The 72,089-nt window shown below is 44.8% G+C and overlaps 1 protein-coding gene across 4 annotated transcripts; it reads right to left on the reverse strand.

Annotated features, from left to right (window-relative positions):
- Positions 1 to 25,234: 25,234 nt before the first annotated feature.
- Positions 25,235 to 48,699, reverse strand: SETBP1 (SET binding protein 1). Of its 4 annotated transcripts, none has more exons than XM_032421338.1 (2): positions 48,527 to 48,699; positions 25,235 to 28,415 (listed from the first exon to the last, which is right to left on the reverse strand). In XM_032421338.1, the coding sequence occupies exon 2, from the start codon at positions 28,242 to 28,244 to the stop codon at positions 27,741 to 27,743; it is 504 nt and encodes a 167-aa protein (XP_032277229.1). In that variant the 5' UTR covers positions 28,245 to 28,415; positions 48,527 to 48,699; the 3' UTR covers positions 25,235 to 27,740. The 4 variants fall into 4 exon arrangements, with proteins under 4 accessions (XP_032277229.1, XP_032277230.1, XP_032277231.1 ...); XM_032421339.1 differs by lacking the exon at positions 48,527 to 48,699 and adding an exon at positions 47,885 to 48,026; XM_032421340.1 differs by lacking the exon at positions 48,527 to 48,699 and adding an exon at positions 47,244 to 47,878.
- Between the last annotated feature and the right edge of the window lie 23,390 nt (positions 48,700 to 72,089).

Genomic DNA, 72,089 nt, shown 5'->3' on the forward strand with positions numbered 1-72,089 from the left:
GGCTGGGGCAGGAGGGGGCTCAGCCATCACTGTGAGCTCTGTTTGCGCTCTGTTTGCCGGCAGAAGGACAGGTGTTAAGTTACATGCTTGGGGAATGTGAGCACCAGGGAGGGACCCGATGGGTGCCAGCCAAAGTAGCCAGGTCAATACCTCCTTTCTGTCCCGGCTCTTCCTGGAGACCGAAAAAACAAACCATCCCTTGGCTTCAGGTTCCTGAAAAGACCTGAACTGTTCCTGTTTACTGCTCTGAAGGGCTGCACAGCACTTCTTTTTAAAGTAATTTATTTCACTGAATTAAAGACCTCAGAAAAGCAGCAGTATCTGTCGTGAGGGCTAAATAGGGCATGTTTGCAGAGCACTTATCCTCAGCAGTGAGGGTCTAAATAAATGCAACATACAATATGGTTGCTCCTGTCAAAAGCGCAAGGGTGAGAAATAGCACTCTATGCATTTTGACAAACATCTTTACTTATTTATCCTTTGGGACACAGGCTGTGGGTTTCCTCCTTCGCCGGATGCTTGCTCCGCACACCAAGTTCCCGTAGCTGGGAGTTTGTGATTGTACATGCAGAAGACGGTGGGGGCAGGAGGGCGGACGGCCTCTGCAGTCAAGTGCAGCACGTTAGAGAAAAGAGAAATCTTGGAGGAGCGGTAAAATAAACTCCTGGAATATCATATTTAGATAGAAATTTCAACCAATTCAAGCCTCACAATGAGGATATGTGATCATCTACTTGAGTGGTAATTAAGTTTCTTAGGTCAGCTTTGATTGTAAATCCTTCATGCAGAGTCCAACACACTTGAATACTTGCATAGACACATCATCCATCAAGTAGGTATAGACAGCCCTGACCCCAAACCTGAGAACCCGCACCACACACACACACACACAGCCACCAGTATTTCGTAAGAAAGAGTCCAGCCAGGTTTTATGGGAATTCTGACTCTAATCAGGGCAAGTAATCAGAATGACTATGATGATTCTTTTTTTTTTTTTTTACTATGATGATTCTTGTGGAGAGTCTACGCTCAACAGACATGGAACATTTTATTTCATACTGGCTACACACTGACCAAGTAGTAAGTAATAGCATCCCCCTTTGACAGATAAGGAAAATGAGGCTGGAAGATCATGTGTTGATGAAGTGGCAGAAACAGGAAAGGACCAAAGTCTGGGTGATTAGTCAGCCATTCAATCCTTTGTCCAGTTTATAGAGAATATAAGAATTTGTGTGTGCCTGGTGTGTGTGTATGAGAGAGAGAGAAGACTATTCCCTAACTTCTACAATCGTGTGTGCCTGGTGTGTGTGTATGAGAGAGAGAGAGAGAGAGAGAAGACTATTCCCTAACTTCTACAATCAGTCTCATTCTATTCAATCCAGGGTCTTGGTCTAGAAAACTATAAAATCAATATGACCAGGATTTTTATTCACAAGTCAAAGTTATTCTAGGGTTGGTTAGATGAAGATGAAACAAGAACTAGAACCCATGTCTCTTGGCTCCTAATTCAGGGCTCTTTAAACTACTGGACAAACGCCTTCCCAGCTCAGATTTGTGACAATCTTATAAACTTCTCTGTAGACACTTGTGTCCTGTCAGGAGCACATTGGTTAAACAGTGGTGCATTTCCCTCCTATGACCATGTAGAAAAAGCAAGGCTTTTATATAGTATAATAATCTGGACTAGGCTTGGTGACTTGCTGGACTGACAGAATGTGACAGAAATGACATCTGGAAATTCTGAGGCTGGTGCAGAAGCTGTGCAGCCCTCACCTGATTCTTCTGGAAGAATATCATGGAAGAAGTCCACCTACCCTGAGAATGCCGTGCTGCAAAGAACTCAAGTCAGCCATATTGAGAGGTTGTGTGGAGAGAGAGATACCCAGGCAGCCCCAGCTGTTCGAACTATCCCAGCCCAGGCCCCAGACATGCCCGGCAGACACAGCATGAAAAAGAGTGAAAAGACCCCACCAGCAGCTAGAGCCAAGGCCATAGTCACAAATCCAGCAAATTTATGCTGTCCCAGCCACTCCAACTGAGTTCCCGGTCCTTAGGGAGCAGAGATGAGCCATCCCCAGTGTGCTCATCTACAAATCGGACGGCATGATAACATGGCTATAGTGTTAATGCCACTAAGTTTGGAGTAGTTTGTTACACGGCAGTAGATAATTAGAACAATGTCTGCCTCCTCTGTAAAGGGCTGCCGGCATGATCCAGTCATCTAACTCCTCTGTCTCTCACCGTCACTCACAGCTTTTCCCCTTGATATATCCCTCTTGGACCACTGGGAAATGCTGAAATTAAGAAAGATCTGTTGGGGGACTAAGAAAAGTATAAGCAGGTAGCAGACATCAAAATGCCTCCCCCTCAGTAGGCAGAAGTGATACGAGCCTCTTGGATGGAGAGACCAAGGAACACAAGTTGGGAGCACATGGAAAGTTCCTGAAGGAGTCTGGACAAAGGCATGCAGTCAAGGAGACTACTGGAGAAAAGAAAAGCCTTAAGCCTGAGAGGCATGAGCTGGGCTCCTCACTGCCTCCTTCCCCAGGCCACCTGTATCACTCCATGAATCTCTGCATCAAAGCTCATGCCATGTTTCCTGATCCTTCCTGGCTCCAACCTTTAGGACAGAGTTCACTCCTGCAACCCCAAGGACTCCAGCAAACTCTGATCTGTCCCCTCTCTGACAGCCTATTGACTGGCAGCTTAGCAAGTTTTTTCTCTTACTTTCGCAAGTTTGTCTTATCCCTACAACTAGAATAAAAATTATCTGCGGGCAGAACTTATGCTATATAATTTTCCTTCATATTCCATAGTATCAGGCCCAGGCCACAATAAAACAAGTCCTATTCACTAGGGCAGACTGTCCCAGCCTCTCTACTCCAGGTATCTCCAGGATGTATTTTCAAGAAGTTGACTCATATTGGCACAAGGCTACACTTCACAGGCAAGCTTCTGGGAGGACTGGTCTACACTGTATTTTCTGCATCCCCTTCTTCACTGGCTTCTGATCCTACCACGGTTCCACTGAAAACACTCTCCCGAAAATCACAGTGACCAGTCTTGCCAAAGCCTGTGCTACGTAAACCACACACTCCTGTGGACTTCCTGGCATTTCTCCTGCTCCAGCCAGATCGGCCATTGAAAACATTTTTATTTTTTCCCTCCACTTACCATTTAAATGCCTGTGATCCCCAAGGCTCTCGCCACAGTCCTCAGACTCTACATGTTACACCAGGCAAACTGAGCCACACCTATGCTTTTAGCTATTAACAGATGCCAAGCCCACAACATTCACGCTCGCTACATGGGTGTCCCATGGGCCCTTGAAACAACAGGAATCACACTGAATCACCTTAGCATCCTTACTCCAAGCCTGCCCTTCTTTGTGAATGGTGGTATCCATTTACCTAGGGGATAACTTAAATTCCACCTTCTCATTCAACAACCAAATCCCATTAGCCACTGATTTCTTCAGATCCTACCTGCTCAATGCCTTTTGAATCAATTCCCTTCTGATGATGTCTCCTGTCACCAGTGTGTTTCAGGTTTTTATCACTTCTCACCTAGATTATGTCAAAGACCTCCAACTGGCCTCCTTTCCTCCAGTCTCTCTCCCCTATGATCTGCTGTCCATATGGCTCCCCTTGTGACCCTTCCAGAACATAATTCTGTCCATGCCCTTCCTGTGTCTAAAACAGACCCAAGTTTTTGAGATAATGTCCAATCTCCTCATACACCAAGCCCAACGAATAGCGATCCAGAGTGAACTTTAGAGCCAGCCTTCGTGGGTTCAAATCCAAACTCCACCTCTTTTTAGCTCAGTGACACAAATGGCTTCAGGTTTCTGCACCTCAGTTCCCTCCTCTGTAAGGTGGGGATAGTAAGGGTAGCTATCTCCTAATGTTTTATGGGGATTGCATGATATATATGTGTGAAGGGCTTAGAATTCTCTCTGGCGCATAGCAAAGATCCAATAAATACCAGTTAGTTCTTATCTTCATTCTTCCCATGGCTTGCCCTCCTGTGTGCTCCCAACACACTCTCTGCATCATTAATTTGAGCAGAACTACTTGTGTTTCCTATAATCCAATCAATCCGTCGCTTCACCACCCATTCCTCTACACAGGCTATCCCTTTTTTCTGGAATGACTGTTCTTCTTACTCCAGCTGACTCCTCTGGCCCCTGAAAACTTTCAAGGGTTACCTCACACCCACCCCCGAAGCTTTCTCTCCGCAACCCCAATGTGATTTAGAGGAGCATTCCTTCTGTTCACTGCATTTAATACACTATTTTGTAATTTCCACTTTGTTTGCCTATCTCACTCAAGTTTGTGTGATTCTTCATGGAAGACGATGTGTCTTATGTGATCTTATATTCCTAATGTGGAGTACAATGACTACCTCAGAATCCAAACTCATCAAATGTTAGTGGAACAAATAAATGATCACTACGAGACATTAATAACAGGTGCCCAGATGCACCTTAAATTCGATTACTTGCACTTGAAGCAAAACATCAACTTTTTTCCCCGAACATGCATGCCTTCTGTGATTTTTAATAGATTGTAAATAAATGTAGTAGAGAGATGTGATGATACCCAAGGGGATGGCCAGTTCTGAGAACCACCAGTTTCTAATAGTGCACGGTCACTAAACACCAGGTGGGCTTCTACTATCTATGTACTGTCTGCCCTGCTATCTGGAATGAATCAGCCAGTACAACACGGGAATCTGAATAAAGTAGCCAAGCTGTGTTAAAGTGGTCACAATAGAGAAGAAGTGCATTATTCAGTCTCTCAGAATATTTCTAAGCAATGGGTCTTAAATGAGAGAAGACTTTGTTTTTCTTCCTGATAGACCCTTCATTAATTCTCTAGAGTAAACCTAATAAGTGACAGCAGAACAAACATGGGGATGCATGAATGGTACTTCTAAGGACTTCCCCTCAAATCAAGTCTCTTTTTTCGATACGATCTGGGTTTTAGTTTGGGGTCTTAGAAAACTGTCACCAACTCTCTAACATAGTTTCTGTTTTAGGGTTAGACAGAACTAAAAGTAAGGTTACAAAGAAGATTACTTTGACCCAATAAGGGAAGCAGCATCGAAGCCCAGAACTATCCAACAATAGAAAGGCCACTCACAAAACCCAGATGAGGCTGGCTAAGTGTCTGTTGGGAATATTGGCATGGGTCCCCTTCACATCTAATTTTATGAAAGTGGTTGAGATTTCACATTTAAGGTATTTTGAGAGCTTGGTGAAGACACAATAGGCATTGCTTAAGTAATTCCTGTTCTTGTTGAGGTTGGAAGGAACATTCTGGATTCCTCAAATCACACAGCAGAAAACCTCCAACAGTGGTTCATAGAAAGAGGGAGTCTGCCTACTTCCTACTCTCCTGGACTGAAAGGTGATGCTGGCCATTCAGCACAGGCTGTCTCTAGAACAGCAAGCTTAGAATCTCATTGGAAAGCATCTTCAGGAACCACACAAGATATTTGGCAACAATATCTTGTTGGAAAGGATGCGACGGTCTTGAAAACAGAAACCTCCACAGATATCATTTATCATAATCTCTTACCCCAAAGTGGGTGACAGGAATAAGGACACTGACAGTAAAACCAGAAAATATGGTTTTGTTTGGGTATCAAAATATGCACACAAAAACATACACATTCCTACACACATCCTGACCAAATATTTGAGTCAAATATATATAACTCTTCCTGAGAACCAGAACACTGAGCTACCCAAACATTCCAACTAAATAGGCTTCATTCTAGTTACCCAAGTGAACATTCTGGAAAAGGATCTCAAAGAGAAGGATCTGGAAAGTGAGACTGAAGCTTGTTTAGAGTGTTAACAAAATAACATAAAAGAAAAGAAAGGAAAGGAAAGGAAAAGAATAGAAAAGAAGAGAAAAAAGAAAAGAAAAGCTGCGAGCATATTTTCTTTCCCCATTTGGATAATGCTTTAAACTTTCCAAGATCCTTTGATGGCCATCATCCCCACAGTCTTCCGTCCTCCTCACAAAGACCCACAGCAAAGGGATTTATCTTCCCGTTGACCCCAGAATGTGAAAGGAGCAACCAGAGTGGGAATGTAGCTGATAAAAAAAATTTAGCCAGGTTCTTTCATCTTGGGCTCTTCTCTACCTATTAGTCTAAAAACAAATGATGTAACAGAGCACACAGTTGTGTGGCTTAAGGCATTTGTTAAAACAGGGCCTTCATGAAGTCTTTGTGTACCTTACAAATTTAATAAACTTCAAGTACACGCCATTTGGACTCAAACACTTAATGAAATTTAAAAGCTGTATTATTACTGTGGATGACCTCCAAACTGCAAATGGGAGGTCTCAGATAGCTTCATGATTAAGAATATGAATGTTAAGATCATATTGACCTGACTTGGGAGTACTAACTCTCTTATATGCTTGCTATATGCCTTTTGGCAAGCTAGCTAAGCCCCCGGGGCCACAGTTTATTCATCAGCAAAATAAGAATAATAAGACATACCTCTTAGGGTTGTTGTATACATTTGTATACACGTAAAGGGCTTAGCTTGAAGCCTAATATACAAAATGGCAGAGATAGCAACGATTACTAGGTTATTCACAATCTCTTTCAATGATTTCCAACTTCAAGCCCTGCAACAAAGCAAAGTTTCTACCTTCTTGGGAAAAAAAAAAAGAAAGAAATATGTACCTAGGACTACTGGAACTAAAATCCAGAACCTGGAATGCCACTTATAAATTATTTGTAACTACTCACATGAATTAAGTTGTTAAAGTTTAAAACTTACATTAAGAATTTGAGGACTGGGCCTTGAATTGGCAGGGGGTGGGGAAGACTCCCGTCTGAACTTAAGAGCCAAAGGACTTCAGAGGTGGAAGAACTCTGTCAGAGACCTACCTACTCAAGGTTCCATGAAGGTACTCGGTTCTGATTTCCTCCAGGCTACCTGACAGCCAGGAGAAGCCCATCCCCTCTGAAGCTTAGGCCTCCTTCCCCCAGCCGCCATCACCCCTCACTAACCATAGATTTCTAAGTAAAAAAGGAAATTGCCTAAAATTGAAACTGCTTTGGTCTATTATTGGCTTTGGTGGCTGTGGGAAGAAAATGGAGGGGGGCAGGGGTGAGAGATGTTGATGAAAATAATCTGAGTCATCACTTCCTGGAAGAGGCAGTAGTACACTCAGCAGGCTGGGGCGGCCGGGGGCTGGGGCAGAGTCCCCGCTCAGCCACAATCTCGCGAGTCGCCGTGGGGACGTCACTTACCTTCTGTGGGCTCCCCTCTGCAAAGGGACCCTCCCGGCCTCCCCAGCCCTAAGCTCTTGCAATTCATAAATACCCGGATGAGGAGACCGCCGGTGCTTCCTACCACCAGCAGGGAAACTTACACACACTTGAGCTCCTGAACACTGCAGCCATTTCTTATGAGAAAGAGCAGGAGGGACGGCTCTGGCTGAGTCAAGAAACAACTGCTCTCCATCCTAACCACTTGCCCACACCCACACTCCCCCATCCACACACACTGCTCCCCAGTTCCTTTGGCAGTGCAGAGCAAACCCACGAAGCACCAATTCCCTTTATATCATCTCTTAGATGCAGGATTATAGAAACTCATTCACTAACCTGTGCATAGAGCCAGAGGATATAAGGTTCGGGTTCTAAGGAGAAGAACAGTAACGGCATCAAGTCAAGGTCACACACTGTTGGAACGGCGTGCGTCCGTCCATCCCCGTCTAGCCTTGAGAGGGACGACTGGACTCTGTCTTGTTTATCCGACACTAACCCCTGTGGGCAGCCACTGGCCCCTCCAGCTGAAGGAGGCCCTCGGTGACCACGTGCTGCATGAGGGGGTGAAGAAATGAAGGCTGAGCTGGTCCATGAGGAGCCAAGTGCGGACGGCCCGTCTGCACGACTCCTTGAACTCTGTAGTCACGTTGGTCTCCCGCAGGACTTTGGTAATATTCTCTCTCACTCATACGCTCTCTCTCCATCTCCAGCCCCCACCCCCACTCATTATGCAGTCTGACTGAATACCACTCAAAATATTTTCTCAATTAGAGGAGAAAATAGGAATTTGCCACTTGTCTGCCTCTATTCTGTTGCCTGTCAGCCTTCAGCAAATACTTCAATCCTGGGTCTTCGCCGGCTGCTAGCCTTCCTCCTTTAACCTGTGGCCCTGCCCTCTTCAAACCCTGCAGGCTTTACCTTCTCATCTTTCCAGCTCCACACTCCATTCCAGAGCTGACTGCTCTGGCCACTATGTTTAACCAAAGGGAGATATGGCGACATCCCTAAAGCAATTCCAGTCAGAGGAAGGCTGCTGGGATTTGCTTGCAGGTTAAAAGTCACAGTGGATGGGACACTTCCTGTAACCGGGCCCCCATTCTCACTGGCCTCTCTACCTCCCAAGCTTTCCTTCAACTCTAGCTCCCCACCTCCACATCCTAACTACCGCAAGTGGGCACGTCATTGAGGTTAGAGGCCCCCGGTGACTAACAGATGGAAATCACGTCCACCGGGGCAGTGAAAATGTAGAGCTCCCGGTTGACTTTTCATGTTCAGCCACATCACACGACAGCTCCCTTCCAAACCTCTACCCCTATCCCCCATCACCACAGCCTCCCTGGTTCCAGGTGATCCCCCACCCCGCTCACATCCCACACCGGGACCACTAGCACGCATCACCTTCCCATCCTTGCCTGTGTTCACCAGTGTGTAAGCTGTGCTATTTCTGTGTGTTTCTGCCAGGTTTGGAGAAGGTAGGGAATAGTTAAGGACCTTTGCTTTCGCAATGACTAGTTTGCTGTCTGATAGCGCTCCTTCCCATGTAATTAATTGTGCTGTCTCTTGGCTCGTTAGAAATGAGACCCCCAGGTCCCAGCCAGGATAATGCAGGGTAAATCATGTTTAAGTAACCACAATAACTAGTGGGTCAGTTTTATCTTTCATCTTGGTGGTGGCCATCATTTAGCAGGGTTCTCAAAGTGCCCATCAGCGAGGCTTTCATGTCAGGCCAGTATTGAAAGACAAATGTTTTCTCCCCACCCCACTCCCACTGCCAGTCCTTCTTCTCTGAATGCTGCAAGCACATGGAAGATGGGAAATAAAAGGCTCTTTTATCATCTGATTCTCTTGGGCGAAGCCATGGTGTGTGCAGGAGGGTTCAAGAGAGAAGGGCCAAGCTGCCGTAAGATGGGCCAAGCAAGGAGACAGGGCAGAAGCCCACACAGTGGCAAGAAGTAGCCACAGCAATCAAGTGTCCTGTCTCATTTTTAGCACCCAGCGTTGGGATGACTTGAGAGAATGGTCTTTTTTTCCAGACTGTCACTGATTGGCCATATGATCTTGGACAAATTGTGAAACATCCCTGATCTGTGATCTGGGTTGTTTCCTCATCTGTGAAGAGGAGAGGGATCTGATGGGCTTCAAGGTTTCCTTCATCTTTACTATTCTTTATGTGTAGCCCATAAGCCGTGGGAGGCAATGTGACCCGCTCACACAGCTATGGAGGATGCCACCCTAAAACCAGAAGTACAAAAAGAGGTCCTCCACAGAGATGAAAGCACCAACTTTCTTTGTCAGAGTTTGCCTGGGATAAAGGAAAGTGAGAGGAAGAGAAGAAGGAAAGAGCATGATACCTTTTCTTCAAAGGAGACTGTAAGGTGCAGTGTGGCCAAGTAAGCCGCCATCGTGACAGAGAGAATAAATTACCCGTGCAGCTAGAAACAAATGCGGAAGAACTCCGACTCTTATCTCAGATTCTTATCTTTTTATATCATCCTTCGCCTAGGATGGCTTGATGATAAGCAGAAGGAGCATTTTTGTTTGATTTTTGCAGATTTGCCTTTGCCAATTTCTTTGGCCAGCCTGGACATCTCAGAGGTCTGGCATGGCGCCCTCCTGACCGTACACCCTACCCAATCATCTGTCTTGCACAGGCCCTTAGATGCAAAGATGCAAAGCCTTCAGTGGCCATTGGTCCACAATGACCAATCTCTTCACTCAGGACCTCCAGAACGGTGCTCACATCATCCACAGAGCATGTGCTGCTTATCGTGGAAACTCCCTGAAGACAGGGGTGATAAAGGTCATGCAGCCCTTAGACCCCTACAGCATCTGGAATACCACTCGTCTACAAGAGGTCCACTGGAAACACATCTAGAATGAACGGAGGTAAAACAGTAGCATCTTAGTGACACAGCATGACTCGGTCACACTAGTGGCATCTCTCTTAGCTTACAACTAAGATGGTAAAGCTGCCCTAAACACGTTCTGCTTCTTGCAGAACACACACCACCAATTTAGGACTTAGAAATCGAGACAAGGATGGGAGAGGAATCAGGACAACAAGGGACTCGGGAAGCACACGAAGCACAGTTGGAGATGTTGAGTAGAAAGGTCTAAAAATAATATAAACAGGATCCCCCAAGACTCCTTCCCCTCTTCCTAAGCCCAGAGCTCCGTCAAAGCCAGCCCCCCAGACATTTATTTCAACAGCATACCAACAGTGGGTTCTTTTCAGCACACACATACATGTCCACACAGATGCCCCCTCATATACACACGTCCAGACACCCTCCAGTTGGCAAACAAGTGACAGTATGCAAATTATCAGAAGCCACAAAGATTTGCTTCGGTGGGGAGCCCGAACAAACAAGGAACAATTTTGCAAGTGGCCACAGATGGCTTAGCTTCTCTGCTTACAATGGACACTAACAAGATTTGCCATAACTAATTCATTCTTTCACACCATTGCCCTGTTCCCCCAACTTCCGAGGGTGGGGGAAATTCCCCATCATAGCCATATGCATTTTTGCTCCTTTCTAACACAGAAAAAGTACAGTTTGTTCCTCCACATTGTGTATGGGTGGGTCGCATGTAAAGTGGTTAAAAAAGGTCTGAGGAGAGATGATGGTGAAGGCAAACATATGCTGGCTTTTCCTCCCCATTTCCCTGAAAGCTTTGTGGAAAAGAAGAGATTTACCGAGCCCTGTGCCGAGCTGGGGAACTCGGCGATAGCAGAGGAATTGGGTGGCAAAGCAGAGCAGAAAACAGAACAGACCAAGAAACAGTGACCCTTCCGGATGAAATCCAAACTCCCCGCACCCTGGGCAACAACCCTGACGTACAGGATGTCCGCTTGGAGTTTATAAGGGGACAAGAAGATCAAGTTGATGAACACCTTCTTTTCGGCATTCCTGTGCTCGGCATTGCTCGTGGAAAACAAATCCCAGGGCAAGAAGACGGGGTTTCAGTGCGCATGCGTTAAGCTCTTCTTCTCTCAAGGCACTTTCCAATCAACTTTTGCTAAGTGTCAGTAAGACACTTACAAATTCTTTAGAAATCCAATCAATGAATTCTTAAGAAAATGACGGAGCTTTCTCTAAGTCCCAGGAATCAAAATGTTAGAGGCGGCCCCTTTTCTCCTGCCTGATGGCCCTCTGGGCCTCTTCAGGTAATAGCAAACACCAAGGGCCCTTCCTCACCTCACTGGGTGCTACAGTTCACCTCCATCTCTTGTCCACCTCTGGGCTCGCTTCCCTCCTGTGCTGGCTGTAGTAGGATTTCCTAAAGAGCTGCCCGCACACTCCGCGACGTTCTTCTCCCCAGCGCCGGAGGGGGCGATTCTATTTCTTTCTTGTTGCACTCAGGGAAAAAAAGTCCGATCATAATCTGGCCCTCTGAGGCTTCTCTGCATTCCAGGCTTTCCAGGTAAACTGCAGACCAGCCAGGCAGCCTGAAGGCACACTGTGAGCACTCCACCCTCCATCAGCAGGGCTCACGCAATGCCCCGGGTTACTTTTCCCTCTTGCCTCAGTCCTATGCTTTCTTCAATGTCCATCCAAGGCTCCCTTCTTCCCAGCAAGACAGGAAGCTTGGAGGTTTCTCTGGAGACCAGACAAGTCCATATAAATTGGGAGCAATGGCTCTGCACACTTTCACTTGTCCAGATGCCCACATGACTCCCCTCCTTTGTCATTCCTGGTCATCTTTCATATTAGGTGTGGCTGCATAGGTCTACTTTTTCTCAAATAAATACACATTTGATACTTATAGGCAGCTATTCCAAAAAAAAAAGCTATGCACATCATTACATTGACGATGAGATAAAATCACATCTATATATTAATGTCTCCTAGTTATACGCGCAAATACATTGTATGAATTCATACATATGAATCATATGTATGAATCAGTATTTATATGGGGATTTCTTGGAATATCAGAGTTGAAGAAGACTGTGGGATCTTCTGCTTCATTGCCTTCATTTCAAGATGGGACCCCAAGGAAAAAGGCACACGAGGAAACCCAGGGTTAGGGTTTAGGTCAAGGCCAGAGATTTAACCTCTTGCTTCTTGGGTCAGGCCTCTATTACATCGTGCGCAATATTTATCTTCCCAGAAGCTGTACACACCACACACACACACACACACACACACACACACACACGTAATGTGCATGTAACCGAATTCTCTTTACAGACACCAGATCATACTACCTACTTAGACAGAACTCCTCAGAGAAATATGATGGCAGGACATACATGCCTATAGGTCCCTCTTCTCTGACGTGCATAGATTTGACTTGGACCATCGCCTTGAATATCTGTCCCCGCCTCCAGCCCTGCCTCCGGAGCCTGGGGCTGAAGCCCCGCAGCTGAGCCATCCTCTCCTGAGAAGGAGAAGCTGCAAGGACCAACAATCATCTCTGTGTGTTAAATGAGATGAGTAGAAGCAGCCACAGGCCCAGACAGAAAGGAATCTGCTACAGGCCTCACGTCAGGAGCTAAGGTCAGCTGTCATTCAGGAATGAGGCCAGAAGGAAAGCCAGGCATCCAGAGGTTCGGCACCTGCTCCTCCCAGGAGGCAGAAGGGGGCCCAGCCGGCCTGGCCTGCAGCAGCCCCTCTCCAGACCCAGCCGTACCACTGCCCCTCGAAGGCTGTCGGCACTGGTTTCCATGCCAGCAGGAACCTGCCGGGACCTTGGGTGAAGCACCAAACAGTTTTGAGAAGGTCCAGGACCACAAGCCAGGCTGTTCCATGAATACCCACTGTCTCCACTATTGCATCCCTCCTCTGCAATGGTCACCTGGACCACTGGAGCCTTTCTGACGCAGCCCCTTCCCCCAGACCTTAACATGGTGACACGGCCCCTAAGCACATGCGATTTCCTACCCTTCAGCCCCCTACACACCTCTTCTCCCAGATGCTGTCCTTCCCTTCCTCCCCCAGGAGTAGCCAGCTCTCCAGCAGCCTCCACCCTCGCACCAGATTCACCCCAGTACACCAGCCCTTTCCACTTCTATCCCCTCCACTGCTTTTCCTGGGTTCTGGTCCCTGTACCAAAATGTGTGTGACTGTGTGTGTGACTGATTTTTCAGGTTTCCAGCCACCCTGGCTATTCTCGCTTCCTCTTTCTATGCTGATAATTCCAAGGACGTCCCATTGATTAAAAACATCAATACCATAAAGCCACACGTGTCCACTAGAATGGACACCTTCAACTCACAGCTCATCTCGCACAGCGCTTCTTGTTTTCTTTTGTAATTAGTCACAGACTGCCCCTGTCACTCAATCAAAGAACCAGTCAACTATAAGGTATTTTTTGAGAATTTTGGCACCCTACTTCCTCGTGGACATAACATGGAGAAGCTTATCTGTCTTATTTTCTACTTAGACAGAGCTTGCAAGTCAGGCAGACAATATTACCCCCCTCAGGACATTTAAGAGATAATGCCCAGTTATATCACCACGATAGTGCTTGGTATGCAATAGGTAGTTATTGAAGAAGTACCGGTGATGAATGAATGCATCCATTAGTGAATGGTTCAGTGATGCAGAAGGAAGAGAGTGAGTTAAGTGGGACAGTCACCATCAGCAGGGGCGCTCATCCTCACTCTGTGACTCTGTTAGAGCCCACTGTTCTGGAGTCAACATTTTCCCTTTCCTACTTCTCCCTGCCCCTCCTGCTCTCACAACCCTGAGATCTGCAGCCTTGGCTGACGCCATGCTAGAACGGGCCCCCGGCGAACCCAGTATGCAGCCCGAGTCAGCTGGCAGAGCTGAGCGAAGGGACAATTCCTCTTGACCCCTGGCCCACTGTCTGCCCAGTCTGTGGGCTTACTACCTCCCTCACCAGGTCTTCTGTCTCGCTCTAATTCCTCCAACTGAGATTTGTGTTCACTCCTGGACTATAGTGGAAAGTAAAGGAGAGAACATTTAATAAAAATTACCTCATTTCATAGAGTAAGCTGCTAAGCAAGGAGTCTATTAGTTTCCAGAGCCCAGATGAGTATATTGCTCAGTTAACTTGCTACATTTCTTATAATCTACATTAATAGGAGCCTACAATATATTTTAAGATATTAAAATCGATACAGACACATGCACATATTTTAAGTTATCCAGGAAAATTCTATATCCTCAGGAGGAAGCAAAACAGAAACCTTTAGCCTCCCCCCCCTTGCCTTTTCCTCTCTCTCATGTTGGTTTTATTTTATACTCCATTTCTAGGGGAACCCGGAGGCCCCTCCGGTGCTCTGGGTCATAGTCCCAGCCCAACAGGGAGAAGACAGAGGAGATGGCAAGTTTCAAAACTGCCTTCTGGATTTTAGGGATTTTCACCAATGTACGGAATTCATCACGTGTTCACTTGCTGACCCCTCTTCTTACCACCATAAAGGAGCAAAACACACCCCTGTGTTTGTAAAGGGCCAACGCCTAGCAGAGGCCCGTGAGTAAAGATGGGAGTGAGTACAGGGAGGGCAGGCGCCAGATCTGCAGGATAACTTTGAAAGGATGTGTCAGAGCATCTCCTAAATCTGCCGAGAGGAGTTTTACCCATTTTGTGGAATGTGATAGAAAAAGAGGATAAAAGCAAGCCCTAGCTTCAGAGATTGAAGAGCTTACAAAGCTTTCACGAGACTTGTCCCACTCTCCCTGGTTCCTTGGCATCTAGCTGTTGTGGTTCCAGTGTTACAGACAGAGAAATGGAAGCGTTGAGAAAGCACCTCGCCCAGAGGTGTTCTGGAAGGCAGGCTCTGAAGGTGAGGACCTCTGGCGCCCACGCTAAGTTCAGTCTGCCCAAGCCCTGTGTGAGCAGCCGTGGGCCACCTGCCTTGCAGCTCAGAGGGTGGGCAAGCTGGGATCACAGCTTCCTGACTCAGACCTGAGGCGAGTGACTTGGAGGTCTCTGTGCCTCATTGTATACATCTGTAAAACGGGACTAATAACATCTCCACTGTGGTTGTGGGGAGGATTTAGTAGACAATATGTGTCAAATGCTTGACAAAGTTCCCAGCTACTCCAAGTACCAAAACGGTAGGCACTGTGAGGCCCAGGAAAGCAGCCCGCACCGCCAATGGCCGTTCTCCGTGATTCAGGTTTTTCATCAAAGAACGACTCTCCTCTGCCGCTCCTGGGCAGTTCATATTCTTCAGCAAGAAACCAGGAAACAGAAGAGGCTAGACACCAAAAACTCATCAAGAAAACCTCAGCGACAGCAAGGCCCGAGGTTGGGCACCTCGTAGGATCTCGTGTGACTTACGAGATGAGGCAGGAGCAGGAAGAAAGACGTCTGTTAGCGCTGGTTTTCATTTTTGTTGTCTGTTTTGTTATTGTTTTTTGTTGGTTTTTTTTCCCTCCCCCTGCCAGAGGATTAATGTGTAGGTTCTTAAACAAGGGGGTCCCCTATTTACAGCTGACAGCGGCAGCTGCAACCCCTGACTCCCCAACAGAATGGCAGGGAATCGAATCAAAGAGAAAAGCAAGTGGACAACCTTTCCTCTGGGAGCACGAAACACAATACCAGCCTTTCGCCAAACCCAGCAGACCCCAGCTCTGATTGGAGGTTGCCTCGGAACAAAGGGAAATTGGTATTTAAAAAAAAAAATCTTCTGAAAGCCAACTCAGCAGATGGTTTTTTCCTGGGCTCCGGAGGGGGGGGCGGAGGGGGTCGGGGAAGGATACTGGGATAACACAACTGCCACCAGGATACAGATGACTGAGAAGTGACAAAGATGGGCAAAGGGGGCTGACCTCTCACCCCAGAATTTCACAAAGGGCAATTACACCATGTGGCGGGTATCTGGACCAGGCTGCTGACCGCGTCCAACCTGCAGCTGCTGTTCATCACAGCCACGTCTGGGGGCTTTATTCAGAGCAGGGGAAGAAAGAGGCCAGCCACAGAGGGGCTATGGGAGGAAGCCATGGAAAAAGTTTAATTAGAGACTATAGTTTGTTAGGAATCGACTATAGGGCAGTTCCGCAGAAGAGCACCTCGGATTTCCCCTGCACTTTTAACATTTCAGAAGCATTTGCTGAGATTATCTTCAAAGCGATGTGGAAGGAAGAGGGACAGTATTAATCCCGTTTTAAATATGAGAACACAGGGATTCATTCATTAAAGGCCGGACAGGGTTTTGGACCCAGAACCCCTGGTATGGGGTAGCCACCCTCCTTTCGTTTCTTAGGCCAGAAAGTGCTCCCGGAGTCTTGTTTTAGAGGGGCTCTTTGTGCATCCCGCATTTTCAGTCTGAGCCAGGACACTTTTGAGTGCACTGTAAACAGCTTCTCGATTGAGTCACAGGGGAGCCTACCTTCCCACAGCCCTGTGCCATGCTGCCAGCCATCACTTTCTACCACACCTCACTGCCGGGGTGCCCTGCTGAGTGTCTTCCAGTGGGGACACAGCGGTGGGCAGTTGAGAAAGGGGCTGTGAGTCTCTGGGAAGATGCCACAATGCCCAGGTTCATCCCCAGCCTAGGCCAGGGGTGGGCAGCAGGAACAAGCAGGTGGATGGCATAAGACTCAGTGATTTTCTCCTGGAGGATGTCTCAGCAGGACCAGCTAGATTGCATCTTTCAATGATTGCTCCCTGCAGCTGGAAACCAGGAGACCTGAGGGTCCGATGAGGGTCTGAGGCTCCCCTCACCCCCACGCCCCCCTGGTAATTACCTGTAACCTCAGGGCAAGCCATTTGAAAACCCTCCAAGTCCCTTCCTCAATCTACAAAACAGGGAGGAACAACAGCTACTTCACGGAACTATCCTAAGAACAAACCAGAAAGAGGCAACAGTTGGGCAGATGTGAACACTTTGTAAAGGTGCTGGGCAGGTGTGATGGTTGCTACCAATTTTTCATACTATGTACTATTTGCAACAGATATTTTGACAGTTTATTAAACTGCCCTAGGTTTTTCCCTAAATGCCCTGAGATCAATTCTTTCTAATAAGGTCTTTCTATACCCCACACAGCACTTAGGCTGAATACACCATACGACTCTATAGATTCGTGTAGAATTTAGATGTCTCAGCTCTGTTACAGTATATCAGGATGAGTGCACAAAAAAAAGGCAGCATGATGAAAGATTCCAGATATTTCTAAGGCACCAAAGCAAAATACACAAGGCTAACTAGGGAGAAGGTGTTTTGATAGAGTGTCTTCCATACAATTATCTTCATTGGCACAGAGCTAACATGAATGTGTTTAACATCCGGGCTGGGGAAATAAAATAAGTGAATATGATATTAAAAGATATAATGCCTGTCCTCAGAGAGCTTATACAATAGCTGAGAAGAAAATGCTTTACTTTTGACAGCATACTTTTAACAACCCTTTCTGTTAGATCCAAGAAGGCTATTTGCAGATGGTGGAGAGTGGTCTAGAGATATCCGACTAGAAAAAGCATAGAAGAGGAATTCTGCGTGAGATGGCCATCTACATTTCAAAGTTACCTTATTTCTGTGATTTCTCTAGAGTCCACAGACCCACATAAGACCATCATCACTATCATTTGATTCACTTCTCTGTCTAGAACTCTGCTCAAAGAGATGAGAATAAAAATAATGCAAACACCTGAATTTTGGTCCAAAAAATCCACTGAATGTAGGATGTGATGATTTAGAACAGCAAGAATAGCATGAAGCAAAATTAAATTGGAGAGTTTCCTTGACCTTGAGTTCAGTGAATACCAACAATGATGAAGCTGCCAAAAAGCTGGGACAGCCCAGGGTCCTGTTAATAGAGGTAGTGTGCTTAGAGCAGAGAAGGTCACAAACCCCTGGTGTTCTGCAAGGACAGACCATCTCCAGGTCCTGGGTCCTGTACTCTGTTCTGTGAGTGCCCACCTCCCCATCTATGCCTTTTAGGAGAAACAATGACAAACCAGCATTCCTAGCATAGGAACCAAGGTGGTTTGGCACCAGGAAACCATGGACTCCAAGAAATAGTTTCAGGAACTGGAAATAGTTAAGCTTTAAAAGGATGACTTTGGTGCAACAGAAGAAAGAGCTCTCCTAAACCCAAGACTGCCTCAAGAGATACCAAGTCTCCTCCCTGAGGGCCACTGAGCATCTGCCAAATAACTGTCCATGAGGGATTTTAGGAGGTATCTTTTGTTTGTTTAGGAGGGATGTTGAATGGAATTATTCAGAGGCTCTTCTGATTCTCAGTGAATTCCATGATTCTGGAAGGGTGACCCAACCATGGACCCTTTCTTTTCTTCTGACCTACAACTTCTGTGCTCAGCCTTCCCCTGCTCCCTGAGCTGGTGCCAAATTCCAGCCTATGTCCTCCTCAGTGGATTTAACCCCAAGTCTCAGACCCTTTCTGGATCTCCCAATCTTGGTTTCCTTCATGGCCCGCCAGCATTCAAATGCGAGCATGATGCTGACCGGCCATCCATTCAATGGCAGCCGTCCGGTAGGAAGACAGGGAAGTTCAGAACCTAAGGTACAAGGAAGAGCCACACACCCACATACATTGGTTTTCACCTCCTCGCTCCTTACAAAGGACAGGGATGGAAACATGGAAATTCCTATTATATGTTAAAAAGAAATTCCCTTTAGCTACACCCATGATCCCCATGAGAAGCCATTCCCTTTGGGTGGTTCTCTGGGGGGTCCAGTCTGTTAGGAAAAATACTACAAATCCTGAGCTGAGCTCCCATTCACAACACTAAGCAAATGAACCAACTGGCTCAGCGCAAAAAGCTGCCCACGCTCCTGGGCACATTTGTATTTGCAAATGAAGACCTCTTACCGGCCAGGCGGGGTGGTGCACCTTGAGGGACAGAGCTGCTGTCTGTCTGTCTCCCTTCCAGTATTCTCTCCCCCTTCCCTACTTCTGATTTCCCACTGTGAGGCTGGCTAGAAACTTGTAGGAGGCAAAGAAGATGGTGTGGGGAAGAACACAATAAACAAGGTCTAGGAAATACAATGAAGCAATCTGCATTTGATACTAATGATGGTTATCAAACGGCCTCACGGGCCAGGTAGCAAGATGGGAACTGCCTGGACTTTTCAGAGCAAATAAAGGCTTCCATTGTTTCCCCTGGTGAGGTCATAGGCTGGTGGGGAGGTGAGGGAAGTCGACCCAGGGGAGGGAGGGGTAGGCAGGAAGAAAAAAAAACAAACCTGGGACTTCAGAGAGAAAAGCACACTTCAGGTATACAGGGAGGCCCCTCGCCTTCAGAGGGCAAGTTCCCTGGAATACGATGGAAAGCTGGAAGGAGCCCTAGAAGGTCTGTAGCCCAAACCTGCCCACGACGCACAGCTCCGGTTGCCTTGTTCTGACACGCTCAGACAGTGGCCTCAGCTTGCACGGAGGGCTCACCGCTTCACCAGCCAGGACACATAATTCAGACTCTGGCACACGCTGGGTACGACGGGGAGTCCATGCGGGTGTTTGCGTGCTTGTCTGTATGCCTCCCGGGGACCGGGCTCCACTGAACTTCTGCCCTCCCCTCTGGCAGCCTCGCCTTCTGGCCACTGGTTCCTCTTCGGGGGGTGCAGGGTTGGGGGGTTCCCAGAGCCTCAACAGCCACCTTCCAAGTCAGGTCACCCCAAAGACCATCCCCGTTGAAACCCCTTCCTCAAAGCAGTTTGGCCATGTGCAAATGATCACACTGAATGTTTAGTTTATTGTGAATAAAGAACCCCCCCCCCTCAACAACATGAGACTTCATTGGCTCGTGCTGTTTGTTTTCTATATATAACGCAGGCAGGAGCCTGAACCAAGGCCAGGGGCCCAGGCTCTGAGAACCTCCCTGCCACATCCCCGAGCTCTCGGCCTATGCCCTCGCCCAGGCCCAATGACTTCCTGACCAAAGCCACTCGTGTCTCATGCACAAGGAAGGCAGGCAGGGGACATCCTGGGATGGCCTGGGACATCCTGTGTGGCAGTGCTTTGAAGGCAGGACGTTTGAACTTAAAGTTGCAGGAATCAGAAGAACCAGAGGACAGGGTAGAGCAGAGCCAGAAGGGATTGTTTCGCTTGCCTTTTATTAAAAAGAAAAAAAAAGGCAGTGTAACTGAAGATCAACCGGAAATGCAGCTCTGAGAGAACTTTTTGAGGACGTGAAATCGCAGTGACAGAGAAGGGGGGAGACTCTGCAAAAGCTGGAAACACCGCCAGGGGAGAAGGCAGCGCCCACTGAACCCCACTTGGTCGTTCTTAGGACACCGCTTTAACAGTTTCATTTTGAGTCAAGCTTTGAGCTCAGTAGCAATCCTGGTTCAGCAGATAAATAACCACAGAGACGAAAGACCTTTGAACCATCTCTAAATAAATCCCCATAGCAATCCCCACCACCAACAAAAAAAGAAAAAAGAAAAAAAAAAAAAAACCCAACCCACTGGTGATCTGCTCTCTTAGCTGATGCTTGTGGGGGCATCAGAAACGAGACCGCCGGCCAGCGAACACAATTCAACACAGCCTGTAACAGTACGAAAGCGGATCAGCCTAGAGGCACAGGGGTTTCTGAGATGAGCCACACCCCCCAGGAGCCCAGCACCACTGTAGGTCACTGTGGGCCAGCTGTGTCCTGTGTCTGCGCAGAGGAAGGTCCTCTGGGTGGCCCAAATGAGGTGGACGCCAGCCCAGTAAGAGTAAGGCACACTGAGTGAGAGGCTGGGCTAAGCGCCCACAGGCCCTTCCATCCCCACAAGACACCAAGGAGGAGGAGGTGTGCTGCTATTATCCCTGATTTTCAACAATTGGGACCTAGTTTCAAGAGGTTAAGTAACTTGCCTCAGGTCATAGAGAGCCCTGGTTCTCTTCCTCCCGGTCCAAAATACAAGGGATCCGACCTCCAATCCACTCTCAGGACAGGGACTCTTGCTAACAGATCCCTTATTCCTTACTTCAGGGAATGAATGGCTCTTCATCAGAACAGAACACAGTTTCCCCACTAATAACTCTGCCAGGTTCTCTGCCATAGCATGGCGTTCACCGAAGAATGTTCCTTGGGGATGTCCAAAGTGAGACTGACTACCAAAGGAATATCACAGCCAAGAGGAAAAGAGCCAGCATGGTGCTTTAAACCCCCAGAGAATCCCAAATACAGAGGAAAAAAAGAAAAATACAAGAAGGGAAGGAAGAACCAAAGTTTCCCAGAATATCGTCATGGAACACACGCTTGGTAAATCTCACCACTTTCTAAACTCAACTCCGACACTTGCTCCCACGATCGTGGGCCTTTTGACACTGGGGCAGAAAGGAAATAATCTGATGATGGAACAGTGGGTCCAAAGAGAGGTCAAAAATTTTGTTTATAGTAATTAGTTTTGTTAAAGACTTGCCCCCACCTAGCAGAATGGCTCTTAAAGTTTCCAGTTTTTAAACAGAAATAAGGCTGCAGAGGTCAAAAGCTGGTTTGGGTTCATTCTTTTTTTCTTTTCTATTTTTTTTTTTTTTAACATGCAGACACTGAGACCCAGGAAGGTGAATCAATCTTGCTGAAATTGTTAGTGACAGAGACAGAGCTAGTGTCCAGGGCTCCCATCCCCAAGTCCAGTGTTCTGTCCCCTACACCTTCAACTCCAGATGTCAAATGTCACCTGTTGCCCCTTGGAGACAAATACTTTGTGGAGAGGGTTATTCACCCCCCTTCATGCAGCTTTAGCCATAAAATTACTAGGGAGAAACCTATTAGGAACCAAAATTTTTAGGCGCACTGATGAATAAATAGGAATGTGCTCCTTAAAAAAAAAAAAAAAAAGTCTATAGAGAGAAAACATAAAATTAATCAAGAGGGGAAATTCAGCTTCTTGTGAAGAAAAGCTGGCAAGACCTGCTCTCCTATCAGGTTGAGGGTATTGTGGGGGGAAGAAGCTCATACCCCCAGGAGTTGAAAACACCACCTTCTCACTCCTGGAAGAAGGGAGGGCAAGCCCACAGTCAAGTGATGTACATAGGAGCGACCAGAGAGGCTGCTGGGCAAAATGATGGCAAGGGAAAGACACCTGAGTCACAAAGAGGATGGAAGGCTCTTTGCTGGGTGCCCAGGGCCAGAGTGGAGGAGATGAGGGGTATAGCAGTCAGATATCAGGCATTCTGAGCTACCTTCTTCCCCTGCCCCACACCCCCTTCCAACTACCTAATACACCAAACTGCTATCACCACAGAGGGTCAAGAGAGAAATGTGCCTCTCAGCACCCTATGGAAAAAATGGAGAACCCTCACTGACATCTGTATTACCTAAAGGCTCCCCTTTTCAGTTTCTCTGCCCTGCATCACTGTCATTATGTTTCCTGGGCCCCCAATACTTCCCTCTCCCCACTTCAAAGCCCACTGAGCATTCCCATTACTTACTGACTTAAATGCAAACCCACTTATTTATTTATTTGATATTCATCACTCCCTGCAATCTGATGCCAACCTCGCTTCCCATCTACATCCATACTTTGTGTTTGGCACAAAAAAGGTACTATTTAAAGAATGAGTAAATGAATGTCTGACCCACTGAACTTCCTAAGAGAGGGTCAGGAGTGCTCAGAGCAAAATGCTAGAGTCTTTCCATAGACATATGAAGATGGTGTAGGGGGATTGCCAAGAACAAATCCCGAGCATGTTTCTAGGACTACAGCAGGCCACTGGTGGATATAGGGTTAAAGTCCTTGCTGTTGGAGGAAATAGGTTCTCCTGATGAAGCTGGGAAAAGGGAAAACTAAATCCAAAGAAGTTGTATTTTGGTCAAAAGCAGAACAAAGGAAAAAAAACAAAACTTTAACTCATGAGGCTTTGAATTTTCTCTCCAACATCCTGGAACACTTGGAATTAAGGACAATATACCAGATGATGATCCTGTCACCCTAACTTATATGGAAGATGTGCAAGAAATGTCCCAGTGCTTAGATCCTACCTTCCAGAGGTCTTTTAGAGTGTGGTCACTTTGGGACTGGAATATAGCCTTAGGTTTGGCGTACAGAAGAACCGGCTTCAAAGACCAACCCTGCCCATTTGGGTTCCTGCTTTTTTGAAGCAAATGAGCCTCAATTTCCTCATCTGTAAGTAGGTAGTATCTGCCTGGCAGGACTGTTGTAATGACTAACAGTGAAGATGAATCCATATAAAATAGCTAGCAGAGGGCCTGCCACATAGCTCCATAGATCCGAACTGTTTATTACGATGTGTGCTCTGTCGATTACCCATTTTTCCTAAAATCTTCCATTGAGTTATATCATGTGGAAATTATCTTCTCTATTTGACAGATAAAGAAACTGGGGCTTCAACAAGGTTATACTCCAGATGCAAAGCCACCAAGCCAGTTGGTGCAGATTACCACCCACATTTCCCAGCCTGGGTCACTGAAGGGAGCCGGTCTAAGAGTCCCCTCTTCTTCTCATGCTGTTGAATCTGGATGGGAGTCCCTGACTCCCACGGGAAGTCCGCAGGAAAGAGGAGAGCTGCTAAGCTCTGCCCACCTGAGAGCCTTTCAAAAACCTGTCACTGTTGGAACATTCTATGTTCACATGCTATACTTGCTTCTAGAGATTCAGTCTCATGTTTTCTATTGTTTGGATTGAGTGACCTAGAAGGGAAGTACATGAAGCTTATGTTACTTCATCACTTGCCTGGCTGACTCTAACATGCAATGATGTAAGGAGGGAGTTGCCTTTACTGAGTCCATCTGCAAAGCAGGTCCATCCAAAGGACAATTCTGAGGTCCTGGAATATATTCTGAATGCTCTTCTTAGCCTCCACTTCTCACCAAATGTTGCTCTTACACCTCACATAAATGCATTCACCATAAACCCACTTCCATTTTCAGTGGCCATCCTAATTTCATATGGAAGAGAGGTGACCTGACCCCTGGTTAGAAAGAGTCCATGCATCCTTGAGCCAGTGAAGAGGTATCTTCATGGGTCCCCTCCTACCATCCTACCACTCAAGGGGCCATGTTGCTTGGACAGCTATAATGGCTCTCTCCAGTTTGGAGGATTGGTGTTAGGTTTGAAACTTGGAATAAAGCTCTTGAGGATGCCACACGTATACATCCTCCCCCCAAAGTAGCAGAACACACAGAAATACAGTTAGCCTAGCAAAACACTAGCTGTGATATGCAAGGAATGCTATCATTATCCTAAGGAGTATGCTTTTTACAAAAACCAATGAAAAAGAAAATCATTTGGGATCCAATATGAGCTATCTTTGCCTAAGGCTGTCAAACAATGACTTGAATAAAATTAATTGGTCTGAAAAAAAAAAAAAAGCACATAATGATGTAGCACCCAATTTCCCCCAGCCTCCAAGTTTGGAGGTGGAATCATTAAAATCAAAACCGAACAAAATCCTTGTTATCCTGAAACTCTATGTCCTTTCCCTAAACCAAGGCTCAACAAATATATATAAATATATATATATATATATAGTTTTTCCCCCCTTTGGTACAGGCCAGATAGTACATAGTTTGAGTTCTGTGGGACATACAGTTTCTGTCACAACCACTCCACTCTGCCGTTTTAGTGCAAAAGCAGTCACAGACAAAATGTAAACAAATGGATGTGGCTCCGGTCCAATAAAACTGTATTTATGGACACTGAAATTTGAATTTCATATAATTTTCACATGTTACAAAATATTATTCTTTGTTTGATTTTTTTCCAACCATTCTTTGCTTGCGGGCTATACAAAAACAGGCCAGGAGCTAGATCTGGCCCTCAGACTACAGTTTGCCGACCCCTGCTCCAAGTCAGCACGTATATTCAGGTGACTCCCAAGTGGGCATCTCTACCAACTCAAGGATCAGCTCAACAAAGCCTCCCTCCTCGCTCCCAACGTAGGACCTGGGTCCCAGGGGCCACTCCATGAATACTTCTTCAATGAGTGGCTTGCCTCATTAAAAAAAAAAAAAAGGGTGGGGGGCACCTGGCTGGCTCAGTCAGTAGAGCACGAGACTCTTGATCTCAGGGCCATGAGTTTGAGCCCCACGTTGGGGATAGAGTTTGCTTAAAAAAAAAAAAAAAAAAATCCAGAAGACTAGATTTTAGAGTCAGACACTCATTGCTTACCAAATACCATCCTCATCCTTTCCCCACCCCCAGTTACTGATCACGTATTTCACATTCATACGAATAAGTGAATTCTTCCAAGCACTGAAACAGTAAGCACGGTTTCTACTTCACCTCAAGTTCAGCTTTTGCTAACTCCGTCTTTTCAAACCAACAGGAACTCTGCAGAGTAATAAAGTTAACACTCTAATCCAATAGAGATCAGAGAATGTTTCTATCATCTATCAAGTGATTAAAACTCAGTACTGATAACTTCATGCATTCATTTCTGGAAAGTAATAGCTCCAGGCATAAATAAAGGTAGGAAGGATGGAGAAGTACAGTGTGAAGCAAGCTTAGGAATTTAAAATTTTTATAGATCCTCCCTTTATAGTGTCAGCATAATGCAGCACTGAGAGCTAAATTTCAGTCCTTCCCCTTCCTTTCTCTCCTTTCCAATTCCTAAGACTTAAAAACACTTACTTGGTAAGTCACGCATTCAAAGAAGTGATTTCACCTCTCTTTCCAATAAAGCACACAAAGGGCATCCGGCTTTTTGGGTGAGGACGACAAGCCTGAGAATTTCAGATATGAGGATGGAGGTCCATTGCACACTGCAGCTTCGAAATCATCCCCGTGTCACAAAATCCAGAATTTTATTCTGGGGCATTCAAAGAGGCAGAAGGCTATCTCTGGGAACAGTCCTATGGCTGTAGGTAAGGTCATATCTGATCAGGACAACGTAGCTCTTTCTAGGGTAATGAATTTGACTTTGCACACCCCAAACCGTGGGCTGTTGCTCAAGTCCTGGCAGTGAGGGGGATGGAGCGAAAACAGTTACCACAGTTTTCGAGACTGCCCACCCACACAAAAATCTGACAATACACAAAGAACCGGCCATCTCGGTGGCCAGAGACAAAGATACTCATTTTCAAAGCTGAAGAGACCCGACTCCAAAGCAAAGCCTCACTTTCTAAGTGGAGCCTAATTTGAACTGTTGCATTCTCTTCCAAGAATTTCAGAAGGTTCCACAAGCATCTAGAGAATCTTTGGTTTTATGACAGAGACCCCAGAAACCACCACAACTTGTCATGAGGACAGGGGAGGGAAAGCACTACCTCTATGTTCTGTAAAAACCAAGCCAACTTCTAAAAATTACTGCATGTTCCAAATGTCAAAATAAGACGACCGACTGTCTTGGCTTGCCCAAGACTGAAGGGGTTCCTGGATGTAGGACTTTGGGTTTTAAAACTGGGATAGTCTGAACAAACTGAAAGGCACTGGTCACCCTAGGAAATCTCTTCTTATCCAAGTCTTTGGATTTTAAATGCAACATATCAGCCAAAACACTTAGCATGAGGAAGGACACAAGCCCTACACCAAAGAAAGAACATGATTCCTAGCAGTTCTATTGAGAGCGACTTCTGAGAAGCTCAAAAACCACTAGAAACATAAATGTTACAGATTATCTCTGAGTCATAAAGGAGAGAGGGTCATTCATATGTGCTATTTTTAGCTAATCCATCATATCCAGAGCCCAAATAAATCAGATGTGGGGGAAAGTTACAAAGACACTGATGAACTCTTACCACCCTGAACCCAAAACCTCTGAAAACAACAGGGCCCCTTTCAGAGGCATTCACCAGCCCCAGAGAGTTTTGGGGACAAACACTTCCCAGACTAGGGCCATTCCCTGCTATCATGGCTGAGTGCCATACCCCTCCCAAGAAGGGAGGTCACTGTGATATAAACACAATGTGATATAAATACGATGAAACCTAGACCCATTCATTCCCAACCAAATGACACCACCTAGAGAGCTGCTTGTCATCTGTTTGACTTTTAGGAGGAAAATGACAACCAACTGAGTGCATTCAATGCCCAGTCTTAAAAAATCTACACTGTGTTAAACAGTGATTAGGGTCAGTCACCAGCCCCTTTTTCTTTCTCTAGCTTGAGCTCCAGGGCTCACCACTGGTTTTCAGAGCAATGATCTTTTAGCCTTCTAGCAGCCTAAATCCTATGAAGATGGCTTCCTCAGTCCAGTGAGTGACTTGCCTATTTTAGAAAGACTTACAGCAGTAACTGAAACCAAAAGGAGGTTATATAGGTTCTTGACTGTTATGATTGACCAAAAATTTTTTAACATCCCACGCTTAACCCTACGAAAAGATGCAAATATTTTGTCACAGGTTAGCCAGGTCCGACCCGGTCAATTGGTGGCTACACAATAAACAGGAATGCTCCAGAATTATAATTCTAGAGGCTATTGATTTTCATGTGGGTAGAAGATATAATAATAAATTAGACACTATACCAAGATATCAGAGGCATTTCTCCTGGAGGGCACTAAGTATTCCATCAAAGAGATTGATAATTCCAAAGTAAATATGTAATAAGCACACAGACCTTTAACAGTTGGAGGGAGAACGGCAAAAATGAATAAACAAAAAGCCTACAAAACAGGGTTCCCTACCTTCTTTTTGGAGTGGCTTCTTTCCTCCTCCTTCGTGGCTTTGCTATTTTTCCCAGCACGGGACACCTTCTGGTCGCCAGATTGCTTTATGGTGATCTTGATCTCAGGCGGGCATATATAGTTCTCCAGATTCTTTGGGGGTTTCTTAGCCCGCTTGGTGGTCTGAATCTTCAGCTTCAGACTCCCCTCTGTGAAGTTTGCCTCCTTGATAGAAAACTCCTGTTCTTCCAGGCCATCTCCTGCAACCCATTTCTCGCTGTCTGCATTGGAGTTGGAATCCACATCCCGCCCTGAGCCCAGTTCATCCTCCTCCTCTGGCTCCATGCGCTCTCCGCCCACCGGGATCCCCTTCCCAGCTCCCGGAGCAGAGAGCAAAGGTTCTGCACAGACAGGAGCAGCTGGGGGCTTGGCCGAGGAGACAGGCAGGAATTCCGACTCGTCCCCCCTTTGCCGGGAGCTGCTTAAGATCTCCCTGGACTCCATGACAATCCTACAGTCTTCAGGAGTTCTCAGGAGGCGGGACGGAAGAGGGGAAAAGGGAAAGGTGAGAAGAGAGGACGTCCAAAATCCCAAGGACAAAGTGGTCCAGCTGCTGGGTTCAGAGTCCCAGGGATGGAGACACGGCCACGTGTTCAGAAGAGGTCAGATCTGCAACTGAGAAGCAGAGACATTAATTAGTCGTGGCAGGAAGGAAAATGACCTCAAAAGGAACTCAACCTAAGTTCCAGAAGCCCCTTCCCTCTAATCTACGGCCATCAGAAAAAAAAAAAAAGTGATGGGAAAAAAATCAAACAGAACATGCATATCCCCAAATCGGATTCTATTGGCAGTGAGGGAAACACACACACACACACACACACAGCCCTTCATTGAATTGTTAATTTTTATGGCTATGGGCCCAAGAATAAAGAGAAGAGAAGCCAGTCCTCCAGTCCAATAACAAGCTAGAAGTTTTTTATACTGAAGCCACAGCGAGCTGAGTCACCATCAAAACCAACCATGACGAAAGGGAAGTCTGAAGTGTTGAGGCAGGTCTGTGGGAACGGCACTGGGCTGGCTTCTTGCACCACTTCCCTCTCACACGTGAAGAACAGTTTGCAAACTGAACACAACACCGCCCGCCCCCCGAGCTGTCAGGGTGAAACCCTGTGTCATCTTGGTGGAAGGACACTCACCTAACCTCCTGACCATTCTTTCTTTATCATTTTTCATGCTAAATTATTTCAATTACACAAAATTATCTTTATTTCTTAAAACAGACGCAAAGCTTAGATGCAGGCTTGAAAGAGGAAAACATAAAGAGTTCAGTGGAAAAGCACTTCGAATGCTGTGATTAATGCAAAACAATTGCTAAAAAATGTTTCTGTCCACACAAAAGATATTTCATCATGATCAATTATTTAGATAAAAATAGCCGTCCAAGACAGTTTTAATTCCCTTTCTGGTCCTTAAACGAAGTAGCATTCTGTCTACACGACAACAAAAAAGAGAAAGAGAGAGAGAGGGAGCATTTCACAGGCCTTTGGAAATGTCAGGGATGGCTCTCACCACCGCCCCTCCCCACCTCTCCCCACCCACGGGGATCTTTGATTCTGCCTTCCTCCCAGAGGAAACCAGAAACATCAGTCAGGTTCTCTTCAGACCATCATAGGATCAGCTAAACTATCCCTCACCCTTACTCACCACATGTCCCATTATTCCCAGTTTCAGACTCATCATTTTCAAAGCCCCAAAGGAAGCCCAATGCTCCTCCTCAAGAGAAAATTGAGAGCCCTGAGGCCGCACAAAACTTCAAGGCTTTGTCTCCTTCCACCCTTAGGCTGCAGGTAAGATCACACTCAAGCCTTCTTAAATGGCTCAGAACTCTGAGGTTTCCCAGCAGAAGACATTACCCCACACCTTCAGTTTCTACCTTGGAGCCCAGCAATGTAAGGTATTAACCAGCACATGTGCCCACCAGAAAATGCCCAACAACAACTGCAAAGGCACATTCAGAACAGCGAAAAACGAAGCCTGGAGACCGGCCACGTATTTTCTCCCTCTGGAATCAGGACATTTTCAGCTGACATCCTGTGAGGAAGCTAGCCAGCAAGACAGCCAGGGTTTCAACATGAACCTGCTCCCCAGAGGCGCCCAGGTGCGTACTCGGCTCCTGGAAACTGCTCGGCCCTACAGAAAGACACATTTACAACTGCATGCTCTTAGGGGAAAAGCCGACGAATGCAGCATTTCTAGAAGAGAAGAGGCTGTCCGAGTGAGAGTAAGAGCATCTTCACTGAATTTGTCACACAAAGACTGAACAGCCACCTGTGCCCCGGGCTCCGAATGGACCAAGTCCCCACTTAGGGGCTGGGGAGGGCAGGGAGACCCGATGACAATGAAAGATTCTTTTACTTATAAGATCATTTGTCTCATCTAGACCGATCTGCCTACCTCCCCAAAACTTTATATAATTTTTAAAAAAGTCGTATTCAAGTCAACATTCATTTTGGTGTCGAGGACCATACTAGATGTTGGAGGAGACATCCGGATGCCTTAGAAAGTGTTCCTGTTGTCAAGCAGCAATTGTCCAAAAGATCTTTCTCAGCTTGTACCCCAAATCCATCCAAACTGCAAGCCGTGTTTTCGTGGTCGTGTCTGGTGGTTTACTTCCTCTGGCAGGAATCTTCAGTGTTACATTTTAATTCCCTGTCACAGCCTACGAAGTTATCCTTGTGTCAGGGAAAAAGTGAGGCAAGTTCTCCACTAAAAGTTCCCAGACTAAATCCATCTGGAACTTTGAACGTCTATTGCAGGTTCTGTGATGAAACAGAAGATGATGAAATCTAACTTTAGAGGAATGGATAGCAGTGTGAAATGGGCATATTATTAAGACAGTATCTTCCATTAAAAAAAGATTCCCTTGTAAGAGTTCCTTAGGGTTGATGTACATCTAAAACTAATGATGTAATGTATGGGGATTAACATAACAATAAAAAAATTTTTAAAAAAAAGTAACCAAATCTAATTAAAAAAAAAAAAAAGAGTTCCTTAGGGTTGATGGTATAAATCATTAACTAATTTGTAGAAGACCGTGCTCCAACACTTAAAGCTCAAGTCATAAGAGGTCCACAAAACATGAAAATCCAACAATCTGTTTTTCAGTGCTCCTCCAGTCAAGACCCTAAGATAACAATGGAAATACAATCTCTTTCCTTAGGGAGCTTATGTTCTTGAAGAGAGATCTGGAAAATAACTGAAACAGAGCAGATATTTACATGTCCTATAGTAAAGGAGAGAAACAAAGGAAAGAGAAAATGTTTCCCCCTTGGGCAAAGTAGAGATAAATCGATGGGAAAGCACACAGAAAGGTTTCAAGGAGAGCACAGAAAATGGCTTTGACCTTCAGGGGCTTCAACAGGTCCAGTGGGAAGAAGGAAGACACGAGGGACAGCATGAGGCGAGGCCTGGGGCAGGAACCTGCAGGGTCATGCTCAGGAAACAGAATGTTGATGTTCAGCCAGGAGATGCTGTACGAAATTGGGACTGGTGAAAGGTAAAGCTGGAGATAAAAGGTTACAGCCAGATCACGAACACCCTTGCATGCAATGCTAATGAGCTGGATTTTATCTTACAGGTAATGGGAAGCCATTTAAGGGATGTAGGAAAGGGGCACTATCAAAGCTGTGCTTTAGAAAGATAATTCCAGCATGTAGTGTAAGGGATGGATTAATAGAACCTGATAGTAGAGGCAGGGGGACCATGAGGAGGCTCAGCTGAAATTCAATTCTTGCTACACGGGGACCTGAACCAGACCAGTCTGAGTATGACATGATAAATACCAGAGATCAAACAGTAATGCAGTTTCAAATCATCCCAGTGTTCAGGAACACATCACTTCCAGACTTTGCACACTGGTCTCACTTGAAGAATCCAGTCCTAGGGCTCATTGGAACTCACATTCCCTGTTCAAATCAAACCAGTCTCCACAGTGGCATTACACACACAGAATTCTTCCACCTTGGTATTTTTATAGAATCTTTTCTGTATCTCCTTCCACCAACCCATGCAACGACTGGCAATAAGTTGGTCCTCACCAAATGTTTGTTGCGCAAAGGAACAAACAAACATACAGACCCAAGCCTTCCCTTATTTCAAGGTCATGCCCAAGCCTTCACTTCTCCATGGCAACATTTTATAAACTCTGGACCACAGCATTCGCTCCCTGGCCTGACTTACACTGCACCCGGCTGCATAGCTTGCCACTAAATACTAGTCTGGCATTGTCTTCTTGCTGTTTTGAGTACACAAATCTTATTTTCCTTCCTCGATTGCAATTCAGGCTCAGGCTGAGACCAACTGTGGTTGTACAGCTCTTACATTCGCTTCAGCACCCAGTGCAGGATTGGGCACTTGAAGGACTTCAAGTTCTTTCTGAATGAAAATGAATTAGCCCCCTGACAGCTATTCCAAGTCCTGTGGTTCTAAGGACTCCAACTACAGCTCTGCCCGCCCAAGCGCCCTCTGCAAAATCCAAGGTCCATGCTGAGGGTTATTATCCAGCCCCCCATGTCCACATGCACCCCTCACCTTAAAAAAATAAAAAGAAGCCTTCAAAAGGGAAGAGCAAAGAAACCTAACCTGTCTGTTTACTTCAGCAGCACACAAAGCTGTTGTTCTCCCTCTGCCTTCTCCCAGCACAGACCGGCCAACCCAAATCCACAGTTCACTTTTTTGGTGAGTCTGGAAGACAACTGAGAGTTGTGTTGTGGTGCACCCCTGCCATCATGTGAGCGTGAGCACGTGCACCCACTCGCACACGCACCCACTCGCACACTCACAGAGGAGGGAAGCCAACGACGCAAGGTGAAAACCTTCTGCCTTGTCACATTCCAGCAGTCAGCGACTCCTCCGGAGGGGGCGGAGGGGGCGGGCGCACAATGGACACTCTGTACTTGGCTCAGGGCTCCGGGTCCAACTGAAGTTAACCCTTCAGTGGCTGCCTGCAGGACCTGGTGGCAGGGGATAGGAGTAATCAAACTTGCTGAGGAAATAACTGCCCAGCAGGTCTAACGGAAACAGAGGGGGGAGAAGCAGGGTGGTGATGTTGGAAAGGAACACGGTGGGGGGGAGGGGCATCCGGGAACTTGCCCTCTACTCCTGGCTCTGCCATTCACAGTGACTGTTACACAGGCCACTTGGAGTCCCTTACTCCATGCTTAGCTCAGCAATGAATGGAGCGAGGGTTCTTCCAGAATCAAGACTCTAACTTTACCCTGCACAGCCACAGACCTATGGGGGCACTCCAAATTAGATAGTGTGGACCTTCAGAATTATTTCTCTGAGGGACCAGGGGAATCCTGCTTGGCTAGATGTGTCTCAGAACCTAAATGAGTCCCAAGGAATACATCCTCTCTAACCTCCAAATCTGCAAGATGGATGAATTTTTCCTAAGCCCGAAGCCTCGGGGAACTCTTAACTAATCCCAGAGTTTGGTGGCAGAAATGCAAATTCTTGGGCTCCACCTAGTGAATCAGAGCTCCAGGGGTGGGGGGTCTCGCCTTCTGGCTTTTCCCAAGTCCTCCAGATGATTCTGATGGGCTTAGGCTTTGCATAATGTATGTGCTTACCCCTACCTCCGGCCTTAACCAAGCAGAACTCTGTGTTTCATCTTTCTCCCTCACAGCAGTACACTGAGTCTCAAAAGAATACACGTAGGTGGCATTTGATTCATGCCTGAAATCCCCATGCCTAGCACAGTGCCCAACACATACCGGACACTCAAGAAATGCTGGTTGACCAAATTAAGAAATGAACAAACCAACACAGCTTCCCACTATCATCCACCTCTCCCATCAGCTCTGCTCCCAGGGCACCACCCACATGCAGGTCATCCGTCAGCCGGACTGTCGCCTTCCAAAGAGACAATATGGTGGAACTGGCAGAGCCCGTGGCATATTTAACAGAAGTCAAAACATGTGGATTCTGGACCTAATCCTGTCAAGTAGGAGCCTTCAGAAGCACTCTCTCAGCCTTGATGTCTCATCAACAAGATGGAATAAATGTCTTCCTGATCTACCTTATTAGGTTATGGCTTTTATCTTTTTTTTTTTTAATAGAACCACATGCTCCTTATAAAAATAAAAATAACACTTGCACCCCATACAGTCTTAAAGGCAAACCATCACAAGTATGGGAAGAGTCCTCTGCCTCATTCCTGACCTTCCCCACTCCCCCAGAACTCTTCCCCTACAGCCCCACCTCAGTCGGCTCTCTGCTCTGCAAATCCCCATAAGGCACTTCTCCCATCTTTACCTGTAAAAGCATAATCCTCAGGCCAGGACCTCTCCCCCTCAAAACTCTGAAGACTGTCTTCTAACATTTGAAGTCACAGAGGAGAAAATGGAGGGAGGCCAGCCTGGTCTGTTTCCTTTGTAGGCAACTTCTTTTATGCTGTTATAGTCGAAGATTTTCCTTCCATTATGTTAGAATTTTATTAATGACAAAATGAGTACAGCGCGGATCTCTTTCATTTTTCCCACAACACGATGAGCCTTTTGGATTTACAGAGGCAGGTTCTTCCTAGTTTGGGAATATCTTCTTTGATCATTCCTTTAGGTATTTCTTCTATTCAATGGTTCAGGCTTCTTTCTCAGTTTTTCCCCATAATCCTCACTTTAGAGCTCCCATTTCTGTCCTCCGTTGCCCTCATTTTCTCTCTCACTGTTTTCATTTCTTGATTTTGCACTGTGGGAGAGCAAACCCTAAACTACCTTCCATAATAGCAACGTAATTCGATTTTCCGTGGACATTTCACTCTGCTATTACACAGCTCGTATCCTGGCCTTCTTTCTCTACCTCATTCACCCTCCTTCCAGCTGACTCTGATGCCTTTTCATCCCGGCCCTCTCCCTCCCCGTTACGTTGTGATCCTAGCCCACCAGGGTCGCGCTTCTTCCTGTTGCAGATGTCTGGCAGCTTCCTAAAATTCTTATTCTGCAGTTGTAGTAACTAATTTTCATGATACTGCTCCTTTTACCTTACTTGGGTGTTTTCCCCTCTAAGGCCTCATGTTGGTTCTTCCTCTTTGCTCATGCTCTCAATGAGGAGAGCATCCTACAGAGGAATCTGGACCTACAGAGAAAGCACCGGGCTGCTTTTGTCTCTACGGTCCGTCCATCTGGAAGGAGGTCAAATCCTTCTTCTCTAGGGCTGTTGCTGTTATCAGTGATCCCACCCTCTCGGATTCTGACGAACGTAACAGCCATGTGCTAGAGCGAGGCTTGAGGGGCTCCTGAGGGCCTCTCCTGGGTCTCTCTTCCCAGCCCCACATGCAATGGGGTCAGGCTGGTTGCTTGAAAATTGGCTACGGCGGGAGCGTTTACACCACAGGAATCAGCAAACTCCACAAATAGCAGCTGAAAACCAAATCTGGAGAACAGGGCGTTAAGCATTTACTAGGAAGCCACCAACAGTAGACATCTACCTGCGACTGTTTTGCTGGACTCTGAGGGCTTCTTCTGCCGGATTCTTTGACACTCTGAAGAGCTGAAATGCCCAATAGGCACTGTGACAAGGGCTCTTTATGTCTCCCTCAGAGCTGGACTTGAGGAGCCGTCTCTGCCTAGAAGTCAATGCCCTGCTTCCACTCCTCCCAAACCTCCCTCCCTCTGTCTTTTCCATTTGTTTCCTGAAAGCTGTAGACTTTTGAGATTATGTATAACGCCGGTAGGAAGGAAACCATCTCCAGTTGTCTTATTAAAGTTGCCCATGCAGGAGACCCGACAACTGCCAGTTTTTCTAGTTCACAGAAATTAGGAGTTTCCGATCTTGGAAGGCAAATGGTGCAAAAGGATGGAGTGTAATCCTACCTCGTGACAGCTAGGGAAGCTAATGTAGTTCCACCTAGGCTCACTGGCCTAAAGTTATAAGCATCCCTTCTCAGATACTTTCAAGAGATTGATAGTCTGACTTTGGTTTTGGGGGTGGATGAGTGTTCATCTTTCTTTATGTCACCTAAGGTATTTAGGTGGGGAGTCAGGAGTGGCCTTTCCCATTTGATGGACTTGGCCTGAGCCAAGTCTTCCTGTCTTCATTACTCAGGCGCAGGTCAAATGGCACTTCCCTGAGCTTCACGGCCAGATCAGGACTCCCTATTTTGTGCCTTTACAGCACAGAGCTTTTATTCACTGGCATTTATTATATTTTATAAACACACATGCCATTCTTGCTTGTAACTCTGCACCCCATCTCCTCCCGCACAAGATGGTAAGTCCCCGAGGGCAAAAACTATGTCTGTTTGGCTCACCATGGAATCCCCAGAGTCTAGTCCACCCCCTGATCCATGGAGCAACACTTCAAATTATTCGCTGAGTAAATGCTGAATGAGAGACCGTGTCAGAGGCCACCAAAAGCCATTTGACTCAGTTGCCCATGACTCTGAGTGATGTGTCCCTGAAATCCTTCCTGCTGCAGAAACACCCAGAGTAAATGCTCCATCAACACTGGTAAACTGATCAAGTGACCCAACCCTTACCCAGCTCTCAATCAGCGAGGGCAAAGGTGGCTCTGCACCATGACTCTCTAACCCTACAAACACACCGTGACCCACGGCAAAGAATGAAGGTCAGACTCAGTGGCTTTTTTCTACCATGTACCTGGGTGGTACCTTCCTGATCACAGATCACCTCCTCCAAGCAGTGTTCCCTGAGTGCTGCACCCGCGCCCCCCACATTCCCCAACAGTGTTTGCTGAGCTACAAGGCCCCTGATTTGCATCACTTCATGGGATTCCCTACTAATTCCTCCAGCTGCCCTTTCTCCTTTCTCTACATTGTCACCTCTAAGTCATCCTTCAGGATTTGGGTCAAGATTCACATCCTTCATGAAGGCCGACTAGACCTTCCTTTTCCATTCCTTTTCCCTTGTGTGTACATATGCACACACGTGCACACACACACACACACACTCACAGATGGTCTTGCTCTCACTTCCCTAGGCATTCTGCTATCAAAGCATTTGGCAAACTGTATTACAATGTTCCATTTACTTATTTATCTCTCCCACCAGACCAGGAACTCCACAAGGGTAGGGGCTGAGTTTCCCATGGATCTCTGACACACTTCAGAGCACAAGGATCCTACACACAGTAAGGATCCGACAGACAGTGTCCAAGCCATGTTTCCCCTTGAAAAGAAGAATGGAAGTAGCACCGATCTGATGTCACATGTTTAGATTACTTAGCCTCTCTTTCCCACTTAGTGACTGTTCCTAGAAAATATGTTTACACTGTTCAAGTCTCATTTGGAAATTGGGTTATAAACCTACCTCAAGGGTTGTTTTGAGAAGTAATTGAAGATTAAATAAGATATTTATGAAAGAACATGCTGGGATCACCTTGGTGGATGCTCAAATTTTTTGGTAAATTTGATTTCCTCCCTAGTCTGTGTCATCTAAGCTGGTGTTTGGCTAATTGCTGCCTCTCTTCACAGATCCCAAGTAAAGCCTGAGGGACAGGGGTTGGAGACCAACCTCCCCAATCTCCCGATACAATGGGAAGCACATACAAATAGTTTAATTTGCACCTGCTAACTTGAGTGTTTGATGTTGTTTGAGTATTGCTTTTTTCTTCTTCCCAGTTTATCTTATAGAGGAAAATGACTGAGTTTAGTACAAATTACAGGCTCAATTCCCTGCTCTGCCAACTGGAGTTAGTGGCCTTGGGAACGTTCCTTTTTCTCCCTGGGTCTCCCCAACCTCATTTGTAGAATGGAGTGAAATAAGGTAAACTCTGCAACCCCCTCCAGCTCTGACATTCTCAGATGCTAAGCCTTGTCTCCTCAACTTGACAACCAGCGTCCTCCAAAGGCTGGACTGGTACCTTCCACCTCCTTATAGATTGTGCTGGGTCTGTGGCTCCATCTGGCTGAGCCTAATGCAAAACTAAGGATCAGCCCCGGTGTTCAGGGATCTCCACGATAGGGAGAGAAGCAGAATCAAACTTGTGAGGCCTGAAGCTGCACACTATGCATTAACCAACAGTTCCAGCTCTAGCTTCAAAAAACAGTGCCTCCTCTGGGAACCAATAACACAACACAACCGCATGAGCCTTGGGGCCCCTGGGGAAAGATCTTTAAAGCTCTGGCTGGGCCAATCCCCAAGTTCGTAGGGCAAGCTCTACCTCTGGCGTATCACCTGTTGCCTGTGCTCCTCCATGCAGTCAAGGAAAGCACGCACTCGCCCTGAGTAAGGGCGTAAACGCAACCAATGAGCACAAAAGGCATTATGAGTTTAATCGAAACAGCGGCCCTGCTATACGGAAGACCTGTCCTCATTTCACAGATGTGGAAATAATAGTCCAGAGAGGTTAATAACTTGCTCAAGGGCCCACACTATTTCTACCAGATCCACAATCAAATTCAGGGTTTATACGATTCCAAAGCCTGTAGTCTTACTTTTACGTGATAACGTCTCTAAAATACAAAGCGATGCCACCTTTTAACCGAGCACCCCTGGCTACTTCTACAGATGTGAGCTCCAAGACCAGTCTTTGCCATCTGACTCACCACATCGCTTCAAATCCTGGGCATCAGCTCTCTCACCTGCCCTCCTAGTCTTTTCACAGAACTGTCCAAGGACAACAGTAAGTAACATATGCAGAATAGCACCCGAGTAGCTGAAATATGGTAGACCTATAAGAAGTAACTGTGATCATAATATTTCCTGTCCAAGCAGAAGAGAGAGTGACACCTGGCAAAGAAAATGATCTTAAGTTTTAACATGCATTTAGTATATAATGGGTGCTTTAGGTTTTTCCTTGGATTTAACCCTGAGATGTGCCCATTTTAAAGATAAGAAAACTGAAGTTGAGAAATTAATTTAAATCACTGAGATAGTGCTCTTTGACTCCAAATGTCCTTTACTTTCCACTGACTCATAATGCCACCAGTCTTTAAATACCCAGAGTTAGTGGTCAACTTAAACTCTGGTCCTCCACCCTACCATTTGTAAATTGGGGATGAAAATGATAGACTTACCTGAAGGCAAAGGGGATAAACTAAACAATCCAACAAATAACAAATTCCATAGTCTTTCTCTCAAGGGCCTCTAATTTTGACCCCACTCCCTGTTCAGTCCTAATTCAAGTCCCTCAACTTCTCAACCATCTGATTCCAAAATTGCTTTGCTCACTATTGTTTGAATATAAAGTATAATCTGACACCTACATGTTTGTGTTTCTGCCACAAAGGGGATGCTAGGCCTACCAGAGCTAAACAAATATTAGCTCCATTTCCCTTCCTTTATATTTCTCCTTCAGCAATCTTGAACTGCCATTTAAATACTGCATTGTTATGAAAACTTGTATATGTCTTTCTCCAATTATACGTTAAGCCCCTGTTGATGAATGCCAGTAGCAGAGCATTTTTGTTCCCCAGAGTGGCTGATCCCCATTCTGAATGCTTGTATGTAGTTTATTGTTTATTCTAAAGATGCCTCTTTTGAACCCCAGACTGAAGAGTCAGTGGCTGACAAGGCTCAGTGGTGGATGGGACAGTCAGATGTTGGGGTTCTCTCTTGTGTGGTATGTGTGAACGTTCTCTGATTGGCACATCCTTCTGCTCCTCGCATCTACTCCCCTTGCATTCTGAAAACTGGTCATGGCTCCCGTCTCAACATGCAGCCTTGGCCGCCTTCTCGCAGGGCCCCACGTCATCGGTTTTGTCCCCTGACATTCCAGAGAACCCTGGTCTCTGGGCAGTGGTCTTCTTTCTGCCTCTACATTACCAAGTTGAGTATCTTCTCTGAAGATGGCTCTGAACCTATGCAAGAATGTCGCAGTGTTCAGGACTCAGCGCATGCACCGCCTGCTCCCTGAAGCTCTCTGGGATCTGTCCAGCCCCTGACGTTCTGGCCTTCCCTGGGCTCCTGCTGCAGTTCAGTTAGGCTTAGGCCACTGTCCTCCGCTACTCCTCTGCTGGCTTTCATAAGTTCTTACAAAGTCTTCTACCAGACTGAGGGCAGAGACAGTGTCCTCTCCATCTCTTGGCATCCCCCCAGCACCCATCAGGGTCTGGTCACGCTCATGTTTAAATGGCAATGAGCAAACAAAGTCTGTTGAATCAGAGGGCTGAAAAGTTGATGAGTTTGAATGAAAACTCTGGACAGCTAGACTGGGTCCAACTTAGAGGGCCCTGGGCTTGGTCCTTCCCCCTGAGAAGACCTCACACCAGCAAGAAGACTCCCATGGGTGATCTGCCCCCCAATCTCAGCCAGCTGGACCTTCGTCATGGGGGCTGTCTGCTCCGGCCGGCTGCCCTGCTTGTTCATGAGTAGCATCCACTTGCTGTGACAGTGCCAAATTCACATGGGAACTTTGTCCCACCTCTGCTCCTATACCAAAGCTATTCTACCCACCAAGAACCTCCCCCATTCCAATTCTATTGCCAAACCCAACACCACGTCCTCCTCGAAGCCTTCCCTGACAGCTCCTGATCACACAAATAGCACAATTCCATGAGATCATGCTCCCACTTTGGCTGCAGACTGAAGCTTTCCATTGGAGCTATGCGTGTCTCTACAGACATACTGTCCACTCTCCAAAGGCAAAAGTCATGTCTTCTACCAGACCTTTTCCACCTAAAGTGTCAGGAACAATGGCTTGCACAGTAGCAATGTTGAGATTTTAATAAGTATTCGTGGATCAAAAAACTCACTGTAAGCAAGCTCTTGAGTACAAAGTAATGATCAGAAAGAAGGCCCATAGGGCTCTCACAACAAATCATTCTTTTTAGCCACCATTATTAATCCATACTTAAAAAAAAAAAAAATCAAAGCTCTCATTGCTCAAATAACAATCGGTCACAGGCAGAGTCACCAACTGCAAGGGTGTGCCACCTGGATTTCATTATTCTGCTACAAGCACAACAATGGTGCCCCAATGTTCTCATCAGGCTACTGCGTTGGATCCATCAAATTCAGCATCTCCAGTCTCCCCATCTCTCCAGCCCCAAGTCCAAACTCAAGCAGCTTCTTTCCAATGACCGAACTGCAAATCTTTGGCAGATAGAAGGAACAGTGAAGAAATTGCTTTTCACCAAGTTAGGCTAATAGTGTTGCTTGCTTTTCTTCTCTCCTATCCCAAATAAGTCTTAGCATAAGCATAACTGCCACATTTTGGTAGCTTGCAGAACCTCCCTCTTCCTAAATATCCAACCAGTGTGCTCCTCAGTGAGCAAGAATTCCTGCTGAACTTTCACAGGGCCTCAGATCAAAGCCCGACGTTCCTGATCCCACCCCAACCCAAATCACAGAGGCTCCTGGCTTTGGACAAACTGGGGATCACCCCCTTTGACCTCAGAATGCACAGAAACCCACTCACCAGCTGTTACTGAACACAGGCCAGAGCAGGGCAGACTCTGCTGTGGGGATGGAGAAGACACGCCAGGAGCACGGGCATGGCCTCAGCCTTCATGCCCCATGGAATCCACAAGAAACAATAACGCCCAGCCCCCCAGATCCAGGAGGTCCATGGAAATAGAGATTCCAGACGCCTACTTGGTGCAGGGGGCAGTAGCAAAGCCCAGATAGGGAATATACTCCAGATTTTCTACGCCGTCTGTACTATCTCCCTTGTCCCAATGCAGTTAGCTCAGCAAAGGGGGCCAGTATTCAAAAAAGATGTAGAGAATCCTTCCTTTTCTTCCTTCCACACTATTCTCTGTCGTATTCTTAATGGTTTTTCTTCGCACTTAGCCCACCATCTGTCTCCTCCTCTCCCCGTCCCCATCCCCGTCCCCCAAGTCTGGCTCTCTGGTTCTAACAGGGGAGCTTCTGCTGACCCTATTTCCATTTCTAGAACTTATCCACCACAGCAAACAGTTAGCAAAGTGCACAACTCCTCAGTGGGACTGGTTTGGATGGTTGTTGGGGTGTCATTAAATGGGTCTGAGGAGCTCTGAGCTTTAGGAAAAAAAAAAAAGCTTCAAAATCCCCAAGACATTTTTAGCTACACAATCACAGAATTTCAGAATGGTGCCCTCGCTCCATAGCAATCAAACTCTTTCACTTCAGGATGCCTCACGCTAGGGACTAGAAAGGCAGCTCAGCCTGTCCTCCATCATAGGCTAATGGGTGGCCAGCCCAGCCTGCAGCCTGCCTCTCAGGAGCCTTGCCCAGGACCTGTCCCCGCTGAGTGCATTTCTCTGCTCCAGCTTCCTTTCCACTGCGGCCAGGCTCACTCAGTCACCAAGGAGTGGGGAAGCACTTGGACTAAAGCAACAAAGAAGATTGCATGGTTAAGTGCCAAAACGAGTGTGGTGGACAAAAAAAAAAAAAAAAAAAAAAAAGCAACTGGAATTTTCAGAGAAAGTCAAGAGCTGGGTGTGCTAGTGTAGAGATGATGCTCTAGTAGGCACTTCATAAATGGTTGATGATTGAATGAATGAGTGAATCAGTGCCTGTTAGGATGTACATGGGGTAAAACATCATTACCTCTTAGGCTTGGAGGGAGAGACGGAGTGCGTGATTGCCCCTGAAAGATAGCCAAAAGTATAAAAAGCCATTAACATAAGTGGTTCTTACTCACTCTGTTTAAGAGGCACACACTGTGTTGCTTCACGGTCCAGAGTTCCGGTGCACCTTAAACAACATTTACCTTTAATATTCTATGTCTGCATAAATTCTGTGATTCATTCACACCACAGAAATCACTTGTAAGGAGGGGCAGGGCTTTGTGGGGACAACCTGGTCCCTTTCTTTAAGGACTCATGGCCCAGGGCGGTAGTGACAACAAACAGCAAAGCCGCGTGAGCCGGTTGCCAGGCGAGTGCTTGAGACCCAAAGTGCTCTGGAGACCAGGGTGCAGAGCTGCGAGCTGGTCTGATGTCCTAAGAGGTAAATGCCTGGGCTAAAAGGGACCCATCGGGACACCTTCCAGAGAGGAGGCAGCAACACAGAGTGAGCCCAGGTGCGGAGGCGGACACACGTTCAGAGGGCCCAAGGTGAGCGAGGAAGCCAGTCTGATGGGAGCAGAGGTCAGCAAGCATTGCATAAAACGGGGCTCACTGGAGAACGCAGCCAGGTGCATGCTGCACACAGGTCGCTGGACAGGGCGAGCCAGGAATCACGGGAAAGAGAAAGAGGAGCAATCCAGGGGAGGCTGGGAGCAAATGGACTGTGGAGAACTTTCCTCATTCTAGACAATGTACTAGGTTTGCTGGGACAGAGGCAATCCTGCTAGGAGGTCTTCTCTTAAGAGAGGCTAAACATTCTGTCCTGAATGTCACTGCTCAGCCACTGGGGTTCCCTATGGAGCACCTGCCCCTCATTCTCTCTCCCGCTTGCCCCCACTCTGTGCATCTCCTTTTGTTCTTCTCATTCCTAGCGAAGAGCATTTCCTGAGCCCCAATACATCTGTGAGCCCAAACTGGATATTACCTGAGACTCTGAGCCTTAGATACACACGGCAGATACAAGGCATCTAATAATTCCACTGATGTGTATGTATATATATATACACACATTTTTCTTATGAGTCAACTCGAGAGCAGAAAACAAGTATTCCCCAACTGTCTTAGAACACAAGGGCCCCTGTAGGCATTTCTGGTCGCACCAGAGGGTTATTAATCTCCAGGCTATGGCGATAATAATCCCAGGCACCAGTTTCCAGAAGGCAGCATGGAAATCCTCTCAGAGCTCAATTACAGAAATTAGCTGGTATTATTTAATCCTCCCAACCCCTGTGAAATAGGCAGGGTAAGCATCTTTATCCCTATTTTCCTGATTAGGTTACTGAGGCTCAAAGAGGTTAAATAACCTGCCAGGGGTCCTTTAGCCGGGACTAGTGAGGACAGGATCCAGAGCAGATCTTGTCACTTCAGGTGTGATGCTGTTCATATTTTAACACAGCCTTCGGGTCCCAGGTGGGCCACCACCTTGCATCATTTCAGCAAGTCAGTGTGTCAGTCCCTCCTCTTCTGAATGGGGATACACTGCTTCTCCCTCCTTAGGAGAATCAAGGGGGCAAATCTGATAGGAAGATGTCTTGAAAAGAACAAAGAGCCATGCATATGAAAGGGAGTGCTTTTGATGGCAGAAGTTGGGTCAGGGAAACATCTATCTAAGCTCACAGTTCTGGAATTCTATCTGCTCCCCATTCATCCTTAACCCTCCCAGCACTTGGAAAGGTGGAAGCCTCAGCCTACCTGGTGTCAGCTCAGCTGGCTTTGCCTACAATTATTTCTCAAGCGTCTGTGGATCACAGTCCATCATCAGTTCCTAGGAAGGGCTACCTGCTTCCTCAAAAGGTGTCGTGTGGACCTCAGAGCTGCTCTCGCTCTCCGTTTGACCCTGGCATCATTTGCTCTGAACTGGAGAGGAAGTCAACTGTGGGTTTCTAAGCCAAAGGCCGATTAAAAACATGCTCCGTCAACCTTGGAGGGCACCCTCTGAGGATATAAGAAAACCAACTCTGAAAGGGACGCTGCTCTGACTTGAAACTTTGAAAGACCTTTGAAAATTCCAGATAAGAACTCTAAGGGCCCATTAACTTGCACTCGGTCATCTGAGGTCACCGGTTCCCCCCAAACTTCATATTGCCCCAACTTGGTAGTCTAAGTGGCCATCAGAATCTAGTTGAGGGCTAAGTGAAAATGGAAATGAAAACCCAGAGTGAAACGAGACTGTAGGGTGGCATCTATCCCCCGTATTCATGAAGTAGTGCACTCTGGACACCTTGGTGTTTTTTCTGCATTTATCAAGTGTTAGGCTACCCAAAGTGTCTGCAGCTTGATGAAGAGTTTGTGAAACACCAGGGAGGCCTTTAGAAATAGCTCTAAAAGAAGCTCAAACCCATGGCAATATGTAGGATGGTGGTGTTCCTCACTTAATCCTGGCTTAAACTATTTTTAAGAAGCTCCCCAGGTTTTATAACAGACCGCAGAACGGGAGCAAAGTTGGATGGCTTTGTTCCCTTCATCACAGGAACCAAAGGACCAAGCACAGTGATGTGTGGCAAGGACTCTATGAGGCTTCCTTTTCTTCAGGGAAGGGCTGTCCTGCTCCCGGACAAGAGTAGCTACCCCCCCCCCCCCCGACCCCATAGACCTCTCCCACACAGTGGGGCCCTGAGTAAACTCAATAACATCATCCCATTTTTTAAGGTCCTGCAACTCCTGACAATGCCTATGTGTTAATAATAATTTACCCCATTCTTCTGGCAGGAGCAGAACTGAAGCAACTTGAAATGCCATCAGCAAAAAATTATTTATTTCCCATTCCTGAGCAGCAGAGAAAACAAGGTTTCATTGGCTGGGTCTGCCTTCAATAGCTTTCTGGTTTCAATTAAAACTTCAAGTCTCCAAGGGAAAAACTGGCATTCTGGGAGGCTGAGGCCCAGCCAAGTTTCAGTGTCTCTGCAAGAATCCAGAAAGGACGTCCCATGCATCTAGCCACTCTCATCTTCCTCCTTTTGCATATTATAGAGAAGCTTTGGAGCAGAGATTGAAGTACAACTCAAAATAATGACCGGCTTGAAAGAACTCTCCTAGAGGTACATTTTTGTGCCAGAGAAGTATTGATTCAGCCCCTAATGGAATTGAAAGTCAAGATAACAGCAGAAACAGAATCAGGAATCCAGGGGAAATGCCTACCTATTTATTTCTTCTTCAGCAAACTCCTGCCTCCTGCCTCTCCCCACCTATGGTTTTCAACTAAATTCTACAAATATTCCAAGCACTGTTTTCTCTTTCTCAAAACCCTCATTTAGGTCAGGTGATTTACAAAGTAAATTTGTGTTTCACTTTGTGATTTACAAAGTAGCTTGCTGTGAATAATGCAAGTACATGACCAGAAGCCCTCCTAGCACCACAGAGGTTCACTCAGGGATACCCCTAGGATTCCCCTGTGGGAAGTCCCAAACTGGGCCTGCCAGCAGTGCCTTCCTATGTAACACTGTGATGTTAACATACAAAACATCGGATTACACCCCTTCACTTGCCTAGCCCATTTATGAACATATAAGGCAGTTGATATTTTCTCCCAAGCCAGAAGTGGCCCCTTCCTACCCTACCGCTCGCTGCCTCTCAGCCACTCCCCCTTATGTTCACTACAAGCCATCCCCTCCCCCACCTCCAGTTTGTTTATTCCAGTGACACGTCTATTTTCCCTGCTCCGGGAGACAAGTCCGTTTCCCTCCTCTGGCTCCCGATTGCATTCCCTCACCACCTCCTCCCCCCAGCCCAGCTCAGGTTACTAGAATGGCTAGCAGTGCCCACAGCCCAGCTTTTGCACCAACTCAACTGCCCAAGACTTTGATTTTTTGTCCTACCGGGGGAGGGGGCATAAGGTGCAAAGCAGCCCTTTCAGAGTACCTGGTCTCCCTATCTTCTCAGGCTACCTTCCCTGAAGTTTGCAGATACTCTTATGTTCGACCTTACTCTTCTGATCCGTCCTAACGCCCTTCTCTGGTAGCAGACAATTTCATTAAGTACAGAGGAAAACACATCTTCAACTTCGCTCTGAAACCTTGGACTCCTGAGTCAGGGCAGGAGATCAAGCCTCCCTCCGGGAGTCTCTGGATGGTGGAAGCCACAGAAAGGAGGAGAAAGGGGAGGGAGTGACCAGGGATTGTAAACTGGCTACATTTTAAAGTGCTACAAACTTTCTCCTCCCTCACACGCCCCTGGCCAGTTTGGCCCCGCCTCCCCATCCCAGCCAGACGGCTAACTGGGGTGAGCAAAGGAAACTCCCAGACCGTCCAGGTCTGGCCCCAGTGTTGCAGATGTGGCCTGCACAGAACACCACCCTTCCTCTCCACGTTCCTCTTCTCTACTCCACTCCTGTCCCCACCTCCCAAGACACACACACACACGCGCGCGCGCGCACACGCACACGCGCGTGCGCGTGTACACACGTTTCGCAAATGAAGATGAGTTTGAATGGGGTGAATCAGATTTACCTGTGTGAACTAAAGGAGGGTAGGAGGTGGGTCCCCAACAGCAAGATAGTTTTAGTACAGCTACTTTATGAAACTAGTTTTTTTTTTTTTGTATGAATCTACAGGATAAAAAAGAAAAACAGGATAAAGAGCAAAGGAATGAAAAGGTAGAGAACAAAAAATAATGTAAGAGGAAAACAAGTAGCATTGGATTTCCTTAAAGACCACAGACTCCAACCAAACTTTAGGAAAAAAAGGTGTGGATAGTGGAGGGTAGGGGGTGGGGGCTTGGAAGGAAAAGTAGCTGTTATAGAATTCTAGAATTAAACGGCCCTTTTGGAAGAGTTTCTGAGGCGATAAAGAGACACACAAATTGGCCTTTTAGCATTAGACGCCAACCATGAGATTATCAGGACAGTTTATTTGAAGCGGAAACGAATCGGAAATCCTTCCCTCAACAGTCCTTTTAGATGGATATACACACCCTCAGAACCCACACAGACACACATAAAGAATAAATGCAGCATCAGGGGGCAATAAGAGCCCTCCTCCTCCCCGCACCCCCGGTACCTCTAGCCTCATCTTCCACTTCCAATTGCACAACTTTCCGATCTCCAAAGAAAATATTTCCAGTAGGATCCGATTTCAGAATTGTTGTAAGCCTGTGGGTCATGGGAGGAGGGGTGTTTGCAGCGTGTAGGGGAGGGGGACTGGAAGACAGCATTTAGGCAAGTCACTTATTTTTTTAGAACCAGCATGCTCTACCGATCAGAAATTGCTATTACCCAGCAATGCTTCCATCACAAACAGACACCCAAAACAGCATCACCGTTATCACCATCTTGCTAAAGATCTGCCCAGTCCAGTTTACCTGACTCTGTCTCTGTGGAACTTCTCAGACAGTATTTTAGCCAAGGAGATAATGGCTTGAAAGACAAAAACAATAAATCGATACTGAAGGGCTCCCTTTCCGTAGTGATTTCCCACTGGAAACCACCGAACGGGGAAGCCTGCCGTTAATTCTCCAGCCCAGGGCTCCTCTAGAAACACACACAATGCGTGCTTTCAAAAAAGGCAGTCGTCTGCTTTTAAGGGAATTCCTGTCTTTTCAGAGTCCCAAAACCGGAGAGCACGAGAAAGAGACTCAGATCCATTGATTAAGATTTTAAGAGAAAGACTAACACAGAGCCACAACACAAGCACACACCAACCTTCGCCGGCTGGACCACTTCTTCCCTGTTCTTCTTTCTATTAACGACACGTTAGATTCTCATACATTCCCCCCCGCCAAAAAAAAATCCAACTAGGTTACAATGTAGCTCTCTAGCTCCACTTAACCTGCAAGTTACAAAGAGACCCCCCAAAATAATATATATATACGTCCTGCTGCCTTCCCACCCCTTTCCCTACCCCCTCCCCCTCCCGAGTCCACTCCACCAACGCCAAACCCGCCAGCCCCGGCAGCCGGCGGCTGGACCGAGGGAGGGTGCAAAAGGCGGGGGGGTTGGGGAGAATCAGATTAGGCGAAACTCAATAAGCTCCCAGCCCTCCCGCCCGACGCTTCCACCATCGCTGCCACCAACGGGCCACTCCAAACGAGCCAGCATCGCTGCCCACCCGCGGGCGGGCCGGAATCGCGCCCATCCTCCGCAGCCTGGCGGGGACCGGCATCCCGCCCCCTCGGCCCCGTCTTCCCCTTCCCGCCCGGTGCAAAGTCAAAGCCCCGGCGAGGCGACGTTAACTTTTGCACACAGGGCACTCACACCGCCCCCGGCCCCGGGCGTGCGGGGGCCCGCGGCGCCGCGGGAGGCTGGGCGCCGTGCTCCCGGGCCAAGGTCGCCGCGCGTGCTCACCCATGTCCCGGCGGCTCCGGCTCCGCTGGCCCCGGCGCTCGCTCAGATCCCGGCTCCCGTCGCTCGCCCGAGCCCCCAAAGGTGCTGCTGCGGCAACTCCATGACGATGAGCATCTGTCAAACGGCGAGCCGCGGGCGGGCCGCCCTCGCTCGGGGGGCGCCGGGGCCCCCGGGCGCGCGGAGGCGGCGGCGAGCGGCGGGCGCCCCGGCCGGCCCCGCGCTTCCCGCCCGGCGCGGCCGCCTCCGCCGCGCAACCGATTTATGGAGAGAGATATCAAGGGGGAAAATGGCGTCTCCGGAGCCCGAGGAGTCCTGGAGTAATCACATTCACACACACACGCCCGCACGCACACACACTCGCACACACTCGCACACAGGCGCGCGGCGAGCCCGGCTAATTTTAGCAGGAGCCAAAAAAAAAAAAAAATTTTATATATGTATATATATATCCCCGTCTCTCCGATCAATGCTATTTTTTTTTTCTTTTCTTCAAAGGATGGGTTGGAGCTTTAAAAAATGTTGCCGGGTTTGGGCTCGCAGGAGGCGGCGCGCGGAGGGCGAGGGCGCTTTTGCTGAGCTGTGCAGTTCGGTCCGCGGCGCCCGGCGGCCCTGCCCGCCCGCTCGTCCGCCCGCGGTCGCTAGTGCTGCCGCCGCCGCCGCCGCCGCCGCTCCATGGCCGCGCCCGCCCCGCGCCCCCGCCGCGTCCCCTCGCCGCCCGCCCGCGTCCCCGGCGAGCGCTGGAGTGGGGTCGGGCCCGTGTGCCTGCCTCCCGCGCCCTCTCCCGAGTCCCGGAGTCCTAGTGAAAGGAAGGGGGAGGGCGCGGGCGGGGGAGGGGGGAGGATCGGAGCGGCAGCGCGGCGAGCCGAGCGGGGACAGCCACCCCGCGATCTGCCTCGGAGGGGGCGCGGGCGCCCACACTGCTCGTCCCACGGACCGGGGGCCGCTTCCCGGCTCGAGCCGGGGGAGGCGCAACCAGTAACCAGCGAGCGACCTCTCCCTACACCCTCCCTCTCTCGGTGAATTTCGGTGAATTTCGATCAATTGGAGGGAGTGGGGTCTTGCTGGGGGAGGAGGAAAACAGTTCGTGGAGGCCGACCGGTGACCCCTCGCCGCCCCTCGCGCCCCTCCCGCTCCCCAGCGCCCTCGCGGCCCAGTGGCTCCTGCGCGCTGGAGTCAGACGCGGGGACTGGGCGGCCGCGGGGACCGCCGCGGGCTCGGCGCGGGTTCCCGGGCTCAACACTGCCACTATCTGACACAACAGGAGCAGTGTTGGGGGGGAGCTGCGCGATGAGGCGCGAGATGTGATAGGCTCTGGAAACTGGGTGCATTTTTTTTTAACCTGGTAATTGCATTTCACTTTCAGGGGTTTATTTTATTTTATTTTACTTTTTTATTTTATTTTATTTTACTTTATTTATTTATTTATTTATTTTTGTTAAGCGACATATACGCACTCAGTTGCTTAGGTGCATGTTTTTGTTATTCACAAAAATTGGACGCCTGATGAAGGGAAAGACGCAGAGAGATGGCAAATGCACGTTGGCATGCAGTTCCCTCTTCAGGGTGGTGGAAAGAATAAGATGAAGTATCTTCAGTTCATACAAAATATGGTGGTATTTTAATCCCTTTGCATGTTTGTATTTGGGTTGCAAAAGGGGAGGTTTTCAAGCTACTCACTTGCAACTGAGAAATGGCACTCCTCAGGGACATCTATATTATAGGACAATATAGGACAGATAGGACTCAGGAAGATTTGCAAGTGGTTTTGCTTAAAGACCTCCAGGTACAGTGTACTCAGAGCTCAGATTCTGGGAGGACTCTGACTACCCCCTTCTATATGCCAGTTTTTGGACATTTGGATTGAGGAATGATTTGGTAGTGATTGGAGATGTCCCCCTACCAACCACCTCAGCCACTGACCTCAGGGTTGGCTGCTGGTTTGAGTTTCGCTACAGAGCATCATCTTCATTCTCTTCACTCTGCTCACAGTAATGCTGCAGTGCAGTGGGGCAAGGGAGACTGGGTCTGGGTGGAAGGATGCCCCAACTCCCATCCTGGTCCATGTCCCAGGATGAGGTTCAGTCTGGTTCTGAAAAGATAGTTCACCCTCCTCTGACCCAAGTGCCCTTGCTGTCTTCTTTTTTTTTCCAGAGGAATCTTCTGATTGGCCCCAAACTTGTCCTCTGTTACTCATCACGGCAAGACCTCTGTTGTGGCAACGTTTCAATAGGTCTTTGGCTACCCTTCATATTGGAATATTATTATTGGTGGGCAAGTAATGCTTAATTAGAAAAAAAAAATCATCAGAGCAAAGTGAGTTGTTGATAGAAGTAGAGATCAAGGAACAAAATACAATGTCAAAACAACCATTCTCTGTAATCAGATGACCTTTGCCCATTTCCTTATGTACCCAGATTTCTGAAATCCTATACCCAAGCCCACAGAGGACTAAGATAGCATGTGGGCCATTTCCTACACTTCCCAAATGGAGGAAGTGAGCCCAAGGAATCAGAAGCGTTTGCCCATGAGCTTATGCTTTCTGGTGTCCTCTGAGCCAGAACTAAAGCTTGTTGCCCAAGTCCCTGCCTTTCTGTAATCCAGGCATATTTACAGGGTCTTCCTTCCTGTGCTGTGTCTCTTTGAAGAGCAGCTTAAAGAAGCACATGCCTTATTAAAAATTCACTATAATAGATGCTAAATAAGTCTACAGAATTATAGTACAGTAAAAGTTCACCTGAGGAGTTCTCACCTGGGAATTCACCTCAGAGATCACCTAGCTAGACCTCATCATCTTAAAGCTGAGAAAACAGGGACAGAGATGCAATGGACTGTCCAGAGTCACTATGTTAAGGCAAAGCATGAAAAGACTCTACGTCCCTTGACTTCTCATCCAGTGTTCCTTCCTTGCATGTTGCTCATCTTTTCAATCCTGAGAGATGAGAGGAAGATAAGGAAAAGGGAACCCTCTTGCTCTTTGTTTTATGTATCTACATATAAAACATATACATATATACATATTTACATACATGGATATATACATCTACACATAGTATATATTACATATATTTTGGCTATATTTTAATGTTTAATACATAATATTTTTTGGTATATAATAATAAAGGCTTCCTAAAAACGAAAGCCCCATCCCTGAATGATGTATGTTGATATAACAGGACCTGTATTCACATCCTAGCTAAATATCACAGCAATTCTTATCTTCTTTCCCTAGTAGGCCACTTTTTGGTTATCTGAGAACTGAACCCTAAAACACACAAAAAAAATCTGAAGCTGGTAAAGAAGTTGGTCTGAAAATTACTACTATGCAATTTTAATAAACCAATTCCCAGGGCCCCAGGATCCTGGAGAAAATAATGGGACAACCTGAGCAGCTGATGGGCATGCACACGACACACATCTCTTAGTTCTACACAGTCTCCAATGATAGCATTTTTCAATCACTCAGCAAATAATTATGTAGTGTGGACTGTTCAGGACACAATGGTAGCACAACTAGAGATTCTAACTCAGAATTCACAACCATGTGGGGAAAATCAGCATGCAAACTTCTAACTACATCTGATGTATAGAAATACATCAGAAAGGAGACATTGATAAAGTTCATGGAACACAGGTGCAGCAGTAGTAGGGTAAGGTCAGAAGTCATATCCTCTTTAGAATTGCTGCACATTTATTATCTATTTAATATACACATTTCCTTTTCCCCTTTACACACACACATATATATATTTTCCCCTGTAATCTGTTTTTCCAAACAAAGAATAAACCGTTGAGGACTGAGCTGTGTCTTGCATGGACAATGTCAATAAGTATGGATAAGAATAAATGTTCCTCTGATATCACCAAAAAGCTGGCTTGCTGTTGCTTTGTGATGTAGGCATCCATGCACCTAGCCTATAAAATAACCATCATGAAACACCCCCTCCCTGCTCCAGGGCCCCCATCTGCAAGATCCTGCAAGATAATTGTTCCCTACATGACTTGAGAACCAGATAAAGGGCATATATTCAAGTAAGGTATGGCTCAAAGTACAAGGGTATATTATGTCATTTTCACCTCTCTGAAGCTAAAGGTAGAAAGAGGAGTCAAACCCATCCATTCTTCCTTTATAAGAAGTTGAGGTCAAGAAATATAATCACATGCTCAGAGCTAGTCATCTCCACTTTCTGGGTTCATATACACTATTGAGGCTCACCTTTTTTGAAAAATGAGGTAGTGTTATCTAATGTCATGCTTCTCAACACTTACTGAGCATCAGAATTACCTAGGAGAATTACTGATGCTTGGGGACACATGTTGATTTAACTGGTCTTGATAATAAATGCCCCAGGTGCTTCTAATATGCAACCAACTTTGAGAATCACTGATCCAATAGAAAGCACATGCCCCCAGAATATGATCTGGATACTTAGAAAGCTCCTAACCTCGTAAGTAAGGTACATGAATAGAAGGTGCACCTAACCAAAGGAGGTGACAGTCACCATGAACTGTAGAGTGATGGGGCCATATTTGGAGTTTGGGGGCAATTCTGGAAATGTAGAAATTGGGAGTATGTTTAAGGATCAAGCCAGCTATAGAATTTTCTCCATATTTGATTCCAGGACATAGGAGAGTCCCAGCAAGACAGTGAGAACATATTGGGAGCAATTGAATTAGGATGTGAAAGCTGTCCTTAAATGTAAGGAAGGTTCAGGAAAAATAGGAATTAGTTTATTTGACTTTGCTCTGAAGGGTACAGCAAGTCCTAATCAGCTCATGTAATGGGGAGGCAGATCTTAGCTCAATATAATGCAGAACTCTGTGATTGGATCTAAGATGAGAACAGATAGTCTTAAATAGTAATGAACTCTCTCTATGAGAAGTATTCCAGAAAATACCGTGTGCCCTTATTTTTCACTTCCCTCCAGCCACCATCTGTGAACTGCTTGAGGTCAAGGGCTTTGTATTACACCTCTGTATCTTCACTAGATACAGTTGTTTTTGGAGGCCAGTGTATGTCCGGTAAGGGTTAGTGGAATGTCAAAAACACTTAACAATTGATATGACATAAGGCTAATTGGTCAGAATGAACACATCACATGGCCTTATTCATCCAGGTGATATCTCTTTAGCTTTTGGATCATGTGGAGGTTCAGGAGGGACAGGGCAATAGAGTGAAGGGCATGAGGGTGAGTTTGGAGCAGTGATTATTTAAAAATTCTAATTTTTTAAACACCATCATGCCTATCTATACATATTGGATGAACATCGGTCCTATATTATGAATGAATGAATGGATGAATGAATGAATGAATGAATGAGTGAATCAATCAAGGCTATAGTGGAGAGACAGAAGTGGTAGAGTTGGATTCTAGTCCTGCTCTGACACTAACTGGATGGGTGAAGCTGAGCACACTATTTCAATACCCTCTATCTTGGTTTCCTCATGGATAAACTGAGAACTGTAATCTTGTCCTAAGGTATCAATCATCATGAAGCTTACAGGAAATACCAGGTATAAAGTTACATTGCAAAGTTAGATAATTCTGTTCAAATACTGGTTTTGATTATTCAGCATGATGTGGATATTTAAATTACTCTCTCCAGATGCAGCCTAATTCACCCCCTCTGAAGTCCACATCATATCTTTTTCCTCTCTAGGAAATGAGAAGTTAATTTCCACTCCTGATTACTCCCACCCCAGCCCCACTTTGGAAAAGGATCTTCTCTCCTGTGGCTTTCCTGATGCTACTGTAGTTGCTAAGCAACACGGAGCTAAGCAGGAGCAAAATGTAATTGTCCCAGGAAGGGAATTCCAGGTCCGACAACGGCTGGATTGTACTTTAGGAAACTTTGCCTTCCTGGCTGCAAGAAATTCAGTAAAAGAAGCGTTCTTGGCATGTGGTTTCTGGTAGATGCTCCAAGAGAGCGGGTTTCGATACTTGAAAGGCAACAAGGTGCGGGGAGGAGCATTCTTCTGGGTTTTCATTTTCTGGCTCCCTGGCAGACTTTTTGTCACTGTGACTTCAGAGTGCCCCAAATCTGCAACCAAGATTTGGAATGCCCCCAATTCCTAGCTGAGCCTTAGGAGCCCAGCTCTAAAGAGTTTATGTTTATAGCACACAGGAGCCAAAAGGAGATCCCGGAGAAATACCACGGGGAGATGCTGGCTCTTTATTTCCCCCAAGAATCTACCTACTTGGGCCATAACAGGCAGAGGTATGCACAGAAAGGTGATATAGAGAGAGCTTGTTTAAACTGAGGGGAACTTATTGAAAGGGTTCAGGGGAACGTCATGGAAGGCAGATATAGGAAATGTAACCGGCCTCGTGGGAACTGGGAAGTTGCCAGGCAGCTCCTCTCTCTCTCTCCCTCTCCAGCGTCAAACTGACTCTTACCTGTGCTTTTCTCTGTCTATCTGTTTCATCCTTCCAGGGACAAATTTTCTCTGTAAGATCCTTGGCTTTGCTCCTTCACAACTTTGGCATATGTCTGACTTTTGTTTCTTTTATATTCCATGACAACCCTCAACTGCAATCTTTTTTGTGATTCCCATTTTCTCATAGAAAAAAATACCTGATCACCTCCCATGCATCTAAGGTGTGTTCCTGATACCTATGACTGAGGCCAAGGGGCTGGCACACACAAGACTCGCCAGCCTTAAGTGTTTCTTCAGGAGGACCACAGGGAGTGTGGCTACAATGGGGAGTGGGCTGGGCTGACACTCCAGGTGTGTTTAGAATAAAGAGCTAAAACTCTCAGCAAATGTATGTATTTCCAGCACTAAGGTCATCTTGTCACATGGGAAGAACTTGAGCTTTGAAGTTAGGCAGGCTTGGGTTAACTCATCCTGAGAAAAATCTCGCTGAGCTTCAGCTTCTTCATCTAAAAAATAGACCTGCTGATAACAACTTCACCTCTTTTAGGGCATTAGTGAGGATTAAGTGAGGTTAAATGAGATAATGTATGATAAGTACCTATGTGGCCAAGATTATGCTAGATGCTATAAGAGTTCAGGAGATACATAGTGTATTTGTCAGTAAAGTTTCACTGAGAACCTACTGTTTTTGAACTGTATTTAGTACTATGCATATAAAAACTATTAAGAATGTCCTTTACCTTGGGAACTTTCAAGCTAGTAAAAGACATCCATGCGATGTTAGAATCAGGATGGTCATTTCCCCTTCATTTCTTGGTGGTTGAACCTGAAGAATAGAGACATTGTGATTTATTCTTAACCTCTTACCCAAGGCCAGCTGTAGCTCTTAACAGTAGAAGAATCCTCTGTACACAGCTTTGTCCTGCCCTCATGCACTTGTAATCAATTTTGGCAGACAAGATTATATGTGAACCAGTAAATTCAAAATACAAGAGATAAAACAAAGTATACCTGCTATCCACAAATACGAAGATGTGGAAAGGATTCCTTCTTAGGAAAGAGACTGAGATGATCTTTAATGTGCTATCTGTCCATATGATGCTATAAAACTAAGAGTTGAGAAGAGAAATCTAAGTAAGCTACAGTTAAAATAGAAATTTTTGGTCAACTTGAATGGCCAAAAAAGAAACATAGGACATAGGGCGCCTGGGTGGCTCAGTTGGTTAAGCGACTGCCTTCAGCTCAGGTCATGATCCTGGAGTCCCGGGATCGAGTCCCGCATCGGGCTCCCTGCTCGGCAGGGAGTCTGCTTCTCCCTCTGACCCTCCCCCTCTCATGCTCTCTGTCTCTCATTCTCTCTCTCTCTCAAATAAATAAATAAAATCTTTAAAAAAAAAAAAAAAAAAAAAGAAACATAGGACATAAATAGAGAGAAATCTGGGATGTCCAACCTGGGTAGCTCACTTTTACCATGGAGTATTTTATAAACATGTGGAATTGTCAGCCCATTATTGCTGATTGGAGTTGGGTCTTGGCTTGACCATTGTCATATGAGCATTAGAAAGACCTAATGGTCACAGGAGGGAGGACAGCTTTTAGAATGTTAGGAGGATGGCCATGAGCAAACATTAATTTGAGCCTGGCTTGTTGGCTAATGGGTTTATTCCAGACTCTGGGATTAGAATCCACAGAGTCACTCTTGGTCCCTTGATATTTAAGCTATTCATATCAAATATAGTACTATGCATACTGAAACTAGATGGATACTCAGAAATGTTTTTGTATCAAACCCAGTTGCAAATGATTGCACACAAGGGCCACGAAACTGAACCGGCTGAGGAACCTGAGACAAATTGCTCAAAGTTACAGAGCCAGTAGTTAGTGGACCTAGGCTTCCAAGCGCAGTAGTCTGACTCCAAAGCCCACCCTTCTAACCATGGCTCCATACAAACTGCTCTATTACAGTACTGCCTAGCTAGTAAACAGCACAGAGACACCTGGATGCTCCTCATATCACCTCTTTAGAATGTATTGAATGAATTTGTTGATTTCAGTCTTCTAAACTAAATGAATCACAGTAATACTTCAAATTATAGAGCTGGCAGGTTTGTTAGAAATCATCTGGACCAAGCAATTCATTTTAAAGATAAGAGAAAACTGAGAATGAGAAAGATAAACTGACTTTCCCAAATTTTCATGCAGGTGACAAAGCCAGGTTTAGAAACCGTTTTGGACTGCAATCACAGAGTCCTTCCCATTATATGTAGCTGCAAGGGCTTGGTTGTTTCCTCTGTAGACCAACTCAGACTAGGAAAAGAGAACCAAGAACTAGAAGGTTCAGCAACTGAGCACCCCTATGAAGGGAAATTTGAGGATCTTCTCTTTGAGAAAATAATTTGGTATATATTTTTGTGATTGTCTATTTTTATTCTAAATTGTGGCCCAAAGGAAAGAAAATAAGGTTGCATGCTTCAGAATTAGACTGATATTATCTCAGCAATTACTCTAATTTTTATCTTGTAGTAATTGATAGTAAGAAGATGTACTGGAGGAAAAAAGTAAAAGAAAAAATAGTTTGAAGGGTTAGGCATAAGCTGTAAGTATAAATTTGTATATGGGGTATTTCTGAAAATAGTTGGTAAAATTTTTTTGTAAAGCAAAATCAAATATTGTAATGACATATATTCATAAGGAAAGATGTAGGATTCATTCATCTATCATCTATCTATCTATCTATCTATCTATCATCTATCTATTATCTATCTATCCATCCATCCATCCATCTATATTGGAAGCCACTGGGTACATAATGATAGGCACTATGAGAAGTGCAAAGAAGGGTTAGATACCATCCTAACCTGGGAAACACTCTTAATCACATACACATCTCACATAGTATTATAAGTAAATGAGTTCCCTTATATACAATATTGTGGGTATTATTATTGATTATATTGTCTGTAATCAATCTGTATCATTTGCACTTAAAATTAGAAGAAACTGCCATGCAGAAAAGATGTCCATCAGGTCCTGAAACTTTCTTCCATCAATTAAATTATGTGCATGTACATATATTTCCATCCTTGTCCTCAGTTTCTCAATAGTCAATTCCTTCTCTCTAAATGATGAGATGATGTGTGTAAGATAATGAACACAGTGGTTGATACATAGAATGGCAAGTAGGCAAATGGAAGAAGTTTCCACATTATCTTACCCACCTAGATTTTCTTTTTCTTTCTTCTGTATGAATTATAATTTCTTCATGTCACTCAAAATTCTGCTCATGGTGCCATATCATCCTTTGAAGATTATTACTATCTGTGTTTAATGCTTTAACCACTGGAGCAACCTGTATGTGGTTGCAGAGTCGTGATACATAATGCAATTATCTCAAACCAATATACCCAAGTTTGAAAGAACAAAGGAGAAACAAAATATACAAATTAATAAAATTTAATTTTGTTTAACCTTTGTGCATAAGATAAAACATTAGCTTATTTACGTAATGCTATTCTTTAAATAAGGGTTCCTCCCTATGAAAGTGGTGACCAAATCTTTTCACTCATGTGAAACAAAAGACTGATAAAAGGCAATTGTATTCCTTATCTAAAGATTTATATATGTATTAGGTGTACCAGGGTAAGTGTGAAAAGGGTCAGATCTTTGTATCTGTTCTGAAGGTATAGCAGAGTTTGTGGGGAAAGCACCGTAAAAGCAGTGGATCAGCCATATAAGGTAGGGCAAGCTTCCAACAGTGATAGCAATGTTTAGTCACCACTTCAATAAAGGGTCAAAGATAAAGTTTTGGGTGTGCCCATAGGTAGGCAGAGAATGGTGATAGTGAAGCCAGGTAGCAAAACTCTACAGGTAGCACCTGCAAGATCTGTTCTTGGCCTGGGAGAAGGAAGAGATTGTCAGAGTGCGACAGAAACGCAGATCTGGCAAAGGGATACCATGCAGGTCAGGTCATTAGAAATGGAGGTCATAACAGAGTTTAAAGCAAAAGTGGAGTCCTCTGAATGCCTTGTAGAGTGGTGATGTCCCAGAAGGTATCTCTGACTCTGAAACTCAAGTGGAGTGGCACTGATGGTCAGAAGCTCTGGTGGGGCCATGAGTCATGTCCAATGATCAGCATAGGAATAGACATCCTGGCAGGAAATAAAATATTTAGCACCAGGGCATGTTAAGCTGCTCCAACATTACTTACACAATGACCAGGCTCTAAGCATCACCCTATTGGCTCAAGGGGAGAATAAAAAGACTACTTAAGTTCGTCCTTAAATCAGATTGCTTTGATACCTGGAGCAGGATTGAATTTTTATGTGGAAATCAATGTGCCTATTGTGGAAAGGTGAGGAAGACACCAAGCAGAAGAATTGAGGAGGCAGGGTAAGGGGAGTTGTTTAAAAAGTTCTTATACGTTGTAAAGACAATTTCATTTATGTTGGGAAACAGCTTCTACTTAAGGTCCAGCTTTTAGTTGGTTTCAAAAGTAAATGATGGAAAATTGGTTCACTTAAAAAAACATCAGAATTATTATGTTACTTGTGTGAATATGAGTGTTCTATCTTGCCCAGTGGATTTTAAGTGAATCAGGAAGAGAAACAAGAACTTTGCTTCAGCAATTTTAAACTATGTATTGGTTACCAATTACTGCTAGAGATTATGCTTACCATAGATTTCTCTTTTGCTGCAACTCTTCCCTAGCAAATGATACTTCCCTCTGCAAACTTCTGCGTAAACTATTTTCTGTATTTTTCACCAATTCCTTTCTATAGTGCCTAGATAAGATATATTTGTCTACCTAGCTCTTAGCACCCTGAAGAACGGATGCCAGAAACATGGAGTCCTACCTGGTCACACACACTAAGAGTCAGGATATTCTGCCCTTGGTGAGAAGGAGAAGCCAAGAAAGAGAGGGCAGGCCATCTCAGGACATTCAAGAGTTTTGGCCAGGGGAGGCAATAGCTGGTTACACACCATCTACATTGGTAGATATCAGATTATTTGCAACCTGTAGCCAGGTGCCTCCCACTTGTATCCCCCTCTACTCTGTTATTGATATTCCCAAGCTCTCTCTACCCTTCCACACGTCTACTGACTAAGGAGAACTTAAGGTTAAGACTTAGGATGCCTTACAGTAGGCTTTTAGTTACATGGCAGGATAAATGGACTTCCAGTTCTGACTGTAATGAAGTGGCTTGTATCATACCTACCCACCCACTAAGAACAAAGAACATTTGTTTGAAGGCATTTAAGAGCAACCAAGGAAGCCAAAACTTGAAGTGCCAGCATCCCCCAAAGAAAGAAAATGCATTGAGGAAAGACTGATATTCTGCACTATTTCTTCCCTCAAGACATTTGCTGATTCAGAAGTCCCACATGGAATAAAAGTCTGAGAAACCAAGTAGGAAGTAATAACTAAAACATTGAAAAGTTGTAGGGTCTGACAATATCATGAGGCTGAGAAAACAAAAATGTAGTTTACGACTTCTAAGACAGCCAGGACTTGAAGGGCCAGAGTCCCAGAGAGAAGTACAACACAGACAAGTAACTCCTGTACTGCTTTTCCTCTTGAGAAATGTGATGATTCCTAAGCAGCATGTAGCAAGAGGTTGTGAGGTCAAGAAGAAAACACACTAAGATGCTAAGAAGGTAAACAGAGCTTTCTGAAGCCAAACTTACAAGAAGAAAATATTATGGCTCAGGCCCTACCAGGAATGAGGGGACTGGTAAATATTCCCAGGCTTTCATTTGGAGTCCTTGAAGGCTCTCATCTTAGGAGGAGTAAGGGTAAATTAAAAACAGACTAGGCCTTATAGTAATAGAAGCCCAGCTCCAAATTAATTCAATGCCTGATTAAATTAAGTTGAACTGCCTATAAGAATCAAAAATGCATGCTACCTGGAGAAAAGTAACATCAGTCAGAACTTCTGTAATTTTTATACACAATGTCTGGCATTCAATCAAAAGTTACTATGCATCTAAGGAGATAGATAAAAGAAAAAAGAGATAATAAAGACTGAATAAAAAGTTGATCCAGATTTTGGAATTGTCAGACATGAACCGTAAAATAATTGCAATTAACATGTTTAAGAAAAGAAAATTTGCAGAATTTCACCTAATCCATACTTTCCATTAAAAAAAGAAAGAAAGAAAGAAAGAAATAGAAATTCTAGAAGGAAAAAAAAACCTCAGTGACAGAGAGGTTTCAATAAATGGGTTTAATAGATACAATTGAAGAAAGAATTGGTAAGCTGGAAGTGAGCTCAATAAAAGATATCCAGATTAAAGCATAAATCAATAGAAAATACAGAAAAGACATGCACGTAACATCAACTACATAGCATGATTTAACATATTTCAAAAGGTTAAACATTTTAAAAGTCAGAGAATGATCTATGACAAAATGAAATTAAATTGAAATTTACAGCAAAGAGATAACCAGAAATAACAGGAAATCGCAAATGTCGAAAATTAAACAATATACTTCTAAACAACTCATGAGTCAAAGAAGGAATCACAATGATAGACTAGACCTAAGTAATAACTAAAATACAATACACTGAAATTTTTGAAATGCAGTTGAAGTCAAGCTTGGCATGAAATTTACAGTCTTAAATGTATGCAATAGAAAAGAATAGAACCTGAAAGATTACTGATCTCATCATTCATCTATAGAAATGAGGAAAAAGAACAGCAAAATAAACCTATACAAGTAGAAGGAAGGAAATAAAAATCATAGCAGAAATTAATAAAAAAGACAACAAACATAGTACACTAACAAGCCCAAAGATGGTATTTTGAAAAGGGGTAAGTAGTCTCTCATGCAGTCATGTGTAGGCTCATGATTCATAAATTGGAAATAATTTTACCAGGTAAAATATACTAGGTCTTTTTAAAAAAATATTTTATTTATTCATTTGAGAGAGATAGAGACAGAGAGAGCACAAGCAGGTGGAGAGCAGAGGGAGAGGGAGAAGCCGACTCCCCACAGAGCTGGGAGCCTGACATGGGGCTCGATCCCAGGACCTGGAGATCATGACCTGAGCTGAAGGCAGACATTTAACCATCTGAGCCACCCAGGTTCCCCTGGGTCATTTTTTTGGTTTTGTTTTGTTTTTTGTTTTTGCTTTGTTTTGTTTTTAATGTTCAGTTAGCCAACATATAGTACATCATTAGTTTTTGATGTAGTTACATACAACACCCAGTGCTCATCACCACATGTGCCCTCCTTAATACCCATCACCTGGTTACCTCATCCCCCAACCCCCCTCACTTCTATAACCCTCAGTTTGGTTCCCAGAGTCCAGAGTCTCTCATGGTTTGTCTCCCTCTTTGATTTCTTCCCATTTAGTTTTCCCTCCCTTCCCCTATGGTCCTCCATGCTATTCCTTATGTTCCACATATGAGTGAAACCATATGATAATTGTCTTTCTCTGCTTGGTTTATTTCCATTAACATAATCCCCTCCAATTCCATCCATGTCGATGCAAACGGTAGGTATTCATCCTTTCTTATGGCTGAGTAATATTCCATTGTATATATGGACCACATCTTCTTTAACCATTCATCTATTGAAGGACATCTTGGCTCCTTCCACAGTTTGGCTGTTCTGGACATTGCTGCTATGAACGTTGGGGTGCATGTGCCCCTTGTTTTCACTACATCTGTATCTTTGGGGTAAATACCTAGTGGTGCAATTGCTGGGTCGTAAGGTAGCTCTATTTTTAACATCTTGAGGAAACTCCATACTGTTTTCCAAAGTGGCTCTCCCAGTTTGCATTCCCACCAACAGTGTCAGAGGGTTCCCCTTTCTCCACATCCTCGCCAACATTTGTTGTTTTCTGTCTTGTTAATTTTTGCCATTCTAACTGGTGTAAGGTTTTGTGGTTTTGATTTGTATTTCCCTAATGGCTAGTGATGTTGAGCACTTTTTTATGTGTCTGTTAGCCATTTGTATGTCTTCTTTGGAGAAGTGTCTCTTCATGTCTTCTGCCCATTTCTTGACTGGATTATTTGTTTTTTGGGTGTTGAGTTTGAGAAGTTTTTTATAGACCTTGGATATCAGCTCTTTATCTGTAATGTTATTTGTGAATATTTTCTCCCATCCCGTGGGTTACCTCTTAGTTTTGTTGACTGTTTCCTTTGTTGTGCAGAAGCTTTTTATCTTGATGAAGTCCCAAAAGTTCGTTTTTGCTTTTGTTTCCCTTGCTTTTAGAGACATGTCTTGAAAGAAGTTGCTGTGGCCGATGTCGAAGAGGTTACTGCATATGTTCTCCTCTAGGATTTTGAGGTCTTTCATCCATTTTGAGTTTATCTTTGTGTATGGTGTGAGAGAATAGTCCAGTTTCATTCTTCTGCATGTGGCTGTCCAATTTACTAGGTCCATATACTAGGTCTTCTTACCACTGACCTGCATGCATAAATGCATTTCTTTTTTTATTAAAGATTTTATTTATTTATTTGACAGAGAGAGATAGCGAGAGCAGGAACACAAGCAGGGGGAGTGGGAGAGGGAGAAGCAGGCTTCCCGCCGAGCAGGGAGCCTGATGCGGGGCTCGATCCCAGGACCCTGGGATCATGACCTGAGCCAAAGGCAGACACTTAATGACCGAGCCACCCAGGCAGCCCCATAGATGCAGTTCTGAGATGCTTTGAGTCATTGTTTAAATGGGGAAGAGGTAGCATTGGGTTTTGAAAAAATAATTTTGTTGATGAGTTTATTTTTAATTATATATGTTTGGGCCTGTATATATGTATGTTACATAAACAATATTCTTAAATGCATATATACATATTAGTGAGTAAAGTTTCAACTCAATTCAACAAATAGTTTTTGCATTTTCAATGTGTTGTACCCTGGAAGTAGAGCAGCAAGGAAGAAAGATATAATCCTGGCTTTTCTCAAATTTATAGTCTAATGGTGATACTTATGTGGAGAAAGAAAAAAAAGGAACGAAAGAAGAGAGGGGAGGAAGGCAAGAAGGATATTGCTTTTCATACTCCAGAGACAAAGGCAAGAGGGAATAATTATCTAAATTAATCAGACTTTTATCATTTATTTTTAACCTCATAACTTTTTTCTCTTATCTGATTAATTCAGATTAATTATCAATTTTGATTTTGTTTGGACTACATTTCTTAGCTCTTTCCTATCTTTATTTTACCTAATTTTATAAATGAAACATTTTATAATTTTACATATTCCCCTAACATCCTCATTTGACTAGTTTCCATGATTTTCAAAGGAAGGGTTCTAAATGGAGTCATGGCTCTTAACATACTATTAGGTGCAGATTGGGCACTGATTAAATATTTTTATTAAATAAATATTTGAAAAAGCAGGAAGTAAAAATGGAGCATGCTTGTCCTACATAGTATAGCAGGGATATTGGAGCCCAACTAGACCTACCCTCCTTTCTATGACATTGCTTATCTTATGTTGTTTCCCATGGGATATCTTGCTTCCCATGTCTTTTCCTACTCTTCTCTGCCTGCCTATGAGTATCAGGATTCTTATGGGTCTTGCTCAAATCTCAAACCTTCCCAGAAGCCTACCACTGAAGCCATTATCTTCTGCAAAACCATTATACTTCCCATTTTTACCATGTAATAGCTCTCCCAATTTCCTACCTGTTTCTCTAGGTACCGTTCTTCACGTACATGTCTTGTTTCTAAGTGGAAACACTTCAGTGAGGAAGCATGTATACTAGATTCTATGGAAAATATATAAAAAAAAGCATACCCTCCCACCCACCCACATACACATGTGAAACATGTGATGGCTTCTGGTCCGGTTGTTGCCTAATTCTTAATAGGACTTGCAGTAGCTACTGCTAGTTGTGCCTCAATATCACCCATTAGTCCCCAATATAATAGTACCTTTGTTCAATAGTATTTCAAAAAATAGTATTTTTGATGAACACTGGGTATAAAAATTGTATTTCCAGCTTCCTTTGCTGCCAAGTGTGGTCAGGTGATTCTAGCCAATGTGATGGTACCAACAGCGGACTACGAAATTCCAGGAAATGTCTTTACTGACATTCCCTTTCTCTATTCTAATACCTAGAATGCAGATGCTGCCATCTGGGACCATGAGGTTGAGACTACCCACTATAAAGCAACCAGGTAGAAGGAGCCTGACACTTTGGAGCACTATACCAGTCCAAAATCATCTACTGTGATTTTACATGAGAAACCACTGTCTTGCAGTTTTTGTCTGTTTAAGGTTTCCTTAAGGTTTAAGGTTTCCTTTACTCACTGACTAACATACTTCTAAATAATCAGGGCTCTTCAGGATGTGATGCTAATATTCCTGTACCTCAATAAACTCATAGCATAGTAATAACGACTTTGTATTTTAATGGCCACATTAGACAGAGGTAAAATTTCATTGTACTTGAATTCCAAAGTCAGTATACATTTCTTACTTTTGATTGGTTCTTTAGCAAGGAAGAATTTATATTATTAAAGGGCCCTTCCTAGCCCAAATTATGTGTCTCATCAATGAAATGACTATCCATAGACTGATTTAATTTTGTTAAGATGCTGTCACCAAAGGTTTCCTGTTAAAATACTAGTTTGTGTTTGAATGAGTATCTAACACTTACACTTTAGGTTAATGTCCTAAAGGATCTAAAATTGGCAAATATGGAATATCAATTTTAGTTTTACTTCTAGAATAAAGTTTTAGTTCTAGAGTGAAGATAACCAATAGTTAGCTGAAGACTTCTCTCTTCTGACAAAGTTTTATGGGGCACATCATGAGTTAATCTCTAGGGTTCTGGCCAGAATTGAAAAGAAGATTTTTAAGCAACATGAGACCCACTACAGAGAACACCTAGAGCTGCCAGGGGTTTCCCATTGCAGCTTCTCATGCTCCACACCCACTCCCAGCCTCTTTCTTCAGTTAATATTCTCCTACTTTCTGTTATGTTTCCTGAGCTCAAGTTTTTCAAGGAAAAACTAGTAATTGTATTAATTAATTCATTTCATACTGTTAATGACAGCCCTTTATTCACATAACAGTGTTAATTCCATCCTCTTATTGCAAGCCTCTTACAGTGGGCATGACAGATCACCATCCAGCCCTATTCTGGTTAGTAGGGAAAGTGAATTATGTGAGAGTATTTCTGGGAACACTCTCTGGACTCCCCACTCAGAGCACTTCTCTTATGTCTTGATAGCATTCTTTTTAGGGGGACTCCTTGGGAAAACCAACATTGGGAGGGGAAGGGAAGGGACAAACTCGATCCAGATAAAACTGGCCTCGCCATTCAGGAAACACATTGATTTTCATCAACGGTAGGAAGAGAAACAATAATTGGAAGTGATCCAGCATTAGGTCTGAATAGGGCAAAGAAAGGCCTCTGGAGACCCCTGGCTGACATGGGTTTGTCATTTAACAAAAAACTCGAAGTCTTGGGTGGAGGCTAAGTAGTTATTGGAAGTTGTGTGGAACCAGGAGTTTTTTCTGAACCACCTTTAATGCTTATGTTTGTGCTTTAAACTCACAAATGTTTTTTACTTTTTTAAAAAGATTTTATTTATTTGACAGAGAGTGTGCATAGGAGTGGGAGGAGGGGCAGAGGGAAGCAGACTCCTCACTGAGCTGGGAGCCTGACAGGGGCCCCAAGAGGGCACTCGATCCCAGGACCCTGAGATCATGACCTGAGCCGAAGGCAGACACTTAACCGACTGAACCACCCAGGTGCCCCTAAACTCACAGATATTTTAAAGAGTGAATAAAATAAAAGGTGGGAGAAATTCTGAGAGTGAATGGAATTATTATTATTTTTTAAAATATTTTATTTATTTATTTGACAGAGAGAGCACAAGCAGAGGGAGCAGAAGAAGGAGAGGGAGAAGCAGGCTCCCAGCTGAGCAGGGAGCCCCATGCAGGGCTCGATCCCAGGACCCTGGCATCAAGACCCGAACCAAAGGCAGACGCTCAACCATCTGAGCCACCCAGGCGCCCTGAGTGAATGGAATTATTGAAGGCAATGATGAATTGCCATTCCACCCATGTGCTGTCTTTAGGCTCTGGGTGAATAATATGCATAATATGATCCTTATAGAGATTGACCTAAAGGAAAACATCTGTGAATTTCCCAGACTCATTTGCATCTCAGTGATAACTTAGTGTAATAGAAAGTTCTTCAGGACTATGTAGGTCCAAATTTCAATTTTGTCTCTGATCCTTTACTAGTTGCATGACCACAAGCCTATTACTTAACATTTTTGAGATTCAATTTCCTTTCTGTAAATAATATCTGCCTTTGTCATACTTATGAAATTTAAATATTAAAATAGAGCCAAAACATGTCTAGTACATTGTTCATTTCTAACCCAGTTACAATGTCCGAATCTCAACCAGAAGCCATTTGGAGCAGGTGTAGAGCTACCCTTTATTCTATCACCAACTTACCAGCCAGGAACATACAGAAGCCCCAGTGATGATGTCAGGAGTTTTCACCACAGTTCTGAGGCTGGAACATCCAAACCATCATCTTTAAACCTAGCATTGTGGCAAAGGCAGACGTCTCTCTGGGCACATCTAAGCCTTGGCTTGGCGAGGGATGGAGTAGATGGTCTCATGAGGTTTCATGTGTCCTATAATTCTTTGCACAGTAAGCTTTTGCCTTTGTTATTTTGTTCAAGCCACTGCAGCAGATCTGACCCAATTTAGCTGTTACCATTTCCTCCTTGCAAAAAAATGAAGCTCAGAGAAGGCCAGAGCTGTTGTGCTACTTCCATAACTTGCTTAATGCTTGCCTCCCAGCTCCTAAGCACCTTAGACCCAGCACTACTCAGGCCCTTTCTGTAGATAGTTTGGGTTGGATCTCAGGGCTCTTTAATCTCTGCTTGCCACTCTCTGGCCAACAAGGTGACTCAGTGTTAGCTGTAACAAGTGATTGCCTACTCTGCCCCTCACCCTGAGAGTTCCCTCCTAACCTCTACAGTGACCTATATTCTCCTTTGAGTCAAGTCTCAGATCCTGCAGAAGGCATATCACAGCTGATGTGTACAGATCACACAGGAGAGACTAAAAGGTGGGGCCATTTGCACAGTAGCATCCATTAATCAGCATATTAATTGGCACAGAGGGGTTATCAGATTAGCTGTCTGTGTCTTTGGAAATCTGATGTCAAGCATTGAGGGGAAGGAGCAGGATATAAGACTGGCATGATCAGATGATGGAGAGAGGGAAAGAAGGCATCTGGGTTTTGAAGTTGAGTCCCAGGTTAGTGAGTCTCTGCAGAGGGAAATGTAGAAAGAAGAGCCAAGATCAGCATAAGCCAACCGGTTTCTAGGGGAGAGGATCCTAAAGATACCAAGTTAGTGATTACTTATGGGTAGTAGGAATATGGACAAATTCTCCATTCTTCTTTGTACTTTTCAAATTCTCTAAAAATATATAAGGTGATAAATATAATAAGAAAGACAATTACTATACTCTGCAGGAGTTTTAAAAGTTGAATTTCTATGATTCCATGCTTGACCTTTTTGTTGAGAGGAGGAACAGAGTGGCTGTCACAGGTATGGTTACAGTATATGTAGGCTTTACTGCCTTCTTCATGGTTTCCTTATACTAGAGTCATCTTTATTTATTTGCCTCTGTAACACATGTATGCCTATCATTCTACTTTCACCCCTTGAGCCTGCTTTTCACTCCTTGAGATGCCTCCATTTTAGCATGACACCTTCATTTCACCTTCTCTAGCATCATTCCTAATATAACCATGGTTACTTAATTAAGAGACTGTTTGTAGAACATTCCTTTTTCTTGGGAGAGTATCCCCACATCAACAGATTGAAGTAGAGCCTTGGCAAAGTTTTAGTGATTCAATGCAGATATGACCCTCAACCAGAAATCTATAGTTAACTGATTCAGTTCCTCACTATCTTTTTGTTCTATATAGACACATGTTGTCTGAACCATCTTGATCAGATAATTCTGATAATAAATACACATGAGCAGACATGAATAGTGTAGCTATCTACTTGGATCCAAAGCTCCTTGTTCTGTAGCAATTACCGGAGGCCATGAGTTTCTGACTGATCGTAATTTGGTCAACATGTTATGACAGCCAGCTTCAGGCTGAATCTAGGCAGCTGAAGCCAAAATAATCAATTAAGACAGGAGGCCCAAGACATGAACTGGAGTTCTACCTTGGATACCAAATATCTAGACCTCTCTTGTCCACAGTTACCAAAAAAAAATGAGGGTGCAGATTCCTACCTACTTAATTACTCAACTTACTCTCAGGATCAAATTAGGCTGTGAACATGGCAGTCGTCTGAAATTTAAAGTGTGGTATATGTCTTTGAGACAATTATCAACCGACTGGCCATTGCACAGTCTAATCAGATCAGTTAGTATCAATCAGATCAACCAAGCCTTAGAAGGAGAGAGCTGTTTACCATGTAAAAACAGCCTGCTTAAGGGCCATCCCTGATGCCCAGTTTGCCACTTTCCCCCATTTTTACTCCTGTTTAGCCCTGGAAACATTGCAAGTGATTTCCATCTGATTTAGGAAAGTAATGGAGCAATGAGACTATCTGTAAACATAAAGAATAGAATGGGAAACATTATGTGTGTATATAAAGAAAGAGAAATAAAACCAGGCGAAAAAACTTTACAGCTTGTCTCAAAAGAATTATAAAATTAGTGGATGAAGGGTATGTTGTTACATTTTTATATTGGCATTTTGCCAATGGAAGACCTCATAATATTTTTACTGTACTTGTAGATTTGGCTTTTCTGCCTGTCACATGGATTGAAAGCTGAGTCTCTGCAACTGGGGGCTGCTGGGATGTGAGCTGCTTCCAGGGATGGAGAAAGTCTGAAGTGGTGATGGGCCAGCCTGCTCCAGCATCTTTGCCTGGAGCAGAGTTGAGCAGATGCATGGCATCAGGTCTGATAGTGCTGTTCATGGCAAGGCTTTCATCAGACTCTCTTAAAGCTGCTTTTCTTGGGAATACATTCTCCACTCTCCATCCTACTCATTTGTACACCGTCTCAAGAAACCAAACCAAAATAAAGCAAAAATTAATTAAGAGAGGGCCTTATGATTCCAACCTTGATGCTTATGCTCTGATACTGCCATTCTGATGTTTTTGGAGAATTGGTTTATCAGTGTTTGGCTCATATCTGAAGAAATTCTGCGTCTGCATTGCAAAGTGAGTTAATTTGTTTATCCAGTTTGCTATGGACTGGATTGTGTACCCCCAGTCTTCATACCTTGAAGCCCTAACCCCCAATGGGACTGTTTTTTGAACATAGGGCTTTTAGGAGGTAACTAATATTAAATGAGGTCATAAGTGTAGGGCCCTAATCTGATAAGATTGGTGGCCCTATAAGAAGAGGAAGAGATATATCTCTCTCTTTCTTCTCTTTGCCATATGAGGACACAGTAAGAAGGGAGCTGTCTTCAAGCCAAGAAGAGAGCTCTCATCAGGAACCAAATTGGCTGGCACCTTGATCTTGGACTTTCCAGCTCCAGAACTGTGAGAAAATAAATTTCTGTTGTTTAAGCCACCCACTGTATGGTACTTTGTTATGGCAGCCCAAGCTGACTGACACACGGTTAAATTGCTTAGGCTTATTTGTTCTTAATCAATGAACAAGAATCAACTTGGCTATTCAACTATGAAGCCATTTCTGTTTCTCAAATAAGCTGCTTACACCTTCAAAAAACAAGAGGGTGGTTTTTAGTTGATTCTGTAGCTTGGTACCCAAAGAGGTTGCATAACTTGGCAACGTTTGCCCAGTGATGAATGTCAAGGTAAGCCTAGTGCCTGAGCCTTCTGAGTCCTATTCTAGTATGCTTTACACTACACCACAAACTTAGAAATCATACAATCCAGAGCCTGGTCTAAAGTGTCAAAATCATCCATCTAACTTATGAGTCAAAATCTAGAAACCATGCAGAGAGGATTGATAATTTTTTTACTATGTTAAAAAAAAAGGGAAAAAAAAGATTTCTACACAACAAAAATAAAGCAAAACAAAACCCTACCACATGCAAAGTCATAAGACAAATGGAAGACTAGAAAAAAAGCACTGGGCAACCCTTCGTAGACCAATAACCTGATAGGAAAATGATCAAAGCAAATGAACAGACAGTTCACAGTTAAAGAAATGTGAAAATGTTTTACACATATGAAAATATTTTTTACATCCCTCATTATAAGTGAAATGCAAGTATCACAGCTTTTTCACATATCAGATGGGCAAAAATCCAAAAGTTTAATATTATATTCTACTGCAAGGAGAAACAGGCACTGTCATTCACAGAGGAAGAACAAATGAACACAAGCTTTTTGGAGAGCAAGTTGAAGAGATCGAAAATAACAAGTGTTTGCCCTTTTTGATCCAGATTTTCATTCCTGAGAATGGATCCTATAGCTTTCACAAGCGCAAAATGACTTTTGTCCAGAGTTATTCATTTCAGCATTGTTTATAAGAATAAACAAATGGAAAGAACCGTAAAAGTCCATCAATGGGAAACTGCTTGAATGAACTGTGGTGTAACCATACAATAGAATACACTGAAAATAGAGAAGAATGAGGGCCCTCCCTATGTAGTGTATGAAAAGGTCTTCAGGGTATACCATTAGCTGAAAACAAACAAAGAATGAATATTATGCTAACTTTCAAAAATAAAATACTTATAGAGACCTAAATAAAGACTAGAAGGTATATAAACTTGTCAATGGCCTCTGGGGATGGGTGGAGATAGGACCAAAGAAGAATAAGGAAGGCAGTGAGACTTTTGATTCTATATATTTTCTTAAAATAATTTTTGTTTTTCGAACCATGTTAATTCATTACTTATCCATAATTAAATTTAAAAATAAAACAACAGAGATATCTCTGAGAGAGAGAGAGAGGAGGAAAAATCCACGAGAATTGTGAATTCTTCTCAGTAACATGTGCCATTTTGTTCTATTTCCTGATATGAAGAAATTCTTTATTATGGATATTTTCAGTATTTTCTGAGTAATAACTTTATTTGGCAGTTAAAGAAAAAACATATAGAATGGTTGGTCACCACATATTCTAAAGGTATAATATTTAAAAGAAGTTTGGCAAAGAAACAAGAAAATACAATCCCAGGATAATCTTGCCACAGTTTAATGTTTTCAATTACTGACTATCTGCAGCAAGGTTAATGGAAA

The sequence above is a fragment of the Phoca vitulina genome, unplaced genomic scaffold, assembly GCF_004348235.1.
Source record: "Phoca vitulina isolate PV1807 unplaced genomic scaffold, GSC_HSeal_1.0 scaffold24, whole genome shotgun sequence".
NCBI classification, from domain to species: domain Eukaryota; kingdom Metazoa; phylum Chordata; class Mammalia; order Carnivora; family Phocidae; genus Phoca; species Phoca vitulina.

What these genes read in the sequence shown, in the direction of transcription:
- SETBP1 (XM_032421338.1), bottom strand. Translation starts at nt 28,244, where the DNA reads ATGGAGTCCAGGGAGATCTTAAGCAGCTCCCGGCAAAGGGGGGACGAG.